Source organism: Bos indicus x Bos taurus, chromosome 13 (assembly GCF_003369695.1).
Source record: "Bos indicus x Bos taurus breed Angus x Brahman F1 hybrid chromosome 13, Bos_hybrid_MaternalHap_v2.0, whole genome shotgun sequence".
In the NCBI taxonomy this organism is placed as follows: Eukaryota; Metazoa; Chordata; class Mammalia; order Artiodactyla; family Bovidae; genus Bos; species Bos indicus x Bos taurus.
In genome coordinates, this window is record NC_040088.1 from 45,538,215 (window position 1) to 45,603,438 (window position 65,224).

A 65,224-nucleotide genomic window follows, 5' to 3' on the forward strand; every position below is an offset into this window, starting at 1 on the left:
TTGGACCCTTGAGTTAATTCTTTTCTTGTTATAGCCCACCACACTTTTGCCCTATAGGAATGCAACTTTATCTAATGCTTTCGGAGGGTGGCACCTGACTTTAGAATAATCACCTTTAGAGAAAAATAAGTTTTCTGAAGAAAGGGTCATAAAATGTTAACAGGCCTCCTGGCCAGAAGATGATGTAAATCACCTAAAGCTTTTGCATATGGTAAGTTTGCAGAAAGAAAGCCTGGCTTCGATGAGGATCAAGGACTGCTGACCGTGCATGACTATCCCCCCGCCATTATCCTCTATGCACAACTTAAGGTATAAAAACTACTTTGGAAAATAAAGTGCGGGCCATGCTCACCGAAGCTTGGTCTCCCCATATCGTTCTTTCTCTTTCCTTTTCCTTTTCAGGCTGATCTCCCTGGAGCGCAGGGGCTCTCTGCGTTCACTTTCCTGCCTGGGCTTCTAAGACCCACTCGAGAAGGTACCTAAGGTGGGGCACCTTCCGCGATTCGAGAGGGCGCCTGTGGCCTATGTGAACAGAGCATGTCCTGTGCTGGGGCTTTATTGGCTTTCTGCATAAATAAAGGAATATCAGCCTCTTTTCTCTCCTCTATTTTCTTAACTACAAAATTCTTTCCCTGTCTCTTTCTCCTTTTATCTATTCTTTTCACCAATGCCATCCTCCCGAGGGAATCCCTGGATCCAACCGGGGCTGGACCCCGGTAGATTCCTAACCACAGGACCAGCAGGGAAGTCCCCAAAGAATCCATTCTTGACTGGTTGGAAAAAGAAAAAAGAAAAGAAATGGTCCTTCATTAGGATAGTTTGAGAAGCACTGGCTTTTGTTTCCCAGAAGCCAGGATAGGTTCCAGTATAAAAAGACACCGAATCAATGCAAAAGTGAATAAAAAGTGAATTCAGTTGTCAAATGTGTCTATCCTAAGGTAATGAAATAGACAGAACTTAGTACTGTGTTAGATTAATGCTGGGGAAGAGAAATGAGTCCAGTGTTTACCTTGAGTTCTGGGAGCTTGCTTATGCCATTCCCTAATACATAGGGAACGTCGGAAGGGGAACAGATTCAGGGCATATTAACGGATGATGAGTTCATTTTTGAACAGGTTGACATTGAGGTTACCTACGAGATCACCAGGCTTCCCTTGTAGCTCAGCTGGTAAAGAATCTGCCTGTAATGCAGGAGACCCGCTTTGATTCCTGGGTCAGGAAGATCCCCTGGAGAAAGGATAGACTGCCCATTCCAGTATTCATGGGCTTCCCCGGTGGCTCAGACAGTAAAGAATCCACCAGCAATGCTGGAGAACCTGAGTTCAGTCACTGGGTTGGGAAGATCCCCTGGCGGAGGGCATGGCAGCTAACTTCAGTATTCTTGTCTGGAGAATCTCCATGGACAGAAGAGTCTGGTGGGCTACAGTCCATGAGGTCAAAACTGAGCAACTAAGCACAGCACAGCACCGTACATGAGATAGCCAAATAGGGATATTCAGGAGGCAGATAGATATATGGGTCAGATCCTTGGGAAGCAAAGTCTAGGCTGGAGGTGTAGATATCAGAGTTGAAACCATTAGGAGGTATGAGACCACCTGGGAAGGCTAGATATCATACATTCCTGCTGCCTCAACAACCCCACAGTCTGTGAGCCCCCTGCCCAGGAGAAAAGGCGCACAGCGTGAGGAGGCTGGTCCCTGCCACAAGTTCCCCTTCTTGTCCTATCCTGACTGTGACCTAGTAACATCAAGCACACCAGTGAAATCCCTTCATTCCTTTTGTTATGTACATCACCCTGACCCTCAGGGAGGAACTTGCCCACCATCTTCAGTCTCTCGCAGCACCTGGCATGCTTGGTTGAGCTGGCTCCCTTAGTGATCCTCCCACATAGCCCCCTGTATGGCATGCTTATCTCTCTCTTCTACAGCCTGTGAGTATGGTAAATCTCTTTGACTTTCATATGCCTTGATGTGTTATTCCATATGTATACTTATCATTTAAAAAAAAATTAAGCACATAGTTATTTCTTAAACATACTTACAAATCCCATTCTGCTCACTTTTATTTTTTCAAACTTTAAACTTTTTATTTTGTATTGGGGTGTAGCTAGTAGAATACAATCGGTGTTGGAGAAGACTCTTGCGAGACCTTTGGACTGCAAGGAGATCCAACCAGTCCATCCTAAAGGAAATCAGTCCTGAATATTCATTAGAAGGACTGGTGCTGAAGCTGAATCTCCAGTACTTTGACCACCTGATGTGAAGAGCTGACTCATTAGAAAAGACCCTGATGCTGGGGAAAATTGTAGGCATGAGGAGAAGGGGATGACAGAGGATGAGATGGTTAGATGGCATCACTGACTCAATGGACATGAGTTTGAGCAAGCTCTGGGAAATGGTAAAGGACAGGGAAGCCTAGCATGCTGCAGCCATGGGGTCACAAAGAGTCGAACATAACTGAGCAACTGAACAACAGCAGCCAATTAACAATGTCGTGAATAGCGAAGGGACTCAGCCATACATATAATTCCATTCTGCTCTTAATCTGTACAGCATTCTAACAGATACTGCTGAAGCTTATGGTGGGGTGAGGCAGATGACCAGAAAAGGCAAGCCTGGGGAACAGGAAAGCACTGGGCAGAGTAGAAAACATTAGAGAGCTAGAGAAGTCAGTAGTGAACTTGAAAGGTTGTCTATGAGAGAAGATGAGGCTAGAACAGAAAATTAGAGCCAGAGTTTGAAGGTTATAGGCTGGCGCTTCATCATAAATTACAGATAGATGCTCTCTCTCTGTTTCCTGACAACGTAAAGAAGATAAGGAGAAAGCCACTAGGATTGCACCAGGTTATAATAGCAAAGGACATTTGGAAGCAGCCTAAACATGTACCAACAGGAGAATGCATACCTTGGTGACAGTCAAAGGATGGAATTCTATCTTCAGTCAGAATGAATAAAAAAGAATGCCATGTATCATTATAAACCTCAAACATGTACTCTGACAAATGTAATGTAGCATCCTGGGTTGGATCCTAGAGCAGGAAAAGGACATTAATGGAAAAATTGGTGAGGAAATTCCCTAGCAGTTCAGTGGGTAGAAGTCCAAGCTGCCACTGCAGTGAGCACAGGTTCAATCCCTGGTTGGGGAACTAAGATACCCAAAGCCACAGGGCAGCACCAAAACATAAAAATAAACGATATACTACCATTTAGTTTACATAATTGATACTGTATCAATTATGTCAATAAAACTAGAAAAAAACTTGGAAGATGAGTACATTGGTGATCACTGTTACTCTATTCACCGCCCTCCCCCCACCCCAGGAAGGAGAAAAGATCATAAGGGCTTTCTGAATTGTCTCATTATATAGCTATAGAGCAGATCTTCATTTCTCAGTAATATAAAGAAATGAGATTTACATAATTAGACGGGAAGGAAATATTCAAATAAGTTTGCTAAAGTAGAGGCTTATGGACTGAATGTTGGTGTCCCCCAAAATTCATATGTTGAAATGTAATTGTAATAGGAAGTGGAGCTTTGGGGAAATAATTAGGTAAGGAGGCTGAAGCCCTTATGAATGGGACTAGTTCCCTTATGAAAGGGACCCCAAAGAGCTCTGTCACTCTCTTCCTGTCATGTAAGGGTATAACGAGAAGATGGCAGTCTGCAGCACAGGAGAGGGCCCTCAGTAGAACTTGACCATGCTGGCACCATGATCTTGGACTATCAGCCTTCAGAACTGTGAAAAATAAATTCCTATTGTTTATAATCGACCAAGTCTATGGTACTTTGTTATAGCAAAACAATGTACTGCACTACATTTGGAGTTATCTTCTCTACTGGCCAAATATCATTTATACATTTACTAGGCAAAAATCTACAAGTCAACGTGTAACTTCAGTGAATCTAGGCTGTAATTAGTAGTAATAGCAAGTCAAAGGTACATCCCCTAGAGAATTAACTAATAAATCCTATTGGACTATAGTATAACACTGAAATGACTCAAAAGAGTTATGTTATCATCATGGCAGAAGAAGAGCTTTCTACCATCTTCCTCCCAAAGAGCAACAATTTAGGCAATTTGAGATTGAACAAAGATGATAAGAGGACCAGTTTTGCTTTACTTTCCCCAGAGAGGCACAGCTCAGTGCAAAGAGGGACCATTTTGGCCCATGATTCCTCCCATGGGGTAAAGGAGCTTATGAGTGAGTGCCCAGCATCCTCAGTTGTGCAAGCCACTGCCAAAGACTCCCACTTCTTTGTTGCTCCATCCCAAAACCTGAGGTGTGCTGCACAACAGCAAGGTAGGGAGCAGCAGATAGAGCCCTCAGAGGGCATCCAAGGGACACAGATCCTAGTAACTGTGTCACAAACTCCATCAGGAGGTCTGCGCACGGGCCACTGGAGATGCTTCACCTTCAAATCCCCCCAAATGTCCCACAGCACCCCCAGGACTCCACCTGCCTCACCCGTGCACACCCCCACCTCATGACTGGCTCCCTATCCGTGCTCTCAGCAGCGGTGAGGATGAGCTTCTGCAGTCAGTTAGCAAGCACACCAACTTCTGCTTCATTGAGTATGCTAAAGCCTTTAACTGTGGGATCACAACAAACTGGAAAATTCTTCAAGAGATGGGAATACCAGACCACCTTACCTGCCTCCTGTGAAACCTGTATGCAGGTCAAGAAGCAACAGTTAGAACCAGACATGGAACAATGAACTGGTTCCAAATTGGGAAAGGAGTATGTCAAGGCTGTATATTGTCATCTTGCTTACTTAACTTCTATGTAGAGTACATCATGCAAAATGCAGGGCTGGATGAAACACAAGCTGGAATCAAGATTGCTGGGAGAAATATCAATAACCTCAGATATGCAGATGACACCACCCTTATGACAGAAAGTGAAGAGGAACTATCCTAAAGGAAATCAGTCCTGAATGTTTGTTGGAAGGACTGATGCTGAAGCTGAAACTCCAGTACTTTGGCCACCTGATGCGAAGAACAACCTCATTGGAAAAGACCCTGATGCTGGGAAAGATTGAAGGCAGGAGGAGAAGAGGACAACAGAGGATGAGATGGTTGGGTGGCATTGCTGACTTGATGGACATGAGTTTGAGCAAGCTCTGGGAGTTGGTGATGGACAGGGAAGCCTGGTGTGCTGCAGTCCATGGGGTCTCAAAGAGTCTGACAGGACTGAACAACTGAACAACAACAAAGCAAGCACACAGCAAAGCAAGTCCAACTCTGTAGGCCTGGGAGAAAGCACAAACTGAGGCATTCAGTACCATTACTGAGAAAGTATGCAAGCTTAAGGATTCTACCACAAGAGGGGACAAGTATGGAGCATGTACCCTTAGAAAAAGTCTGAGAAAGCCTCAGAATGCCTGGCAGGGGTGACAGAAAATATTTCTACCCCAAAGCCAGTCAGTAAAGAATGAAAGCGGTGATTGCCACTTCAAGTGGGAAGATAGCAATGCAAGGCTTCAAGTTATGCAAACAATCAAGGAAACATGATACCACACACACACACAAAAACCCACAAAATAATTTTTCAGTAACCAACCTCAGAGAAATGAATATCTGCAATTTGCCCAATAAGAAATTCAAAATAGCTGTTTTAAGGAAACTTGGTGAGCTATAAGTAAATATCAAAGAAGATAGTTCAGTGAAACCAGGAAACCAATACATGAACAAAATAATTCAGTAGAATCATTGAATATTGAAATATTGAAAAATAGTTCAATAGAGAGATAGGAACTTAAGGAAAAAACTCCAAACAGATTCTGGAGGTAAATAATACATTAAATGAAATGAAAAATGCAATAAACAGAACATAAACAGCAGACAGGATACAGCCAAAGAAAGAACCTGTAAAGTAGAGGACAGGATCTTTGAAATTATCCAGTTAGAGGAGAACAAAGAGCATTCTTGAACATTCTTACTGAACAAAAAAAAGAGTGAAGAAAGCCTACATGAATTATATGACACTGTTATGCAAAAAATACAGTAAGACTCATACACATGAACCTTCAAGTTGAGAACTTTTGAAGATGCACATGTGCATTCTATCAACATCAGGCTTGAGTGAAATTGCAACTTGCCCTCTATCTCCTATTGCTGACAGTCCTTTAGCTCTACCATCTCCTACCTCTTCTGCTCCAGTCAGTAACTTGCCTGTTCACTCAATGCCAGCCCCTGTATGCCAGCTGTTGTACTGTACTCCTGTACTTCTCAAGGTACTATACTGGAAGATTTAAAATAGTTTCTTTATTTTTGTGTTTATTTTTATATATTACTTGTCTGAAGAGTATTATAAATCTATTAAAGTGCAGTCACTGCTGCTGCTGCTAAGTTGCATCAGTCGTGTCCAACTCTGTGCAACCCCATAGATGGAAGCCCACCAGGCTCCCCCATCCCTGGGATTCTCTAGGGAAGAACACTGGAGTGGGTTGCCATTTCCTTCTCCAATGCATGAAAGTGAAAAGTGAAAGTGAAGTCGCTCAGTCGTGTTTGACTCTGAGCGACCCCATGGACTGCATCCTACCAGGCTCCTCCATCCATGGGATTTCCCAGGCAAGAGTACTGGAGTGGGGTGCCATTGCCTTCTCCATTAAAGTGCAGCACTATATATCAATTGTGTTAGCCGGATACCTAGGCTAACTTTGTTGGACTTATAAACAAATTGAACTTATGAACATGCTCTCAGAAAGGAACTCATCCATATGTAGGGGACTTGCTATATTTGCATTATGAGAGCCCCAGAAAAAGAAGAGAATGAGAAAAGTCTGAAAGCTTATTTAAAGAAATAAGAGCTGAAAAATTCTCAAATCTGGAAGGAGATATGGACATCTAGGTACATGAAGCTCATAGGTCCCTATACAGATTCAACTCAGAGAAGACCTCACTGAAGCACATTATAATAAAACTCAAAAAACAAAAACAGAGAATTTTGAAAGCAGAAAAAAAAATTATTTAATTCATCTCATGCAAGTGAACCCCCCATAAGGCTATCAGTGAAGTTTTCAGCAGAGAAAAGAAGAGCATAGAGTGATATGTACAAAGTACTAAAAGAAAAAAAAAAAACTTTCCACCTAAGAACAATGATAATAAAAATTGCTCAGCTAAGTATACTTCTGTGGGCAAACTTGTCCTTTAGAAATGAAAGAGAGATAAAGACTTTCCCAGACAAACAAAAGCTAGTTCATACCACTATACCTACTTGTTCTAAGAACTGGGAGTTCTTCAAGCTGGAATGAAAGGACAGTAATTAGTAATATGAAAACATTGAAAAGTATAAAGCTCACATGGATCACTACTGTGATATGGTAACGTGTTATCCATTTAACTCTAGTATAAAGGTTAAAGGACAAAAGTGCTAAATATAATAATTTTAACAAATATACAATATAAAAATGTAAACTGTGACAGTAAAATCATAAAATGGGGGAGCAATCAAAGAGTAGAGGTTTTGTATGTGATCAGTTATCAGCTTAAATAAAATTGCTATATTAATAACTATATGTTGTTTTATGTAAGCCTCATGGTAACCACAAAATAAAAACCCATAATAGATAAAAAGAAAGGAATCAAGGCATACCACTATGGAAGATCATCAAACTGCAAACAAGACAACAGGAAAAAAAGAAAGGAAAAACAGAACTATAAAACAGCCAGAAAACAATTAACAAGATGGCAATAGTCAGTCTTTATCTATCAATAATTACTTTGAATGTAAGTGTATTCAATTCTCCAAGCAAAAGACAGAGTGGCTGGATGGATAAAAAACAAGATCCAACGATAAGCTGCCTAAAAGAGACTCACTTCAGCTTTCCAGACTCACGTAGGCTGAAGGTAAAAAGATGAAAAAATACATCCCATGCAAATGGAAACCAAAAAGAGAGCAGGTGAGCTATCCTGTATCAGAAAAATAGACTAAGCAAAAAATGTTATGAGACGAAGAGGTCATTATATAATGATAAAATGATCAATTAAGCAAGAGGGTAAAACGATTGTAAATAAATGCACCCAATATGAGCACCTAAATATACGAGGCAAATATTAACAGGTATTTAATTTAATAAAGGTAATAATATGCAACAATACAATAATTCAGTTCAGTTCAGTTGCTCAGTCATGTTCGACTCTTTGCAATCCCATTACTGCAGCACGCCAGGCCTCCCTGTCCATCACCAACTCCCGGAGTCTACACAAACTCATGTCCATTGATTCGGTGATGCCATCCAACCATCTCATCCTCTGTCATCCCCTTCTCCTCCTGCCCCCAATCCCTCCCAGCATCAGGGTCTTTTCAAATGAGTCAGTCCTTCGCATCAGGTGGCCAAAATACTGGAGTTTCAGCTTCAACATCAGTCCTTCCAATGAACACCCAGGACTGATCTCCTTTTGGATGGACTGGTTGGATCTTCTTGCAGTCCAAGGGACTCTCAAGAGTCTTCTCCAACACCACAGTTCAAAAGCATCAATTCTTCAGTGCTCAGTTTTCTTTAGAGTCCAACTCTCACATCCATCTATGACTACTGGAAAAACCATAGCCTTGACTAGATGGACCTTTGTTGGCAAAATAATGTCTCTGCTTTTTAATATGCTGTCTAGGTTGGTCATACTTTCCTTCCAAGGAGTAAGTGTCTTTTAATTTCATGGCTGCAGTCACCATCTGCAGTGATTTTGGAGCCCCCAAAAATAAAGTCTGAAACTGTTTCCACTGTTTCCCCATCTATTTGCCATGAAGTCATGGCACCAGATGCCATGATCTTAGTTTTCTGAATGTTGAGCTTTAAGTCAATTTTTTCACACTCCTCTTTCACTTTCATCAAGAGGCTCTTTAGCTCTTCTTCACTTTCTGCCATAAGGGTGGTGTCATCTGCATATCTGAGGTTATTGATATTTCTCCCAGCAATCTTGATTCCAGCTTGTGCTTCATCCAACCCAGTGTTGCTCATGATGTACCCTGCATATAAGTTAAACAAGCAGGGTGACAATATACAGCCTTGACGTACTCCTTTTCCTATTTGGAACCAGTCTGTTGTTCCGTGTCCAGTTCTAAATGTTGCTTCCTGACGTGCATACAGATTTCTCAAGAGGCAGGTCAGGTGGTCTGGGATTCCCATCTCTTTCAGAATTTTCTGATCTGCACAGTCAAAGGCTTTGGCCTAGTCAATAAAGCAGAAATAGATATTTTTCTGGAACTCTCTTGCTTTTTCCATTATCCAGCAGATGTTGGCAATTTGATCTCTGGTTCCTCTGCCTTTTCTAAAACAAGCTTGAACATCTGGAAGTTCACATTTTATGTATTGCTGAAACCTGGCTTGGAGAATTATATATATCTTTTGTGTATACATAATTTTTGAGTATCAAAAATCCAGGGATAAAAATACAACTCTGCTCTTCAACTATTCCTTCTGTTCATGAAGAAACTTTATATCTTGAAGTGGTTGGATCAATTCTCCTGGGACACCCACAATGCCTGTGTTCCTCCTCTAGGAAGACTTTTGAAGTCTGAGGATGTAAGAAAAAGAAAAAAAAGTTACTCTGGTTGCTGCTGGAATAGGACCAATAAAACTCCCCTAACGCACTCTGTGCCCAGGGTACTTTCCAATACTTCCATACTCTTTCTACAATAGCCATCACCACTAAAAGGTTTTAATGTTTCATTAAAAATGGATTCATTCCTGTGACCCAGAGCCAATGTAAATTGTAATAAATGTTTATGATATTTCCTTGAATTCAATACATCTCTGAATCTTAATCTACTATCCAGTTGTTCAATTGCCTGGAGGGCCGAGAGGAGCTACTCCACGTTTAAGGTCAGGAGGGGCGGCCGTGAGGAGATACCCCTTGTCCAAGGTAAGACAAACCCAAGTAAGATGGTAGGTGTTGCAAGAGGGCATCAGAGGGCAGACACACTGAAACCATAATCACAGAAAACTAGCCAATCTGATCACATGGACCACAGCCTAACTCAATGAAACTAAGACATGCCATGTGGGGCCACCCAAGACGGACGGGTCATGGTGGAGAGGTCTGACAGAATGTGCTCCACTGGAGAAGGGAAGGGCAAGCCACTTCAGTATTCTGCCTTGAGAACCCCATTAACAGTATGAAAAGGCAAAATGATAGGATACTGAAAAAGGAACTCCCCAGGTCGGTAGGTGCCCAATATGCTACTGGAGATTAGTGCAGAAATAACCCCAGAAAGAATGAAGGGATGGAGCCAAAGCAAAAATAGTACCCAGTTGTGGATGTGACTGGTGATAGAAGCAAAATCTGATGCTGGAAGGAGCAATATTGCAAAGGAACCTGGAATGTTAGGTCCATGAATCAAGGCAAATTGGAAGTGGTCAAATAGGAGGTGGCAAGAGTGAACATTGACATTCTAGGAATCAGTGAATTAAAATGGACTGGAATGGGGAATTTAACTCAGATGACCATTATATCTACTACTGTGGGCAGGAATCCCTTAGAAGAAATGGAGTAGCCATCATGGTCAACAAAAGAGTCTGAAATGCAGTATTTGGATGCAATCTCAAAAACGACAGAATGATCTCTGTTTGTTTCCAAGGCAAACTATTCAATATCACGGTGATCCAAGCCTATGCTCCGACCAGGAATGCTGAAAGAAGCTGAATTTGAACGGTTCTATGAAGACCTACAAGACCTTTTAGAAATAACACCCAAAAAAGATTTCCTTTTCATTATAGGGGACTGGAATGCAAAAGTAAGAAGTCAAGAAACACCTGGAGTAACAGGCAAATTTGGCTTTGGAGTGCAGAATGAAAAAGGGCAAAGGCTAAAAGAATTTTGCCAAGAGAACACACTGGTCATAGAAAACACCCTCTTTCAACAACACAAGAGAAGACTACAAATGGACGTCACCAGATTGTCAATACTGAAATCAGATTGATTATATTCTTTGCAGCCAAAGATGGAGAAGCTCTATACAGTCAGCAAAAAGAAGACCAGGATCTGACTGTGGCTCAGATCATGAATTCCTTATTGCCAAATTCAGACTTAAACTGAAGAGAGTAGGGAAAACCTCTAGACCATTCAGGTATGACCTAAATCAAATCGCTTGTGATTATACAGTGGAAGTGAGAAATAGATTTAAGGGACTAGATCTGATAGATAGAGTGCCTGATGAAGTATGGACGGAGGTTCGTGACATTGTACAGGAGACAGGGATCAAGAGAATCCCCATGGAAAAGAAATGCATAAAAGCAAAATGGCTGTCTGAGGAGGCCTTACAAATAGCTGTGAAAAGAAGAGAAGTGAAAAGCAAAGGAGAAAAGGAAAGATATAAACATCTGAATGCAGAGTTCGAAAGAATAGCAAGAAGAGATAAGAAAGCCTTCTTCAGCGATCAATTCAAAGAAATAGAGGAAAACAATAGAATGGAAAAGACTGGAGATCTCTTCAAGAAAATTAGAGATACCAAGGGAACATTTCATGCAAAGATGGGCTCGATAAAGGACAGAAATGGTATGAACCTAACAGAAGTAGAAGATATTAAGAAGAGGTGGCAAGAATACAAGAAGAACTGTACAAAAAAGAGCTTCATGGCCAAGATAATCATGATGGTGTGATCACTCACCTAGAGCCAGACATCCTGGAATGTGATGTCAAGTGGGCTTTAGGAAGCAACACTATGAACAAAACTAGTGGAGGTGATGGAATTCTAGTTGAGCTCTTTCAAATCCTGAAAGATGATGCTGTGAAAGTGCTGCACTCAATATGCCAGCAAATTTGGAAAACTCAGCAGCGGCCACAGGACTAGAAAAGGTCAGTTTTCATTCCAATCCAAAAGAAAAGCAAGGCCAAAGAATGCTCAAACTACTGCACAATTGCACTCATCTCACATGCTAGTATGGAGAAGGCAATGGCACCCCACTCCAGTACTCTTGCCCGGAAAATCCCATGGATGGAGGAGCCTGGTGGGCTGCAGTCCATGGGGTCCCACAGAGTCGGACACGACTGAAGTGACTTAGCACATGCTAGTAAAGTAATGCTCAAAATTCTCCAAGCCAGGCTTCAGCAATATGTGAACTGTGAACTTCCTGATGTTCAAGCTGGTTTTAGAAAAGGCAGAGGAACCAGAGATCAAATTGCCAACATCCGCTGGATCATGGAAAGAGCAAGAGAGTTCCAGAAAAACATCTATTTCTGCTTTTTTAACTATGCCAAAGACTTTGACTGTGTGAATCGCAATAAACTGTAGAAAATTCTGAAAGAGATGGGAATCCCAGACCACCTGACCTGCCTCTTGAGAAACCTATATGCAAGTCATGAAGCAACAGTTAGAACTGGACATGGAACAACAGACTGGTTCCAAATAGGAAAAGGAGTACATCAAGGCTGTATATTGTCACCCTGCTTATTTAATATATATGCAGAGTACATCATGAGAAATGCTGGGCTGGAAGAAGCACAAGCTGGAATCAAGATTGCCGGGAGAAATATCAGTAACCTTATATACACAGATGACACCACCCTTATGGTAGAAAGTAAAGAGGAACTAAAGAGCCTCTTGATGAAAGTGAAAGAGGAAAGTGAAAAACTTGGCTTAGAGCTCAACATTCAGAAAACGAAGATCATGGCATCTGGTCCCATCACTTCATGGGAAATAGATGGGGAAATAGTGGAAAAAGTGTCAGACTTTATTTTTCTGGGCTCCAAAAGCACTGCAGATGGTGACTGCAGCCATGTAATTAAAAGATGCTTACCCCTTGGAAGGAAAGTTATGATCAACCTAGATACCATATTAAGAAGCAGAGACATTACTTTTCCAACAAAGGTCTCTCTAGTCAAGGTTGTGGTTTTTCCAGTAGTCATGTATGGATGTGATAGTTGGAATGTGAAGAAAGCTGAGCACCGAAGAATTGATGCTTTTGAACTGTGGTGTTGAGGAAGACTCTTGAGAGTCCCTTGGACTGCAAGGAGATCCAACCAGTCCGTCCTAAAGGAGACCAGTCCTGGGTATTCCTTGGAAGGACTGATGCTGAGGCTGAAACTCCAATACTTTAGCCACCTCATGCGAAGAGTTGACTCATTGGAAAAGACCCTGATGCTGGGAGGGATTGGGGGCAGGAGGAGAAGGGGACGACAGAGGATGAGATGGCTGAATGGCATCACGAACTCGATGCACACGAATTTGGGTGCACTCCGGGAGTTGGTGATGGACAGGGAGGCTAGGCATGCTGCATGCTTGCAAAGAGTCGGACATGGCTGAGCAAGTGAACTGAACTGAACTGAACTGCAGCACCTAAGAAGCATTAGGTGATATGAATAAGGATATAAGTAGCACACCTGTCTATCTGTGCCCCTCGTCTTGCACCCTTGGCCCTAGCACAAGATAAATCTCACAATGCAGGCATTCTTTCCCTCAGGATGTGTGCAACTGACAGCAGATGTATTATTAGTGAATTATTGATTTGTCTGTGCTGTATCCCTATCAGTGCTTCAGGGAAAGTCCCTGAGTCCCATCGTGGGTCATCATCCAAAGAATTTGTCAACCATGGCAGTCCTAGCTCAGGACAAGGACAAGTCTAGATTCTCTCTAGGCTTAGTTCTGCTCATCACCAAGGTCCCTTCCTCCCTCCTACCCCACCCTTCACCCCAGGACCAGCTCTTATTGTTTTTTCTCACCAAGAAAATCACAACCATTCTCTCATTAGCCCACTCAAGAAGCCAGATGACTAATGGTTAATGCAATTCTTTATCTTAGAAAAAGAAAAATGAGCAGCTCTTTGTAATGAAAATGCTTCTGTGAATGCATCTTATGAACATATACAATGTTGCTTCTTTTTGCACATTTAAAAATAAAACCTGATATATCTAAATAAAAACATTCAAGATGGTGGCAGTGAAGGAAGGGTGCATCTTTTTAAACCAGACTGCTTTGATTCCATCTTGGATTTGCAAGTTACTGAACCTCTGGGCATCAGTTTCCTTAGTTGTTAAAAGAGGAAAGTAAGAGTTCTACTCAAGAGAGTTGTCATGAAAAATTTGTTGTTGTTGTTTAGTTGCTGGGTTGTGTCTGACTGTTTGAGACCCTGTGGACTATAGTCCTCCAGGCTCCTCTGTCCATGGGATTTCCCAGGCAAGAGTACTGGAGTGGGTTGCCATTTCCTTTTCCAAGTGATTTTGCTAATCCAAGGATTGAACCTTGGTCTCCTGAATTGTAGGCAGATACTTTACTGCTGAGGCACCAGGGAAGTCTTCATGGAGAATAGAAGAGTTAGTCTATTTACGAGGTATTCTGCAAAACGTGGGTGGTCAAGTGACCCAGGCTTAGCCAATCAGAGCCATTTCTTAGGGATTTATAGATATTTGTCTCTTTTCCTCAGAAATAACTACATCTGCATGATATGAAAAGACCGTCTGAGAGCTGGGACCTGGGACCCTTGGCTGCAATGCTCACATCTGGACAAACATTCCTGGAGCAACAAAAATACAAAGAAACCATAAGGCATGAGAAATAAGTGTGCACATGCAGTTAGGGCAAATTATGGACAAGATATTAAAAAGGCCAGAAACCCAACTGCCACTTCTAAAGAGCTGGGAACAAAAGTGGGGGTCAGGAACAAAAGCAGGGTATTCCACATGCCACCTGCACTCAACACCAACTCGGGGTGGGCAAACCACCCAAGCCACCCCTCTGGCCCAACCCCTGGACAGAGCCCTAAGTTCACCCCATATATGGAACCACCTTGCCCTCCCCGCTCAGGGAGCCAGCAAGTGAAACTTATTTGTTTTCATGTCCCCTTGCTGCAGTAGAAGCCCCAGTAAAGTCCTTGTGTGAATTTCTTGTCTGGCCTCTTATTTTTTATTGAGTAAGGAAGGCCAGTACTTTGGCTAACTGATGTGAAGGGCCGACTCATTGGATAAGATCCTGAAGAGGGCAAGAGATTGAGGGCAGGAGGAGGGGACATCGGAGGATGAGATGGTTGGATGGCGTCGCCAACTCAGTGGATGTGAGTTGGATGTGAGCACACTGCGGAGATAGTGAAGGATACGTGTGCAGAAGCCTGGTGTGCTGCAATCCATGGGGTTGAAGAGTCAGACACGACTTAGGGACTGACCCACAAGGAAGGCCAAGAACCCTGGTTGGTAACTATAAGACAGGAGTGATTTTGGCCATGTTGTTTCCTGATGGAAGAAGGCTGTCTGAAGTAGAAACTGTAACAAGAAAGGGAGAGAACGTTTGAGTCATTGAATTTAAACCTACCCTTGTTCTCTCCAGGCCTGAGTCAAAAAAACGATACCTATTCTGTGCCAGGCCCAATTCCAAACACTTGACAAGAGTCAGCTCAGCAATCCCAGCACTCCAGAAGGGTACTGCCTGCGTACTCCACGTTAGACATAAGAAGATTCACCCAGAGTCGCAGAAGGCAGGAGCTAGGATTTCAGCCTGGCAGTCGGGTTTCAGAGTCGGCCCCACATTTAGGTCCTTGTGTGGGACGGGCCTGTGATGTGGCCTGTGGAGCAACATCTTGGCTCTGCACGCTACGCGCTAATAGCACAGCTTCCCCTCAGATGAGACGACCGAACGCATCTCCACACACAGCCGAACGTCCCTGGAGGGGAGGGACAAACTGCTCTAGTCAAGAACCACTGCTGTCGCTCCGGCCGCCCAAGAACACATTTTGAATTGCTCTGAGTCACCAGATCCTGTGTTAGCCACAAACTCAGAGTCACCCAATCTGTGTGCCAAGTACGAACAGCCCAACGTCCCTCAAACCTGGGCCACCCGCAATGCGTTGCCACCGAGACCCTGTGCCGTCTAAGACCTCACATCACCTTCCAGTCTGTGTCTCCAAAGACTTGCTGTCACCCACGGCCCTGTCACTGAGGTCTGTGTAGCCCATTTCCTAGTGGTGTCCGTGCCCCTCTGTCAACCCACCAGGGTTTCAGGGAGTCGGGGCCACAGAGCTCTTCACAAAGACAAGGCACGAAATACACGTGGAGTCGGGGAGACCAAAGCACAGAGGCACCACACAAGGCAAGGCGGGCAGAGGAGTCCCAGAAGCAGAGAGATTCACATAGACAGGGCCAGAGAGAAGCCTGACTCCCATGGGGCCACAGCTGGTTAGGCTACATGGGTCACTGGAGACCTATCAAGGCCCTCCCGTGCTCACCTCTGGATTAGCCTTAGGGGTGGAGAGGCTCGAGTTCCGAGGTAAGGAGCTTAGACCCAGCATGACAGCTCATTGGCTGCACAAGGCCTCTGTCTAGGTCACTGAGCCCTGAGCAGCCCCCATCTCGCACAGTCATTCCTCTACTCCTCCCATCAGGTACTCAGTTGACAAGGTCCTGTCCGTAATACGGCTCAGCCCACAGCGGCAGAGGCAAGGGGTCAGCCCCTCCCTGCCTCCCTTCCCACTCTGCCACCAGAATGCCCGATGTTCACCAGCATCCAGAGTGCTGGGGTGGGGCGGGCCTGGACAGAGAGCCTGAATTTCCCCTTGGACTGTGTTGGCAAGGACCTGGCTGAGACCACAGAAACTTCTTTCCCTGAGTTGAGAGGCACGGAGGGAGTGGATGGTCCCTGCTGGTCTGGATCTCCCAGTCCTCAGGGCCCCTGAACATGACCATGATGAGAGGAACAGGCCTATGTTTAGAAGCAATATAAGTCTTTAAAGCAGCCCCACCACACTCCCATCCTGTCTGGCCTGGTTGCTATGGTGATGGCCAGTTGCTCCAGAGGTGGCTGCTGGTCCTTGAAGTGGGAGTGGTGGGGGCTATGGATCCTGAGCTGAAGAGGGCTGGGGTGAGAGGTCAGCACTGTCTGGGAACATTCCTGGCTGTGGCTGGGGGCCGACAGCCCAAGGTTCCTCTCCATGCTTGCTTCTCTCGGCTCACACTCCATCTCTACTCACTCCCCTCACCCTCCAGCCCCCACTTCTGCTGCTGCTGCCTAAAAGGTGCCATCCTGGAGTCTGAACCCACCCAGATCTCAACTCCAGGAGTGAGGTTCTGGTGTGATGGTGGATCACAGGGCCCAGGTATATAGGATGCAGTGAGGAGCTCAAGCATGTTGCCCCAGGTAAGGGCTCAGAGAGGCCATTGCAGAGAATGTGGGGGTGAGGTGGGGGTGAAGGCTCGGCATAAAGCTTCTGGAAACAGTCCAGGCAAGACATCATCAGCAGGGCTCAGACATGCTCTCAGCATGGGGGGGTCTCACCGGCCAGGACCCAAACATCCTCAGGGCTCGGGTGTGGATCTGTGCTCATGTCTCCCTTCAGTGGTAATTTATTACTAAGAACAATTGTTGAAGTACCAAAATTCAGCTGGGAAACTTTTTGAATGTGTGAATTAAAAGGGTTTTCAAGTCATTTCCATTCCTAGAGGGTTCTCCTAAGCTTTCTGAGGTTGAGTTTTCTTACCTATAAAAGGAGAATCATAGTTTCTAGCCTGTAGAATCATTGTGAGGATTAAATGAGAAAAGAAATATAAAGTTAACACAGTCCTTAACAAATAATCGCTTTTTTAAAAGGGTGTTTAGAAACAGGAGAGACGGGATGAGAAGGAGCGTCAGTAATTACAGACAGCCCAGCCAGAAAACTGGCCAATGTCAGCGCTCCTGGAGGCAGGAGCTACTGAGGGATCAATTTTTCTTCTCATGAAGGAAGACCAGGCTGTACAGGGAGAAGGTGACAAGGTGAACATTCCACAACGGAGAGACAATGCCAGCAGGCACACCGTGAAAATGCTGAAAATCTGTGACTTCTTTGCTTTGTGATGGAAGCAATAAAAGAAGCTTATTCTCTTATACATTAATAATGACAAGAAAAAATAAAATCCCCTTTAAAAAAAAGATATAATTAACATATAACACTGTGTACATTTAAGGGGACCACATATTAATTTGATACATCTATATATTGCAATGTGATAGCCATTGTAGCATTAACTATTGCCTCTATTGTTTTACATAACCATTATTATAGGGACAAATTAGATCTAGTTTCTTAGCAAGTTTTTAAACACAGTTTTGTCTTTTTTAAAGTAAAACTCTAATTCAATGGTTCTCAAACTTTTTCATCTTAGTAACCTTTACACTTAAAAGTAATGGAGGACCTTCACTGTATAGCACCTTAAAGGTGCGTGGCTCAGATGGTAAAGAATCTGCCTGCAGTGGAAGAAACCCAGGTTCAGTCCCTGGGTCTGGAAGATCCCCTGGAGGAGGGGCATGGGAACCCACTTCAGTATTCTTGCCTGGAGAATCCCATGGACAGAGGAGCCTAGAGGGCTACAGTTGAAAAAAATTCACAAAAGAGGCAGACATGACTGAGCCACTAAAGAACAAGAACTATATATAGTCTTTTAGCTTGCTGTGGCTATTCCTCTTTGGTACTACACCAAAACTCGAGAGGTGTCATTTCTTAAACGTTAGTGACAGTGTGGAATCTGAAAGTATATCAGTGAACCAATTATACTCTATTAAAATCCATTGGTCTGTCTTGCTTTTAAATGGTTCTTTTATCCATGCATGTTTCTGGAACTCGTACCCTGGTCATTCGGAAAATATTGGTTCACTGAGTTAGTTATCAGATCTTCCAAATGTTGACACATCGCACATAGACAATAACCAACAACCAACCAACCAACAAAACAAAAATCCAAACAAACAAAAAAGCCTGTACATTCATTAATGTCATTACCAATCTCATGAAACTTGGGACGCTTTCAAACTCATGGTAGCAGATGGAAGTTTTCCAAACTCGAGATTTAATAAAATTTATAATTTTGTTGCTTTATCAACAGCAAAATCAGCCTTTTCTTCTTTTTTGGTGCTGAGCTGGCACAGTGACAGACAAAAAGAGAGAGACTGAGACTGCTGGTGCAGTTGCGAGCTACGCCTTGGTTCCTATTTGGGTGCCAGCAGTTCTACCCGCTGCTGCTCTGTGTCATCAGTGCAAATATCAACCAAGTGAAAATGGCAAAGAACAATTCAGTAGTATTATGAACATCATTTTTGCCTTGTAGATCCCCTGGAAGGGTCTTGGAGACCCCCAGGGATCTGTGAACATACCTGGAGATCGAATAAGAGCTGACACTTGAATTCAAATGAAAGAATTAGAATAGCTCTATTTATATTTTCTTTTTTAAATGATTTTTTAATGGAGTCATCACTCAAAGGTTCATAAAATGCTCTCACAAATATCCTATGGAAAAACTGAAAGCCAATTCCATTGCCAGCACTATTTGCCTTACTTCCTCCAAAAAAAGTGGGGGTGAGGGGAGGATTAAGACCTGGGAGGCCCAAGGGAGTGTATCAGGCACGTGGAGCCACCCATCAAGCGTGTCATGGTGAGCACACACAGTCCTGGGACCACAAAGGCAAGGGGTGCTGGGAACTCAGGGCCCTCCGTCACTTCCCCCACAATCTCGCTAGCTAGCCACACACCCCTCCACAACAGTCACACACACACACACACACACACACACACACACACACAGAGCTGCACTTTGCCATGGCTAGTTTCACACAACACAAATGACCAGTCTAACAAAAATGACCAGTCTAACTATGGTTACACTCACACAATACAATCATATAGCCACGCAAAACGTCTCCATGGTCAAACACCCAACCTCACTGTGCTCAAAACCAAGTCACACGATTTTGATTTCACAGCTGAAGAATTTCAGTGAGCGCACACCCAAGCATCGCTGCATTCCAATTATCAGTACAGCACATAAAACTTTGACTAGGTCACCACATGACCGTGTGTGTATATGGTTCGCAGGGTGAGAGCATAGGTTTTGGAGACTGGCCAACCTGTGTTCAGGCTCAGGTTCTACCACTTATTAGTTCTTTCCCCTTGGGCAAATTACTTACCCTGCCTAAGCCTCAGTTCTAGATGGGGATAGTTCCTACTTGGAAACATGATGTGAGGAAGGCATAAAGACAGCACTTTGTCTGGACAGATGTGCCCTAAGGATAGGCTGTAACTGCCATGGATGGATTTTGCCACCAGAGGGCACCAGGGCTCCAAGAAGTCAGTGCAGGGCACTGGAAGAAACTCTGCCAGGAAGCCCAGGATTCCTGGGGAGTCTGGAGTCAAGTGCAGACTGGGATGGGGTGGGGATGGGGCTGCACCGATTCTGGAAAACCCCGCAAGGCTCAGACCAGCCGGGAGCTGCTCCTGGGCCAGGTAGGGCCCTGGGAGGATCCTGGCCTTCCCTAGGAAGGAGGATGAGCACTTACTATGTACCAGGCCCTCTTCCCTGCCTACTTCACCCTGTTTAATCCCCACAACAGCACTGGGATTGGTGGCCAGTACTGATAGTCTTCTGTTGAGGAATACCAAGGAAAGGGAGGTTCCGGTTTACCTGGCTATCAAGTGGAAGTCTTGGGATAAGAATGCAGGCAGCCATGGCTGTCTTGGGGACCCCTCCCACCCCTTTTCTAGGGCTCTGCCAGGGCTCCCTGACCCTGGCTGGCTGCCTTGGAGATCCTGAGGCTGGGGCTTCAAGCCTGGTCAGGCCAGGCTGTAACTCAAAGCAATGTCCACCCTCCCCCTACTTCTTTGCCGGGTCTCCCAGCATCCCTCCACCAAGTGCCCAGTGCCACCAGCTCCTACAGTTCCTCCAGAAGTGGCCCACGTCTGGCCTGATCCCTTATCCCACCAAACACACGCCTAAGCACACTCTGTGCCACCCGACAGAGGCCTTGCTTCTTCGGGCTGATGATGACAAGTGAAACCAGTCAGCACCAGGGGGATCTGACGTGGACCCAGCCCTCCCAGGAAATAGCACTGCACTGGGAGGCTCCTGAGACACGCCTTAGACCACAGTGGGTGGGGCCCGGCCGCTGCCTGTCCTCTTGCTGCCCTGCCCAGGAGGAAGCCAGCCAGCGAGATGGCTGACCCCATCGGTCCTCCCCTCTGTCCTCTGGCCTGATGCCCCACTTCTCCCCACGATGGCTCAGGCTGGCCATGCCCTTCCCATCCTGTGGGCCAGCGGTCGAGGGTGGGGAGCTCACGGTGGGGGTGAATCCATCTCGGCTCTGACCTAGGCTAGGCCCAATCCTGCCTCCCTTGGGGCCTTATTCTGGTTGGAAGAAAAAAGCCGCTTTGGTCTCTGATTCGTGGAGACAGACGATTTTTCAAAACAGAATCTTTCTCCTAAGCTTTTTCTCAGGATTCACCTCATTGTGCATCTGCTTGAAGCCCTTTCTAGATCAAAATGGGTAAAATGCACAGATCTATAAGTCTCTGTATGTATGCAAATGTACTTTGTGTGATGTCATCAGTCTAGTAAAACCCATGTGGGCAAAATCTCCAACTTTCCCAAATCCCCAGGGAAAATCTATTTCCCCCACCCCATGGGCTAAAGTGTGAGACTGTCTCCCTGTCCCGGGATTCATCCCAAATATACCTTCTCCCTGACTCAGGACTGAGTCCTGAGCACTCCTCCCCTTGCTTCATCCAATCTCAGCCCACTCCCCACCCCCCACTTCACGTGGAGTCCTTAGAGTGGGGTGGCCATGTTGGTTCCAGAAGCTTCACTGACACTCAGTGCTCTCTTCTCAGGGGCCCGCAGCCCCAGTCTACTCCTTCAAGGGGAATGAAGGCCATTGTCCCACCCTCCTATGCTTCCTTGTCCCCACTCCACTCCATGGAGGATCTTTCAGCAGCCTCCATCCTGTCTTCCCTGTGTGGTGGCCCTTTTTGACAAGCCCCAGCGGGCAGGAAGGAGGGAGAAACCAGAAAGAGAATTTATGTCCCAGCAGGAGAGGCAGAGGGAGAGAGACTTGGATCACAGGGGCCCAGTCCCTGTGATCTGTGCCCTGCGTGAGTTGGGCACACATGCACACTGAGACCCAGAGCTGCTTCAGTGCACAGTCACTCTCCTCCAAACACAGATTCATCTACACAAATCCACAAGGGCAGGGGCCATGGGAACCACAGATTGCTCAGGAAGAGGACACACACAAGACACCTGCAGTTCCTTCATAGAATACAAATCACAAACCTGCAAGGCTGGGGACAAAGGAAAAACAAAAATAATCTTGCTGATGAGAAGAATGTCTCCAAATCTTCCTGGTTCTGACCAAGCCTCTAAGGTGAATAGGTTGTAAGTTCTGAGTGGTTGGGCCCTGGAGAAGCCTGGTGGAATGGACTGGCGCTCCTTGGCAGGAAGTGTCTGTGCCTGATACCTGCTATCTTGCTCAGAGCCTCTGTAAATTAGTAAAGTGGAATCTCACTTGTCAACTGATCTTGTTCGATTTTGGCATGTGTGAGTCAGCTTCTTGGAGGCTGACTATCCCCAGGGAACAAAGAAAACTGGTTTCCTGGGCAGACAACAGTGAGGACAGACTCAGGGTGCAGAGAAGAGACTGGTCCCTTCCTGAGCAGATGCTGGGGCGACAACAGTCCCCTGATGGCCAGTACTAACTGGCCCTTCTCCTTGAAAGCTGGCGGCCTCAAGACAAGCAAATGTGGGAGCCCCTTCCCATCAACTGCCAACCTCTGCTGCTCAGAGGCAGCCCAGAGCAAGGTGTTTTATTTTGTAGGACAGGAAACTGAGGCTCAGCAAAGCTCCCTTTGGCAAAGTCTTCTTTAGCTAGGATTGGAACCTCTGCATGTCTCCCCAGGGTGAGAACAGAGGGCCCAGGTTGGTGTCTGCAGCCCTTGTAATACAACAACCCCCGTGTGTGCTAAGTCATTTCAGTAGTGTCTGACTCTTTGTGACCCTATGGACTGTAACCCACCAGGCTCCTCTGTCCATGGGATTCTCTAGGCAAGAATACTAGAGCAGATTGCCATGCCCTCTTCCAGGGGATCTTCCCAACCCAAGGATAGAACCTGAGGCAGTGTAGGTGTGACCAAACCAGTGAGAGGGTCGGTGGAGAAAGGACCCCCAAGCCCTCCAGTTCCAAGGAGTAGGGCCCAGGCCTTACCCAGCTGTGCCCACAGTCCCCAGGGGCACTGATCCAAAGGGGATGGAATTTGCTCAGACTTCTCTCTAGGGTGAAGGCAGGTGCAGAAGGCCGGGGCCTGGCAGGCTAACTCCAGTCCCAGTCTCCCAAGTGCCCCAGGCCTTTCTGGCTTCATTCCAGCGTAGCCCAAGGGGAGGACATCAACTTCCTCCAAGGGCCCCAGCTGGAGGGCAGTGAGGATGAGGCCGGCAGGAGGTTCCTTTGTGAAGCCCACTCCCAGGGGTTCATGGGACTCAGTCCTTGGAAAGCTTGGAGCAACTTGTAAATTTATTCCCTGGGAGGAGGAGCCTGAGAAGTCGGCCGGGGGTGGGGATGAGAATGGGGTAGAGGGGTGGCAGGGGTGGGCAGGGCGGCCAGGGGAGCTGCTGGGAGAGGGGAGGGACTTGGCTAGGTCTCCCAGGCCTTCTTCACTCTCCAAACTTTCACCAAACTCTTGGCCCCCGCCTCCCCGAAACCAAAACACAACAAGGACAGGGCGGACAAGCAGCACCGTGGGGCGGGCAGACTCGCGGAGGCACAGAGCCTCAAGAGGCTGATGCAACTTTCCCTTTAAGAAAGTCTCCTGGGCGCACCGCGGTGCGGACCCTGCCCGCCTGGGCCAGGGCCTGCATCAAAGGAAGGGGGCTAAGGGAAGGGCGCGCTGCGGCCGAGCCTCTCTCTATCCGGCCTTCGGTCTGGGTGTTTGGTGGCTCCAAGGGGCTGAGCCTCAGGAAAAGCGAGAGAGCGATCGAGTATGTGTGTGTGATCGTGGATGCATGCGGGCATCTGTGGATCAGGGTGGGTACACGCGTGGGGATATCTGTCTAGCCAGAAAGGCTGGGTAGTTGCCTGTGCCTGGGTCTGGTCACCGCTGTCACCAAGGAGCTGCAGCGGGCGGAATGGCGGCGGCAAGGTGGGAGGTGGGGGTGGGGGTTGCGGGGGGCTGCTCCTGGAGGAGGGGAGCTGCGTGCCGTTGACGGTTTGGCCCCCAGCGGCGGGCACGTGGCAGTAACTGTAGCGCCGGAACCAGAGCATCCGTTCCGTTCGAGGCTCCAGTTGGGTCTGCGCGCTGGGGCCCTGCAGACGCCCGGAACCACCAGCCGGCCTGCCTCCCTATCTGCCCGCCACTCGCCGGTCGGGTGCTGGTTCCTGCGCGCCCAAAGGTCCTGGGAAGCCGTGCCAGGGAGTCTCGGTGCCCTCGGACCCTTGTCTGTGGCTCCGGCTTTGGGAAGGGGCTACGGCCGCCGTGTTCTCTGGCTGTTGCTCTCCCGGAAGAATCCGCGCCCTCCCCACCCAACCGTCATTCCAGGTGCGCTTAGGGCGGCCCGGGCAGCAGCAGGTGAGGGTAGGGGCCTAGCACCCCGGGGCGCCCACCCCCAGCCGGGGCCTCGCACCCCGCAGACAAAGACCGGTGGGAGCTGACCGCAAAGCTGGGGCGGGGCGGGAGGGAGGCTTTCCCTCACAGCCCAGAGGGGCCCCGAGCCGGCCCAGGGGCGGGGACCTGGGCGCCCAGGTATTTTCGAGGGCAGGGGTCGGGGGCAGGGTCAAGGTCCCCACACCAGCTGAGAGGCCCACACGTGGCGGTTAATAGAACGGCTGCTCCGGACACCTCGCACCCGGTTAAGGCGAAGGCGCCGGCTTCGAGGAATCGAGGCTCTCCAGGCCATGCTACAGCTTTGAAAGCGACCTAGCCTTTTCCTGCGGTTCAGAGGCCTCTTCTCACCGAACCAGCCGCTTCTTAAAGGAGCCGCGTCCCTTTTCGGGCCAGTTCTCCGCAGGCCACGCCCCCTCGCTGGCCACTGTTAAAGGGGCCAAGTCCCCATCTCCCTGACACCTCTCATAAGGCCTAGGTCTCTTTCTTTGCTGAAACAAGCTTGATGCTGCAGCTGCAAGAAGATAAATGTTGGGGGGCCGAAGAGTGGAGGAGAGAAGGGCCTGAGAGGTTAAAGAACCCCAAAGTGAGGGAGTGTCAGAAGATTGGAGGGTAGTGGGTGAGGGGGACTGGTTCCAGGAAGGGACTAATGGGCTATACTGAGCATGCCCAAGTGTTTCCAAGCAACTCAAGAAAATGCCCCCTTAACTCGGCCTACACTGTGACTGAGGCTCAGTGCCCAGCTCTGAGGATAGTCCCACATGGCCCACAGGTAGCCATAAGTGGCTGTAGTTAGCTGATTTTGGCTCAAGGCAGAATTAAGGACCCTTTCCCACTTGCCCCTCCCCTCCCTCCATCGCAGTGAATGGGAAATTATGCTTTCTCTTCTATCTTTCTCCTAAACTGTGAGGTTCTTGAAGTCAGGGATAAAAACCTTGTCATCTTTCCATCCCCAGTAAAGACTTCAAGGCTTGGCCCAGATGGATCCTTAAAATTGATAGAGCTGACAGTCCTGTTTGGAGGAGAGGAAGACTGAGCAATGAGACAGTAAAGATGGACCAGGTCCTATGACTATCCTCTCACTATCCTCCCTTGGGTGGCTCACAGGCGACTTGAACCCAGCTCACCCAACCTAGCTCATCCCCTCCGCACTCCAAACCTGCAGCATCCCCAGCGTTTCTGTCTCTGGTCTCTGGGATGAGCACTGGCTTCTTCCTATTATACCATTAGAAACCAGAGGCCCCTCCTTATCCCTCACCCCCAAGTCCAATGCATCACCAAGTCCTACCAAAGTTACCTTCTATATTTTTCTCAAATCTGTGCATCTCTCCCCACCCTGTCATCACCTTCCTGAGCTAAGCCCCCTCATTCCTCTCCTGGCCTAGTCCTAATCCATTTCCTTTCTTCCCCTCTTCCCTCCCTCCAGTCCTTTCTCCATACTAATCTAGGTTGGCGTTTTCAAAATGCACACACCACCAATTGCTCCTCCTCTCAGTTACAACTCTGGTTTCAAGACTTCAGTGCCTGTCATTGCCCTCAGGATAAAGATCAAAACAAGGCCCCCAAAACCCTGACCCTGCTTTTGCATCCACCTTCATCTTTGGCCACTTTCTCCCTCACTCTCTGTATTATTTCATTTGCTTGAATCTCTCTTCCTCTTCTGTTGCTCACTGTTGCCTATTCATCCCCCTCTCACTCTTAAACATCACTTCATCAGGGAAGTCCTCTGTAACTCTCAGACAAGGGCAGGCCCCACTGGTGTAGACTCTGGTTAAAGAGGATCTTTCACTTTCCCACCCTTTATCGTAGGCTCTAATTATATGTATTTGAGTCACCTGTTTCACTGGTTTCTGTTTCCACCCAGCCTGTAAGCTGCAGGAGGCCAGAGACTGAAGAGTTCATGGCTTCCAACACACATCTGGCCTAGAGCAAGCCCGAAATAAATATTTTTGGAATAAATGAATTGAACTGCCTGCTGAACGATTTAGGACATATCCTGTTGGCTGTGGAAGACTATTGGAGGGAATCAGGGTTTCAGGACTTTGGGAAGGTGAATGGATTGGAGGGGAGGAGAAAGTGGAGGCCCTGTAGAGTCGAAACTTAAGCAGAAACTTCAGAAGGTACAAAGGAAGTATAATTAGCCCCATCTTCCAGATTGAGATAGCAAGGGTCAGATAGGTTCAGTAATTTGCTTGAAGTCACATACCTAGTGAGTTGGCAGAGTCAGTTCCTCGTCCCAGGTCCCAGAGTCCAAGGTCTTCATCACAAGCTAACCTGACTCTGACCCTCATGGCACAGACAGCTTGTCAACAGTGGTCCATATGTGGGTGAGGGGCAGGCCTGGTGCCTGGGTAATATGGATGCCCTACCGCTATCAGAAGGCCTGACTTATCATAGGCCTTCAGGTAGTACCTTTTGAATGGATGGATGGGGCCAGTTAACAGAAACAGCAGAGGCAGGAGAAGTAGCAAAGCTTTGCACCCAACTCATTGTCCTGGGAGCAGCTGCCAAGCAGTCTTTTTTTCCACCGAGAAAGAGAAGCACCTTGAACACAAGGGCCATATTGCATTACTCAGGGGTATCGCCCTGTAGCCCAAGTTCCAGGACAGAGTGTCCTCAGTTTACTCATCTGACCAGAAGGCATGATGTCCAAGCCATGAGGTGGCTGTGCTTCATTACTATCATCATTGTCATTATTTGTTAGCCACAGAGTGACAGCTTTGAAAACAACATGTCTAGAGTTTATACCTTGGTGGGAAGGATGTGGCGAGTGAGAAGAAGGGTATGATCACATTCCCTCTTCTCCTGACTGCCCCCAGAAGACCAAAGCCATGAGCAGGGATGTATCTAGAGAGTCAGGAAACCTGGTCTGGGTGACTAAGCGAAGGGAAACGGCCACAAGTCACAGCCTTGCCTGGCCCTGAGGAGGTTATGCAGGACACCTGGTGGCCAGGGGAAAGGCCAAGGGAACCTAGTGGGGGTTTGATTTAGGTCATACCTGAATGGTCTAGTGGTTTTCCCCACTTTCTTCAATTTGAGTCTGAATTTGGCAATAAGGAATTCATGATCTGAGCCACAGTCAGCTCCCAGTCTTATTTTTGTTGACTGTATAGAGCGTCTCCATCTTTGGCTGCAAAGAATATAATCAATCTGATTTCAGTGTTGGCCATCTGGTGATGTCCATGTGTAGAGTCTTCTCCTGTGTTGTTGGAAGAGGGTGTTTGCTATAACCAGTGCGTTCTCTTGGCAAAACTCTATTAGCCTTTGCCCTGCTTCATTCTGTACTCCAAGGCCAAATTTGCTGTTACTCCAGGTGTTTCTTGACTTCCTACTTTTGCATTCCAGTCCCCTATAATGAAAGGACATCTTTTTTGGGTGTTATTTCTAAAAGGTCTTGTAGGTCTTCATAGAACCGTTCAACTTCAGCTTCTTTCAGCATTCCTTGTCGGGGCATAGACTTGGATTACCGTGATATTGAATGGTTTGCCTTGGAAATGAACAGAGATCATTGTCATTTTTGAGTCTGAAAGTACTGCATTTCAGACTCTTTTGTTGACCATGATGGCTACTCCATTTCTTCTAAGGGATTCCTGCCCACAGTGGGAGATATAATGGTCATTTGAGTTAAATTCACCCATTCCAGTCCATCTTAGTTCGCTGATCCCTAGAATGTTGACGTTCACTCTTGCCATCTCCCGTTTGACCACTTCCAGTTTGCCTTGATTCATGGACCTAATATTCCAGGTTCCTATGCAATATTGCTCTTTACAGCATCGAACCTTGCTTCTATCACCAGTCACATCCAAAGATGGGTATTGTTTTTGCTTTGGCTCCATCCCTTCATTCTTTTTGGAGTTATTTCTCCACTGATCTCCAGTAGCATATTGGACACCTACTGACCTGGGAAGTTCATCTTTCATTGTCCTATCTTATTGGCTTTACATACTGCTCATAGGGTTCTCAAGGCAAGAATACTGAAGTGATTTGCCATTCCCTTCTCCAGTGGACCACATTCTGGTTTGTGACATTGTACAGGCGACAGGGATTGAGGCCATCCCCAAGAAAAAGAAATGAAAATATGCAAAATGGCTGTCTGAGAAGGCCTTACAAATAGCTGTGAAAAGAAGAGAAGCGAAAAGCAAAGGAGAAAAGGAAAGATATATCCATTTGTCTGCAGAGTTCCAAAGAATAGCAAGGAGAGATAAGGAAGCCTTCCTCAGCGATCAAGGCGAAGAAATAGAGGAAAGCAATAGAATGGGAAATATTAGAGATCTCTTCAAGAAAATTAGAGATAGAGATACCTAGGGAACATTTCATGCAAAGATGGGCTCAATAAAGGACAGAAATGGTATGGACCTAACAGAAACAGAAAATATTAAGAAGAGGTGGCAAGAATACACAGAAGAACTCTACAAAAAAGATCTTCACAACTCAGTGGTCACTCACCTAGAGCCAGACATCCTGGAATGTGAAGTCAAGTGGGCCTTAAGAAGCATCAATATGAACAAAGCTAGTGGAGGTGATGAAATTCCAGTTGAGCTCTTTCAAACCCTAAAACATGAGGCTGTGATAGTGCTGCACTTTAGTAAGGCAGCAAACTTGGAAAACTCAGCAGTGGCCACAGGACTGGAAAAGGTCAGTTTTCATTCCAATCCCAAAGAAAGGCAATGCCAAAAGTGCTCAGACTACCACACAATTGCACTCATCTCAAACACTAGTAAAGTAATGCTCAAAACTCTCCAAGCCAGGCTTCAGCAGTATGTGAACTGTGAATGTCCAGATGTTCAAGCTGGTTTTAGAAAAGGCAGAGGAACCAGAGATCAAATTGCCAACATCCGCTGGATCATTGAAAAAGCAAGAGAGTTCCAGAAAAACACCTATTTCTGCTTTTTTGACTAAGTCAAAGCCTTTGACTGTGTGGGTCACAATAAACTGTGGAAAATTCTGAAAGAGATGAGAATCCTAGACCACCTGACCTGCGTATTGAGAAACCTATATGCAGGTCAGGAAGCAACAGTTAGAATTGGACATGGAACAACAGACTGGTTCCAAATAGAAAAAGCAGTACATCAAGGCTGTATATTATCACACTAATTATTTAATTTATATGCAGAGTACATCATGAGAAACGCTGGGCTGGATGAAGCACAAGCTGGAATCAAGATTGCCGGGAGAAATATCAATAACCTTAGATATGCAGGAGACACCACCCTTATGGCAGAAAGTGAAGAGGAACTAAAGAGCCTCTCGATGAAAAGGAGGAGAGTGAAAAAGTTGGCTTAAAACTCAACATTCAGAAAACGAAGATCATGGCATCTGGTCCCAACTCCTCATGGCAAATAGATGAGGAACAGTGGCAACAGTGAGAGACTTTATTTTTGGGGGCTCCAAAATCACTGCAGATGGTGACTGCAGCCATGAAATTAAAAGATGCTTACTCCTTGGAAGAAAAGTTATGACCAACCTAGATAGCACATTGAAAAGCAGAGACATTAGTTTGCCAACAAAGGTCCATCTAGTCAAGGCTATGGTTTTTCCAGTAGTCATGTACAGATGTGAGAGCTGGATTATAAAGAAAGCTGAGCGCTGAAGAATTGATGGTTTTGAACAGTGGTGTTGGCGAAGACTCTTGAGAGTCCCTTGGACTGCAAGGAGATCCAACCAGTCCATTCTAAAGGAAATCAGTCCTGAATATTCATTGGAAGGACTGATGCTGAAGCTGGAACTTCAATAGTTTGGCCACCTGATGCGAAGGGCTGACTCATCTGAAAAGACTCTTATGCTGGAAAGGATTGAGGGCAGGCTGAGCAGGGCACAGAGGGGTCAATTAAGCACATGCAATCCCTCAGGGAGCTGCCCAACCACAGTTGACAGACATAAGCAAATATGTCTGGAGTAAGTTTATAAGAACACTGGTAGCACAAAACACAAAAAAGGAAGCAATTTGTTCATTCTGGAGTGGAGTGGGGGCCGTGTCAGGAAAAGCAACAGAGGAGAAGTGACACTGAGGCAGGGTCCCAAAGGGTTTGTAGAGTTTCACCTGGGGAGCAGGAGGGAAGGTGTTCGGTCGGGGCCCACCTGAGCAAGGGCATGGAGGCATGACCCACATGCTGTTTGCTGTGCCCAGAGCTTCTGGTCCAAGTTAGTGGAACGCCATATGCCTGGAGCCCAGGCTGAGCAGCATCAGGATAGGGAAGGCCCATCCTGGCCACCTGGCTGGGGGGAGGTGGGGGAGCATGTGCTGATCCAAGCTGACTCCCCTTCAGGGGAAAGGTTGAGGCCGTTCACACAGACGATGAATGAATTGGACCCTGTCCCAGTTCTGTGTTCATTTTTAAAAAAAAATAAAATTCGGCATCTGGAGAATAAAAAATAAACCTTTGCCCATTAGGACAGGAAGCCTGGAGACCAAGGGTTTCAGGGGAAGGGTTGGGAGAAGAGTGAGGTAGGAACTGGATTGAGGGTCATCCAGAAAGGAACAGGACGGGAGGGAAGAGTGGCAGGTGGTCTGGGCCCTGCACTACCTGTTCTGGAGAGTCACACTCGTCCTGCCCTGCCTTCTCCGGGCCAAATCCTCACCTCATTCTCTGCTCTCTTTATAGCTCTGGAGGCCTGTACTCTGAAAGGTGCTAGAAACAAAGCGTGTGAGTGTGATCTGCACTCCAGAGCCCCTAACCCACCACCACCATGGTAGATAAAGGTGCCAAAGGGATGCTGGTGAGTACAGGGACCAGACTGCTGCGAGGGGCTGGGGGTTATGAGCACCGTCCGTCCCTTCTGGGGCCTGCTGTCAGCTACTGGCCCTGACAGGAGGGCCGAGGAGGCTCCATGGGGCCCAAGTCTGGCACTGCCAGGACTCCTGAGTGCTAGGGCTATTGCAGGCCCAGGCAGGCAGCCCCTCACCCAGCAGGTTAGATACTGCCACGGTTTGGAGCCCACAGCAGACAGATTCTGCTAAAGGGCCCGAAGGTCCTGCTGGGAGGCAGGAAGCACACTCCCCACCCTCATCACAAGATACCCTGGAGATCAGGCTGCAGTCGATCCTGCCAGGAGGGCTGTCCTGCGGCTGACACCCTGACATCCTCATCCTGTGCTCTGCCTGCTGTGGGGAGCATTCAGTAGGGGCTGATCAAGGAGTCCTCAGAGACTGATTTTTCTCTTCTTCCATTCGAAAAATAGCATAGAACATTTCATGTTGATTCCTCTTGTGAGGTCCTTCAGGAAACATCCCTCTCCCCTTTCCCCAAGACATGGCTCTTCACTGCCCACTGCCTCAGAGCACAGGAGAGGTGGTGTGAAGCAGAGGGCAAGAGTAGGGCCAGCTCATAGATGGATGGCTCATGGATGGATGGAGCAGGCCAGCTCTGAAATCAGAAGGCAGGAAAATACCCCAAGGGCGGCCGTTGTATTCCTTCTCTGGGGATGTTGCCTCAAGAAGCAGTGAGACTGGGCAGCTGCCCGGGAGGAAGCCAGTGGCTAAGCATGGCCCTTCCCTTGGCTCCTCCCTTCCCCACAGGGATTCTCCTGTTGCCGTTTTGATTCATTGAAAGACTGACCCAGGGTCTCTTGCAGAGCCCTCCCCAAACAAGCCCTGTCCCACCAGGGATTTCTGGGACTCTTTTGTCCTCGGTCCAGAGACATGCTGTTGGGGAGGGAGCCAAACAGTTGTGCTCCAGGCTGAGGACCCTGTCTCCTGCCTGGTCCTGAACTTCCAGCATCCAGCTCTCAGGCCTGCTCTGGTCTGGCCAACTCCTGATTGGAACAAGTCTGAATGAATTAGGCTTCTCAAAGTATTCCTGAGCCAGCCTGAGCTCTTGAGTGCTCAGATGTGGGCAGACATGGAGGTCCCCAGACCCACATACTTGCTAGGGGGGAGTAGATGCCATGATAGGATCAAGACTGGCTTCCTTCTTGCCAGAAGTGTTGGAATTGCCATGGGCCTGTAGCAGAAAGTGGAGTGCAGCTCTGCCCCTCCCTCCATGGAGATTCTGAGCCCCGTGAAACTTAAGAAACCCTCTGAAGACTCACTGGGTGGTCTGCTTTCTCTGGAGTGACCCTGAAAGGACTGGGACGGGCAAGCAGGGGTGATGTGGGACCCACGTGGGCAGCACAGAGAGCCTGAATCCCAAGGTCCCAGAACCCCTGCCGGGGCTGAGCTTCCCAGACCCAAGGCTATGCCGGCTAGCGCATCTATAGAAGGGAATGCCGCCTTGGGACGCCTGTTCCCAGACCAGGATGTGCCTAAAGATAGCCAGAGCATAGTTTCCTTCGTGCCCTTTGACATCTGCCCACTGCTGCTGCATCTGAGGCTCCATAGCAGGTCCCCTGGGTACCCCCAGTGGTTGCTTGAGAGTCTGTTCTTTCTCAGTTCTGCTTATGACCCTGGGCTACACTATTCTCAGGACTCAGTTGGAACCAGTGCTGACTCCATGTAGCCCTTGTCTCTGAGGAGCACCATCCCTCTTTGCTAACCTGGGCAGCTGTATCTGGACTTCACTAGCTGCCCGTGGTCCCCTAAGGGCAGATCATGAAGGATGCTCCTTCTCTAGAGGCCACGGTGGGGCAGAACAGAGGGAGCTGAGGGCCATGCGTGTAAACCAGGGGCACTTGGACCCTCCAGGTGTGTGACTTCTGTCACTATGTGTGTCCTGGTATCGGGAGCAGGCAGCTGGCCCTGGCCACGAGGTCCTCACTTCCATCCCCCTATGCCCCAGGCTTGGGTGTGAAGACATGGGCCCCTGGGGCTTCTCAGTGTCTACCATGTGTCATCCTTGGAGCCTCTGCTGGTCTTCCCATGCAGCAGGTGCCCCGTGGAGGGCAAGCCACTTCCCAGCCCGTGCCCAGGCCCACTGCCTGCCACACATGTTCCTCCCCCCGACTCCCAGCCCAGATGGTCTCTGCCAGGCCAGCTCAGCTGCCTCCCTCATGCCTCAGCAGCGCCTAGGACAGGGCCATGCAGGAACCCAGCTGGCCAGGGTGCTTCTGAGCCTGGGAGCAGCTGGGATGCTTGGCGGCACCAGGGGTGGTGCGGGGGGTGGTTCCCTTCATGGAGACCTAGTGCCTCTATTTATACACATGTAGGGCCAGGTTTCCTGGGGCTCAGAGGACAGGGAGCTGGTAGAGAGGAGCCTGGGACAGCAGAGCCCCACTGGGTCAGCTTTAACCCCATGGACTCACAGGAAGTCCACCTCAGTCCCCTCCCCTGTGCCTGCTCCCCACTCATATAGCATCTTGGGCAGATAGGCCTTGGTGAGTCTTACTGGTCTCTCCCCACATCTCTGCTGCATTGGGTGCCTCTGCTACTGGGAAGCCTCATGATGAGCAGAGTCACCCAGGCTAGGGCTCCCGGTGCTGGAGCATCTAAATCGTCCTAGAAGGCTTTGAAAGCACCACAGGCCGCCTGGGGCTGTTCCACCCTGACGTGTTCTGTTATGCTTTGACAAAAGTATTTAGATGCTTCTTGTCTGTAGCAGCCATCACAGAGCCTGGTGCACAGTGGATGCTCACCTAGCCTGGGTCCTGACTTGTGGCAAGTGCTCAACCAGTGTGACGTGGCACACATTGGGCACTCCCCTGGCACAGTGCCAGGTGCACAGTGCATGCTCACCGTGCTCAGTGCTGACCATATCCTGGGTCCTCACCTGGCCCAGAATTTGGCATACATGGGACACTCGTCTAGTGCAGGACCCAGCAAACCACCAGGGCTCCCTGGCATGGGGCTGGCACACAGTGGGTGCTCTCCCAGCACTGGCCTTGGCACACACTAGGTGCCGTCCTAGTGCGGTTTGACACACAGTAGGTCTTCTCCTATCTCAGGCACCAACACACAGTGTGCACTCTCCTTACATGACAAGGACTAGCACAGAGGAGGTGCTGTCCTAGCCAGGGCAGCCTGCACAATGACTGGGGATCCTGGATTCACAACTGCTGCCTCCCCAGTGAAATGGACAATATCTAGATCCAGAGGAAAAAGCCCAACCTCCTCAGGCTTCCTCTCTGGACCTAGGACCTGCCCTCCATTCCACTTGGCCTCCCTCCCCACCCTGGCCCCCTGGAGCCCACCGACTCAGCTCTGTGGCCTCCCCTCCCCTCACACAGCTTCCCAGCAGCCCCAGCACCCCAGCACGTTCCAGTCCTGCCTCAGCAGGACCTTCCCTCAGAGTCACAGGTTGCAAACAAAGCCCCTCGGCTCCTTGGCCCTCTGGAGGAATGCCCACTTTTATTAAGAAAAGTCAGAGGCGGGCTTGGGGGAGCCGGCCTCCCTGAGTAGGGCTAGAGCAGCTGGATCCCACTAATGAGGCCTCATTACGGCCAGGACCCAGCTGGGCTGCTGCCGCCTGCTGTCCCCATGGCCAGAGCCAGAGAAAGCTGTCCAGCCAGGGCTGCCTGTTCTGGGCACCTGGCCCAGGCCAGGGCAGCCAAAGCGCAGAGCCCACCCTGGGTGGAAGTGAGCGTTTGGGCATCATGGGTGACTGGGCCTTCCCGGAGCCGGTGGCCCAGCCAGGGGCTTGGCCCTCAGTCTGGACTCTCAGGAAGTCAGCGGAAGTCAGCAGAGCATGTCTGGGGACTCGGCTGCATGAGGCTGGCCTGGAAGCAGCTCAGTTGCTAGCGTCTGAGGCCATTCTCTTGGGAGACTTGCTTGAGCCAAGATCACTCCCCATCTTCTCTCCCAAAATGGGCATAGTATCATACCCACCTCGAGGAATAAATGAGTTAATATATATTAATATGAAGTGTTTAGGACAGCATCTGGCTCACAGTAAGCACTTCATATATATTATCTATTACTATTATTTATAATGCTTACTAGCTTCAAAGATGGGTAGATATGATCCCTATTATAGAGATAAAGAAACTAAGACCAGACAAGTAAAGTAACTTGCCTAAGGAGATACATAGAGGGAGATCCACCAGAGCTGGGGTTTGAACCCAGGCCTGTCTGACTCTAAAGACTTTGCCCTTTAAAAATAATGATGTTGGGACTTCCCTGGTAGTCCAGTGGCTAGGAACCCACCTGGCAGTGCAGGGGACATGGGTTCGAGGCTGCTGGTCAGAGAACTAAGATCCCACATGCCGCAGAGCACCTAAGCTGTCGCACCACAACTACTGAGCCCGGGCACCACAACCAAAGAGCCCGTGCACTGCACTTAGACCCAAAAGGCCCAATAAATATTTTTAAGAAAATAACAAAAAGGTTAAAATGGTATCATCTTGCCATGTTCCCATTGGCGTCAGCACACTTACCAAACTCACAGGGAAGCTGTCCTTTACATCAGAATTCATGCTTGATCTTAGGTTACTAAGATCCTACTTTGTACCTTGCCCACCCATCAGTTTCCAAAAACTGGAAGCTGTGTCTTCCCAGCACCAGAACGCTCGTGCCCACCTTCCTGGTCACTGGTTTGTGGTGTCCCAGCACCCACTGGAGACTGACCAGTGAGTGTGGCCTCAGAGAAGAGGGATTGAGGGTCTGAGTGACGTTCTACCCAGACCACTCAGCACACTCTTCCAGAGGGACCTCCTCAGGTTCTAGGTGACGCAGTGCTAATCCTCAAGAGTCCGTGTTCTGCAGCTGCCCTCTTGGCTAATGCTGTCTTTCTTCAGACAGGTGACAGCACAGTTCACCAGGCTACAACTCTTTTGCGGCCACAACTCAGTCAGTCACATTCTTCTATGAGGACACACTCTACCATCTTGGCCAGCTGGAGATCCCCAAGTCCTGGGGGATTGCTCCAGTGCCCATCACCCCTCAGGCCACAGCACTCTACGAAGTCTGAGATGCTCTGGTAGTGCCCTGTGGCTACGTCCCCTTCTCCCTGCCCCTTCACCATCTCTAGTGCCCAGAGGTACCCAACCTCGTTACCAGGAGCCCCACCAAGTGCCAGGCCTGTATGCTCAGAAGCATCTGGGCCCCAGACCCCACTCTAGAATGGGAATGAGCCGCCCTCTCTCTCTCTCTTCTGTGCCTGCTCTGCCTCACCCTGTGGTTGTGAGTGTGTGTGTGTGTTTTGTTCCAATAACTTGCTGGGAAGAGGGAGAAACACAACAAGCCCCACACCTCACTCTAGCTGTGGAGCATCCACGCTGGGCTGCATGGGGACTGGCCGAAGTGGGAGGGCCAGGGGAAGGGGTAAGCAGAGCTTCAGGAGTAGATGAAGTAAAAGTAATTGATGCTGCCCAGCAGGCAATGGAAGAGGCAGGGGATGCATCAGTGTCACCCGGAGCTGGCAGAGGTGTGAATGAGTGGAGGAGACACACACACTCCACTCCAAGTGTTCACCCCAAGATGGCGGCGGCTCAGGGACCTGTGGACCCCTCCTCCCCAGAACAGGTCAGTCATTTTCCAGGAGGTTGAGCCCCCTCTCTGGTGCCAGGCAGACTGGGAGGCAGGACTGGAGGTGGGGAGAGGGGCTGAGTGGTCTGTGCCACGGAGGGGCAGGCACAGCCAGCCAGAGAGACAAACACCAGCAAAAGTGAGGCAGAAAGTTGCAACTGTGCAAAGGAGCAGGAAGAGTTAGCTGTGTGGCGGGGCCACGGGAGAGGAGAATGGGGGTGTGAGGGCTCCCCCAACCCAAGGACCTGCTGAGAATCTGCTCTGTGTATCAAAGCTGCATTGTCCTAGCTCCCGGGGAGATGGGCCAGAGGTGCCCAGGAATTGTACTAATCAATTAGGCCCCATTGTCTGTGCCATGGCAGTTACTCCTATGGGGAGAGTGGGTGAGGGGGCAGGGGAACTTGGTACAGGGGCTGCATGGTGAGGATGGGGGAATGGGGCAGGCAAGCAACTCAGCTGGGAGGCGACAGACCCTGCGGAATGTTTGCCAGTGTTCAGGACTAGGGCCCGGGTGGGGTGGGCACCACTGGTGTGCCCTCATCCCTGGAAGCTGGGGGTGGGCAGGGATGGCAGGCACAGTGTGGCTGACGGCAGTGAGGGAGAGGGGACTGGGACGGTCACCTTCTTTCTCTGCAGCTCATTCTGACTTGACCTCCAGAAGGCAAGAGAAGGCATGTCCTCTAGGGAGAACTGGGTTGGGTTTGGGAGTAGCATTATGCAGGGCTGCCCTCCACCCTCAGGACTGCCAGGGTCAGCAACCAAAGCCACTTCCAAAATGCCAGCCCGCTGCCAGCCGACGGGGCAGAGGCTGCTCACGGCTTCCACAGTGCAGGGCAGGACTGCTGGGCTCCAGGGCAGAGACAGAGCCCATCCAAAGGTCCCGTCACTACTCCCAGGGTCTGGAGTGGAGCCCGGCATGCCTAGGCTGCATCTCCTGTCTGCCGTCCACAATTTTGGCAAGTCAATACTGGCAGAGCCCTCTGCTAGTCAGGGCTCTGGGATGAAACAGTACTGGGCACGTCCTTGCCACTCTCACCTCCTGTATGAGGCCCTGATCTCCTGAGAGGTGCCGTGAGGTTTTCCTTGAGGCTGGAGACACTAATAGCCCCTGTATACTGCTCGAGTCTGGGATAGATTTTCCCATGGTCCTGCTCCTCCAGCCCAGCCCTTGACTCTTTCACGGGTCTGGATCAGGAAGCCAGTTGAAGGATGGAAGGCTCTGTCATTGCAGGGCAGGTGCTACCTCAGGAAGACAAGTTGGGGAACCAAGAACCAAAGGGCGTTAGGTCACAGGGTTTCCCGAGGCAGCCACGCTTTACTGTCATGGCTGTTCTGCCTGAATTCCCGCTCTGGAGCTCAGAGAAGGCTGCCAGGGATCTGGATTTGGCTCAAGGTCAGTCTAGGATATAGGGTCTTGCCCGTTCTCCTCTGCAAAGTTTGTCTAGGATAGGACTTCATCCCTTGAGCAAACCCTGGGGCTTCAGAGTCCTGGACAAGAAGCCTGCCGGCTCCCAGCAGGGCCTGCCCCGCCTGGCCTGCTCCAGGAGTCCTCAGTGTCCACCACGAGCAGAAGAGAGAGCTCTCAATTCACAGTAATATCCAGTGGACACTGCTCTTGGAGGGCGGGAGTTGGCAGCCTGGGCACAGCTATCACCCAGAGCAGAAATCTGGGCTGCCTCTGAGTCTGGACATGGAACAGGGAGGGGCACCTCTGCGGTGTGGGGTTGGGGGAGCTCTGGTTTCTGCCGTTGGAGCTGAACTGCCTGAATTCTAGGAGCTCACCCAGAACAGTGAACAAACAGAGGGCAGAGGGCTAGGGAGAGGACTTACATAAGCAACTGCTCAGTGTGGCTCACCCTCCTGGGCAGGGATGGGGTGGGAGGTTGTGAACCCAAGACTGGTCGCAGATCCTTGTGCAGGCATGGACACTGCTGCCTCAATGACAGCTTCTTAGGACAGGGGCGCTGAGGGTCTTACATGTGTATGTCTTTGCATGGCAGATGTCATGGAGGATGATCAGCCAGCCCATCCACACAGGCGTGGAAGGCACGTCCCACAGCCTGCATCCTGCTGAGCCTGGGGAAGCTTGGGCACAGGGCGAGGCAATCCCCACCCGGGACATCACCCATGAGGCCTATGAGGACGAGTCAGAGGTGAGGGTAGGGGCTATCCAGGGAGCCCAAGGAAGAGGGACCAACCCGGAAGGGCACCAGACCACTCTGGTTTAACTCACCACCCAGGTGTGAGCGAGGGAGGGAGGTTGGGAGGGCAGCGAGGGGCAGCAGACAGTGGGAGATGGGTGATGGGCAGCAGGAGCCTGGAGCCTGGCCAGTCGGCAGGGCTGAGCTGGTTTGGCAGACAGGCCACCAGTCTGGGTCAAACCTATGAGCACAAAGAGATTCTTTTGTGGGCACCTCAGAGCCAACAGGGACTGTTACTATCAGTGACAGGCCTTCCACCCAGCAGGTAAAAAAGAATGGAGGGCTTAGAATGAGGAAAATTATGCAAGGAGAAAAAAACTTGTGCAGCATTAGAAAAGTCTCACTGGCCTTGGGCATTGCTGTCCAGGAAGGAAGTGTAGGGGAGTCCCCAGAGGAGGGCTGAAAGGGAACTAGAGCCCCCAGGAAGCCCCACAGAGGGACCCTTCCCTCCAGTGTTCTTGGAGGAAGGTGGGCTTCCTCTGTCCTTTGTTGAGCGCCACGCCCTCACCAGTCAGACTGCCTGCACATAGCTGCACTGGAGTGAAAAGTCAGAGGCCTAGCTGTGGACCAGGCCCCCACGGCAGCATTCCCTCTACAGCTCCTGAATGGGGCACTGAAGGGCTGGGATACAGGGCCAGGGGGTAGCGGCTGGCGCTGCTTCTGCTGGGAGCTCCTCCCACCACTTGCGTCATTGCACCTCCTTCTGCATAGTGGACCCCTCATGTTGTCTGTTACTTCCCGCCACAGTCCCAGCCCCAACTCCAGTTCCAGGCTCCAGTCCCCCAGGCTCGGGCCTCCAAGGGGCACAGCCAGCAGGGCTGAACTGTTGAGTGCAAGGCTCAGTAGTGTGCTGCTCGTCAATGCCACCTGACTCCTGAGGGCTCAGTCAGCCTGTGACTCGCTGCTGGCCACCCTCCCAAACCCCTCCACACCAAGGGAGGAGCAGAGACCTCAGAGGCCCACTTGGTCAGGCCTTGAATATCAAACCTTAGGACCTCGGTCTCTGCAAGAGGCCTTGCCCTGCTCCACCCGTGAGGCCACCTGGATCCTCAGTTGTCTCTCTTACAGCTATAACTGCTGCTTTGTGACCCCACCCATGTACTCTGCATTGTGCCCCTAAGTAAACAAGCCTCAGACAGAATAAAACTGTTATTGTAGGATCAACATACAGGAAGCCTGTTTGGCTGGGCTTTGTTTGGGAATGGATAAACTACTCCAGGCAGGCCTCATGCCCTCTGAAAAAGTGCCCCCTGGACCCCACACTATTATTGCTAGGCCTGTCCCCCAAAAAGCCCCTAGGAGGTGGTGACAGGCTTAGCCGGGATTCTGTAGGGACCTGTCACACCAGGACTAGGAGCTGCCCTCTCTCAGGGCCAAGGTGGCCTTCAAGCCTCTTCATCAGGGCAGCCTTCTGTGACCTCACCTTGCTCCTACCCCAACCCTAGTCATCCTTTCACGTTCTCGTTGTGGTCACGTTGAAGTTGCATGCAAAAATTATGTGTTTATCTCATTAATGGCTTACTTCCCCCTGGACTTCTGAGTGGGTCTGGGTGTGTTTTGTTCCCTTCTGAATTTCCTGAGCCTGAGGTAGGGCCTGGCACATAGTAGGTGTTTGTAAACCTCTGCGAATGAATGCATATAGGCTCTGCTGGTCGGCTCTGGGTGCTCTGTGAAGGGTTCCTGGTACTGGGCCCCAAACCTCCCAGGACCATGTGAGGCTCAGGCTCTCCTCTGGGCAGTGCTGGGTGGGAGGTGACACCTGTGGCAAGGACAAGGGTGTCTGTGCAGTAGTGCCCATGTGCTGTGCAAGCCCGGAGCGGCCCCCAGATGCGCCCTCTGAGAGCAAAGTGTGCGTGGCTAGGAGGGCCACCATCGGGTACTGGGGCCTCTGGGCCTGCCTTCCCAAATAGGCCTTCCTGGAAGGCGCAGGCCGGTGAGACCATTCCCCGACTCTGCGCCTGTCGGTCAGTGTCAGAGTCCAGCAGCATGTCAAGGCACCAGGCCCACTTGTTTATTTGCCTGCATGCCTTGAATCTGTCTCTTTCAAAGTGAGGGTCAGTGTCACTACCATGCTGTACCTCAGGTAGGTTGTGCAGCTATGTCTCTGATCCTGGGTGTCCTCAAGGACCCTGGCCATTTCTCTCAGGAGAATAGCCCACCTCTGGGAGACTGTCTGTGTCACTCAGGGAGTCTCTGGGCTTCTCTGTTGATGACTCTCTGGGTCCTCCCTTGCCTCTGAGATTCCTCTGACCCCGCAGGCTCTGGTTCAGGGTGGCTGAGTCAGTGGGAGGGGTGGAACGGACATGGCATGGGGGACCGGTCTGCTCACACTTATAAAGGGACTTAATGGGTTAATCCCAACTGTGGGGTTGGGGTCCTCAGTGGGGCTTCAGGCCACCCAGTCCAGCCCCACAGCTCCCCAGGCAAGCCCGCATCCTTCCTTTTGGGCAAACCCCTTATCAGCTCTTCCTGACCAGCCCCCTCTTCTGCAGCTCATGCTCTCTCTTAGCTCAGAGACCCTTTTCTAGAGTCACTTCCTCTAGTTCTCCTGAGGGAACTGGAAGTAGAACTCCCCAGAGTCTGTCCTCCAAGTCTGGCATGGTGCCTACAATTCTGGTCTCCTCTTCCAATTCATGGCCAGCAGCTCCCTGCTCTCAGCCCAGGTCAGCTTTCCCAGGGCTCCTCTGGCCCTCCTATCCTGAATCTCAGGATGCCTTCCTCAGGTCTGGCCTAGCTCAGTTGCTTTCCCCTTCTTGTACCCTACAGCCCTGACCACCAGGTGCCCCCTGGAAAAAGCCTTCAGCTGGGGGAGGGGCCCAGCATCCCCTCCCCCACAGCCACCTGCTATGGGCAGCGTGCTTAGCCTGGCGATATGGTGGCGGTGGGTTGCGGGGCTGTCTGGACACAGGCCCCTTTGTGCCCAATCCAGCTTGGCTGCTTGGTATGAGGCTCAGCTGCTCCCAGATCCTCACCCAGTGGGGACAGGGGAGGCTTTGGAGGGGCTGGGGCTGGGGGGCTCTCAACTCGAGCTCCCTCTCAGTGTCCCACCTCTCAGATGCTGGCAGCAGCTCCTCAGGTGGGCTGGTTCCCCCAGCACAGGGTGCTAGGGGGCTGGTGAGGGAGGCCCCGCTTGGCACCCTCTGGTAGCCAGTCTTCCCTCTGTGCTCCTCTGCCAGGCCTGCCTGCAGCTTCTGTCAGCAGAGGGGAAGCCCAGGGTGGGCTGGGGGCCTGGAGGGTCCATGGTGTCCCCACTAGGGGAGGTCTGAAGGGTCAGGCACCTCACGCTAATGCCTTGCCGATGGTGGCTTTTCTCTTGTCTGCACAGAATGGTTTTATGCCCGACGAGGACCACAGCCTCCAACGGGGCAACTGGGGCAACCAGATCGAGTTTGTACTGACGAGCGTGGGCTATGCCGTGGGCCTGGGCAATGTCTGGCGCTTCCCATACCTCTGCTATCGCAACGGGGGAGGTACCCAGTGGACACAGGGCAGGGACCACCCACATGGACAGAGCCCAGCCACCATGGCCCAACCACACCCCCTTCCAGGACAGACCCCACTCCAGACAGGCCGGCCTCTGGCCCTAATCTCCTTTGCCCCCACCCTGGCTTAGGTAAACTTTACCCCCTGACCTTGGCAGCCTGATCCCTCGAGGGGAGAAAAGATAGAGAGGCAAGAAACCCAACTTCCCAAGTCTCAGTTTTATACCCCCCAGCATTTCAACAGCCACCCCCAAAATGATTCAGGGGATATCTGAGGACCCCATCAGCTAATGTATGTGAAATTGCTTGGTTAAGTCATCAATTCCCACCCAAACATGGCAGCTCTAGGACCTGGGTTCAGCTCAGAGCAGATTTCCTGGGAACCCCTGTCAAGTTCAAAAACAGGCCGTGAGCAGTGTGCTTCAGACTGAGGCTCCAGTCCAGGGCATGGCACACCCTCCTGGAAGCCCAGCCAATTGCAAAGGTTCTGCTGTCGGGTTCTGAGCAGGAAGAGGGTGGGATTTCCCCAGAGCTGGCCCTGAGCCAGCCCTCTCCCTGCCCACCAGGAGCCTTCCTGGTCCCCTACTTCGTCATGCTCATCTTCTGCGGGATCCCCATCTTCTTCATGGAACTCTCCTTCGGCCAGTTTGCAAGTCAGGGCTGCCTAGGGGTCTGGAGGATCAGCCCCATGTTCAAAGGTGAGGCCCGGATGGGTACACACACACACACACACACACGGGCCTCGGGGGGCCGTGCTGACTCACCCATCTGTATAAAGACTGCCAACCTCTATGGAACCCGGGTGTTGACCCGAGGTCCACATCAGCGGCCAAGGCCAGGGACACATGCTGGGATCCATTGTTTACTTGGCTTCCACCCTCTCCTCCTACCACATGCATACACAAAAGCCCTTCGCCCACTCCCCCACTCAGCCCCCAGCTCGCTCCTGCCAAGGCTTTGACCTGCCCCTTCTGTGGCCTTCCATGAAAGCCTGCCCCTCAGGCCCTTCAAAATTAGCTTTGCGTCCTTCAGCTAGGTGTGTGAGGCTGCTCCTGCCCTTCCCCTCCCCCAGGTGTGGGCTACGGCATGATGGTGGTGTCCACATACATCGGCATCTACTACAATGTGGTCGTCTGCATCGCCTTCTACTACTTCTTCTCGTCCCTGACGTCCGTGCTGCCCTGGACCTACTGTGATAACCCTTGGAACACGCCCAACTGTGTGAGCATATTGGAAAACCCCAACATCACCAAGAGCACGCAGCCTTCTGCCATGCTTGGCAACGTCTCTCAGGCACTCAACCAGACCCTCCAGAGGACAAGCCCCAGCGAGGAGTACTGGAGGTGAGGCCCCCATGGGAACTGGGCTTCTAGGGGTTATCCTGGGAGCCTATCTTCAGCCCTCCCTCTTCGCTAAAGGGCAGTAGTCTGCAGTCTAGGGAGGGTGCCAGGAATAGAGCAGGGCAGGCGTTTGGGAAGAAATGTAAGGAGCTCGCAGCCCACTTCAGGAGAAGCTGACACACAGGCTTTATGAGTTTGTGAGCATCCTTACACAGCAGGACTGAGGCTCCAGCAGTCAGGTCAAACAAGGAGGGTCGCGGCAAAGAGGGGTGGCTTCCTGGTACGCAGAAGAGCACGGGCAGAGGCCCTTAGTTGCAGATAAGCCTGAGGGAAACCGTTGTGACGAGGGGTAACAGGTGTGTCAGGAACTCACCAGCCATGTGGTAGCCTACAGGGAGTAAGTGACCTCTTGGAGGGCTTACAAGAAAGAAGCATAGACCTAACCCTGCAGAACCAAAGAAGAGCTGTGGAAGTTTCCTGAGCCCAGAGCTGTCATTATCAAGCTGTGTTTGGGAAGGGCAGCCTGGCACCCCTGAGCTCTGTGCTGACAGAGAATGGAGTCCCAGGGCTGGCTTGAAGGGAAGCTGTTGCTGGGGGTGTTTGGAACATCTTGTCCCAGCTGGGTGGGTGTGAGGGCCCAGCAGGACATCCTGGAGGAAATTCCCCATGTCCTGTTGAGGAGCTCGTGGGAAGAGGGCTCTGGGGGCTGGTGGGCACGCCTCGTTCATTCATTCCACAAACATTTATGGCGTCCACTCTGCTGGGCCCTGTGTGCCCATGGAGTATGAATGGCCCTGAGACCATGTCACGAGGAGGTCACAGTCCAGAAAGGAGATGGGTAGTTAAAGCTATTTGGGGAAGGGGCCTCAGTGCAGGTATATGCAGGGATGTGGTGAGGGCAAGAGCAGGTGATCAAGAACACTTCCCATGGACTTCCCTCGAGGTCCAGTGTCTAAGACTCCGAGCTTCCAGTGCCTCCACTGCAGGGGGCACAGGTTCAATCCCTCCTCAGGGAACTAAGATCCCACATGCCAAGCATGACAGGGTCAAAAAACAAATCATAAAAAAACCCAAGACTTCCCAGAGGAGGGAGAAAGGAAGTATAGAAGGACTGGGAGACATGGGCAGATGAGCTGCAGCCAGGAGGTGGCAGACTGGAGCTGGGGCTGGGAGCAGGTAGGACAGAGTATTGGGACAGAGGAGGCCAGGACATCAAAAGACACAGGGCTTCCACTGCCGGTCAGAGGCTTCAAGGCCTTCTCCACGCTGTGATGGAGAGTCAGGGCTGAGCAGCGGAGGTCCCAGTGACACTTGAAGTCCTAGCACGTCCATGTCCTCTAAACCAAGGGCCAGCACTCAGAGCCTCAGGGCCCAGTGTCCCTGGGCTGTTGCTGCTGCATACGTGCTCAGTTGTGTCTGACTCTTGGCAACCCCATGGGCTGTAGCCTGCCAGGTGCCTCTGTCCATGGAATTTTCCAGGCAAGAATACTGGCATGGGTTGCCATTTCCTACTCCAGGGCATCTCCCTGACCCAGGGATTGAACCAGTGTTTCCTGCACCTCCTGCATTGGCAGCCACCTGGGAAGGCCATGTGCTGCGCTACAGATGTTCAAAGATGGTTAAGATATGTTTGCCGTCCTCAAGACTCATGGTGGAGACCATAGAGCCGTTGCCTCCCAGTGAGGTTTGGGCAAAAATACCTCTGGGCAGATTCAGTCGTTCAGTCATTGGATGGGTCATTTCCTGAGCACCAAGTAGGCACCGAAGACTACTCAGAGCAGGGACAGAGCGGGGACTAAGAGACTCCACCCACTTAGTTATTCTGCTACATTTGGGGCATGGTGTGGACTGGGCAACTTGATCTAGAGAGAACCTTCTGGAAGGTTCCAGAAGCATAAAACCCGGAGAGGCTCCAGAAATTATCACCCCAGGGGCTGTCTTCCAGGGTGGGGCTACTGCTTGGCAAAGATCAGGAGATTTTATCCAGTGCAATTAGAGGGGAATTTCCCTCCAAGAAAACTAGCCACGGGTCAGGAGGTCCACAGGATGGCCCGCTAAACTCCACTCCTTGTCTGGGGCTGGAGCCAGGCCTCCCTAAGGAGCCGCAGTCCCAGGCAGGACTCCTTCCCTTCAGGATGGCTCTCTGCTGCCGCCTCCTGGAGAGCCTAGGGAAGTGACCTTTGAGAGGGCTGCCCAAGCTGGCTTCAGCGAGATGAGGTGAGCCAAGCACCCCCATTTCTGGGCACCTACTATGTGCTTATTGTTGTTTAGTTGCTCAGTCGTGTCCAACTCTTTTGCAACTCCATGGGCTGTAGCTCTCCAGGCTCGTCTGTCCATGGGATTCTCTAGGCAAGAACACTAGGGTGGGTTGCCATTTCCTTCTCCAGGGGATCCTCCCAACCCAGAGATCAAACCCGTCTCCTGCATTGGCAGGTGGGTTCTTTACCCCTGAGCCACCAGGGAACTATGTGCTAGGCATATTATATGATATCACCCCCATTTTCAGATTCAGAGACTGATTCCCCGATGTTAAGGAACTAGGCCGCAATGCTGTGTCAGGATATACATGTATCAGGATATACATGTGTCAGGATATGCATGCCCTGCTGTGCCTGGGGCCTAATGTGAATTAGGCCGATGATACTCTGCAGGCATTCTGGGTCCACAGTCTCCAGCGACCCTTTGGAAAGCTGCACAATCTCATTTGAGCCCCACAGCAACCCTATTAGATAGTGTGTGCCGGTTTTATAAAATATTCCCATTTTACAAGTGAACAAAGCAAATCAAGAGAAAGATGGACTCCTCTAAAGGAAGAAGAGTTCCCAGGGCAGATTTCTGAGCCCACGTCTGCCTTTCGCCCACCCTTTGGCCTCCAGCCTTCTCTGCCTTCACCACGTCTTTACAGCATTACCTTACAGTCCTCTGAGAGCTGATCTGATGCCTGCCAGGCAGGCCCTAAGCTCAGGACCATGCCCTCATCTCCCCAGAAGACACCTGACACTCAATGGGACTTGGATCCCAGCACCCCTCTCTCAGTGTCTTCATGCCAGCTCCGGAGCCACACAGACCTCACTCAAATCCTGGCTGTGCTACATACCAGCTTGGCCTTGTGAGGTCACCAAACCTCTTTAAGTCTCAACTGTTCATCCATTAAGTGGGAGTGGATACAACATCATTCTTGTTATTATAAAGATGTAGCAGAAATCACTAAGAACAGTGACGGGTGCTCAGTAAGCACAGTGATAGCCACTGCTAGAGATGCAGTGAAAATAGATGAGTGTCCTGTTCTCAAGGCATTTACCATCTGGTTGGGGAAATTAAAAAATAATGCAGAATAAGTCAAGAGATGTTATGTGAAAGCCAACTTGTAAATATGTGTGGTTCCAAAAGTTTTTCAGTTAGTTGTTTGGTCTCAAAAGCACATGGTCCAAAACCAAAACCAAACGTTAAATATGGTGCCATAAAGAGAAAGAGTTCAGAAGATGAGCTTTCCAAACTCTTTAAACCCTTGTATTGTATGCTAAACTCTTGCAATAAGAAAATAATACAAAAAAAGAGAAAATAATACAAAGTACTACCAGTGTAACATATGTAACTAGACAAAGTTTTTAGAAGAGTCTTTTGAGCAAGGAATGGGTTTTTTACTTTGAATGCTGGTGCTTGACCCGGTGGCTGTTCTGGAAGGCAGAGCCTCCCAACATGACGTGCCCCAAATAGTGTGCCAGTCCGGTCAGGCTTGGGCAGCCCAGAATCTCCAGCCCCGATGCCTTCAGCTTTGAGTGACCTTGTCTATTTGCCCCATGGGCCCAAACTATTTTTTTCTGCATGTCCCAAAGGGAAAAAGATTGGAAAGCACAGCCAGCCGCAAGGGTCCAGGAGCCACTCCTGGGAGGAGGGGGTGGATCTTATTCATCCCTTTATCTTTGGTTCCCCCATGGACTGAGAGCCTGGAAAGTTTCTGACCCTGATGGCGGTCAAGCGAACCAACACAGAGGCAGGAGTTTGGCAGAAGAGGGATGTGTTGGTCAGCGCCCTCTGCAGTTCACAATATGAAGGGCAGCCTAGGAGAATATTGGAGGCAGAGGACGCCTTCTCAGGTGCTTGCACGTCTGACAGTCCGGTGGGCTGAGCAAACAAACAAATCCCGGACCTGGCAACATTGTCCCATGAGGGACCAGGGTGACCACCCATCACAAGGTATTAAACATGTTTTCATGAGGTTTGAGAACTGAGTTGGAAAAAAAAATAAAAAGAGCTAAGATTAGAGGACAGCCTATGAGCTATGCTGAGAAGTCTTCAGTGAAAGAGGGGAAAGAAAGGAGCCCGTATTTTTCTAAATTTATCTACAGATTATCCTAGGTTGAAGTTATGATGCCCATTTTAAAGATGAGGAAACTGAGGCTCAATAGTTTGTCTCTTGCTCATCAGTTTTAGCCTGGACAACTCCAACAGCCAAGCCAGTCCCCCTCCAGATACTCCCCTTTATACTTCCCAGTCAATTTTCCATGATGTTAATTCATTCATCCATTCAGCAAATGCTTATTGGGCATGGCTCTGTGTTAGGCACTTTGCAAACCACTGGAGGGATACGCAAATGAACAAAACAGACAAAAACCCTTGCCTTCATAGAAGGCAGATAACAAACTGAATAGTAAAATGTACAGTGCGATAGAAAGAGACATACACTGGAGGAAAATACAGCCAAGAACGGGGTAAGGTGTGCCAGGCTGGGGCTGGGGTTGCAGTTTTAATCCGGGTATCCAGAATAGGCCCCTTTGCAAAGAGGACACCCAAGTAAAGATTTGAAGGAAGCAAGGAGGGAGGCAACCATGTCGACAAGCCCAGCTGTGTAATTTGTGGGGCCCAGGGCAAAATGAAAAGATGGGGCCTCTTGTTCAAATGTGTTCAGAATTTCAAGATGGCAATGGCAGGACATTAAACCAAGCACAAGGCCCTTCTAAGCACGGGGCCCTGTGTGCCTGCACAGATCTCACACCCATGTGGACATGGGTCTGGGGAAAGAGTACACCAGACAGGGAAGAGCATGTGTAAAGGCCCTGAGGTGGGAGTGGGCCTGGCACGTTTAAGGAACAACAAGGAACCCGATGCAGCTGGAGAAGTGAGTAAGGGGGGAAGGAGCAGGAGAGGAGATTTGAGAGACGGCAGTTAGGAGATAGTGGATCATGAAGGGCTTTGGGCCACTGTATGGACTTTGGTTTTTCCATGGCCAGAGATGGGAGCTGCTACAAGGTTTTGAGCCGAGGAGAGGCCTTGAAAGACCTCTTCTAAAAACCCTCCAGAAGCTTCTCATTGATCTCAGAATAAAATTCAAAGTTCTGCATCTTGACTTCACAACTTCTCTTGATCTTGTTCCTTCCCATCTTTATCCTTCTCTGTTCTTCTCCCCTTCTCCTCCAGCCTTCCTGAGTTACTGACATGCCCAGGCAGTTCCTGACCCTGTCCTGCTGCGTCATGACCTGACCCTGACCGTGCCCTCAGCCTGGCATGTGCTTTCATTTCTCTTCACCCGCTTTTTCTCCATCCTTCAAACTTTGGTTCAAGCCTCCCCTCTTCCAGGAATACTTCCAGCGTGTTCGTCCCCATGGGGTTAAGACGCTACTGGCAGTGCCCACAATACCTGATTTAGGTCAATATGCCCAGCAAGGGCTTGGCACGTCAACATCCAGTAGATTGAAGAAACACAGCTGGCATGGCATAGGGCTCCAGAGAGAGTCATGCATACTCAGGAGAGGAATTTAGGTTCAAGTCTAGGCTTGTGTGCTCCAGTGTGTGTGCTAAGTCACTTTAGTCATGTCCAACTCTTTGTGACCCCATGGACTATATCCCTGCATGCTCCTCTGTCCATGGGATTCTCCAGGCAAGAATAGTGAAATGGGTTGCCATTTCCTCCTCTAGGGGATCTTCCCAACCCAGAGATCAAACCCATATCTCTTACGTCTCCTGCATTGACAGGTGGGTTCTTTACCACTAGCGCCAGCTGGGAATCCTCTGTCTTTTCTCAGTACTCCACTGCCTCCCTCTGTTCATCAGAGTTGGAGGACTAGTGTTTGTGAAAAGATCACAGAAGGCTTCCTGGAGGAGGTGACACCAGATAGGGTACGTCTAGTCTGGAGGAGAGGGGCTTCCTAAAGGAAAGGCCTGTGCCGGGTCTGAGCAGGGACAGGGAGACCTCCACACCCTAGGGGCTGAGGAAGGTAGCCCAGGCCTGGGGTGTGGCCTGCAGGCACCCTCAAGGATCCTGGGAGAGGCAACAGGCAGAGAGGCCTGGGCAGGCTGGGGCTGGGGCCTCACCAAGGCTCCCATCTCAGACAAGCCGGCTGCTGGGCCTCCGTGAGAAAGGAGGGAGCTGCCAGGCTGGGCCCTGGGCCTTGGGAATGTGTTGCTGGATGGTGCGGCTGGCCCTCAGTGCCAGAGTATCCCCTTCTAGTTTCTGCGTGCTGAACCTGTCGGATGACGTTGGAAACTTCGGGGAGGTGCAGGTGCACCTCCTCAGCTGCCTCCTTGTCTCCTGGGTGGTCGTCTTTTTCTGCCTCATGCAAGGGATCAGGTCTTCAGGGAAAGTAAGTCCCCTCCCTCCAGGATCTGTGCCCACGGAAATATCCTGCCTCCCTGCCTGGGTTTTGTGTGTGTGTGTGGGGGGTGTGATGAAGGCATGTAGGAGGGACCAGAGGACCTGTGGTGGTTGAGGGGGCAGGTTGAGGGGTGGAGTGGGAAGAGCCCAGAGGAGTCCAGTGGGGCCCCTCTCACCCCCAGGTGGTGTACTTTACGGCCACATTCCCCTACGTGGTGCTGACCATCCTGTTCTTCCGTGGTGTGACCCTGGAAGGAGCCTCCACGGGCATCAAGTACTACCTGACCCCACAGTGGGACAAGATCCTGGAGGCCAAGGTGGGCTGTGGGTGGAAGGTGACCTGGAGGGATGGGGAGGGGCAGAGAGGCACCAGCCTCTGACCACAGCTCCTCCTGCAGGTATGGGGGGATGCCGCCTCCCAGATCTTCTACTCGCTGGGCTGCGCATGGGGCGGTCTCATCACCATGGCTTCCTACAACAGGTTCCATAACAACTGTTACCGGTGAGAGTCTCTCCACCAGCGCTGGGGCTGCCCCCTGTTCCTGCCCTCTCTGCAGCCTGACTCTGCTTCCCCCAGACCCACCAGATCCAGTGCAGCCTTCTGGCCTGCCAGCACCCTTCCTTCCATTCACAGCCTGGAGATGCTGGCAATGCCGGGTCTGGTTCCAGTCACTGCAGAACACAGAACATTTAGGCAGAAGAGAGAAGGGATGATGATAGTGATGCCCCAGGGGTCTGTAAGGACTCAAGAGCCTCACACCCACTTATACAGGTCCAGAACAGACCAGAGAGGAGATTGGGGGTACTTTTGTTCCTAGAACTTTCCCTGTCTCCAAGTCTGCTGGCCCAAATTGGGCAGGAGGAACTGAGCTGCGTGTCCTGACCACGTGTTTCCCTCCCATTAGAGACAGTGTGGTCATCAGCGTCACTAACTGTGTCACCAGTGTCTATGCCGGCTTCGTCATCTTCTCCGTCCTGGGCTCCATGGCGAATCACCTGGGTGAGGACGTGTCCCAAGTGGCAGAACACGGCCCAGGCCTGGCCTTCGTGGCATACCCAGAGGCCCTCACACTGCTGCCCATTGCCCCACTCTGGTCCCTGCTCTTCTTCTTCATGCTCATCTTGATGGGGTTAGGCACTCAGGTACGAGGCATGGGACTCGGGCCTGAGGCTCAGGGTGGGAGGAGGCAGGGCCAAGAATAGGCCCTTGCTCTGATGGCCGTGTCCTGCAGTTTTGCCTCCTAGAGACGCTGGTCACAGCCATTGTGGATGAGGTAGGGAACCAGTGGATCCTACAGCAAAAGATTTATGTGACCTTTGGCGTGGCTGTGGCTGGCTTCCTTCTGGGTATCCCCCTCACCAGCCAGGTAAGAACCAAGGCAAAGGCTGGGCTGAAGTTGCCAGGGTATGGGGTGGGGGGAAGACAGCAGAGAGAAGGGGCCCGTAGCCTCAGCCACCCCCAACTCAGCTGCCCACTGGCCCATAGGCAGGCATCTACTGGCTGCTGCTGATGGACAACTATGCGGCCAGCTACTCCTTGGTCATCATCTCCTGTATCATGTGTGTGTCCATTATGTACATTTACGGTAAGTACCCAAGCTTCCACGGCCTCCTGTGTCCCAGCCCCTGGCCTGCTCACGCTGTTCTGTGGGCTGCTGACCTCCCTCTGTCCAGGGCACCAGAACTACTCCGAGGACGTCCAGATGATGCTGGGGTTCCCACCACCCTGCTTTTTCCAGATCTGCTGGCGCTTCATCTCACCAACCATCATCTTTGTAAGTTCCTTGCTGGTCCCGCCCCTGCTGCCCCGGTGGCGAGCATCCTTCTCTTGGGAACCAGCCAAGGAAGAGCACGAGCCCAACCATTAGGCCAGAGCTCCCCCTGGGGCTCCACACCCACAGTTCAGGTCACTGGAAGTCTGAGTGAAGCTGTACAGAGTCAGACAGGTGTGGAGACTCAGAACCACCCAAGCCCTGGCCTTGGGTTAGGAATGGAGCACAGGGCCCTGTATTTGATGGAAGACAGTGCCCAGCTTCAGAAGGGGAAAATAGGCTGGCAGCAGCTGAGAGCCGGCCCTCCCTCCCTGGTATAAACCTGGCATCCCCCCAGAGGAGCCTTGGAAATCATAACTGACCTTGGCGTTGGCCTCTGACAGCTTCACTGAGCTCGTGTCTCTAGTCCCTCATAGCTAAGGTGCTTGGAGTGCTCAGGGTATGTGGTGTGAATGCATGTTCCAGAAGCAGGCTGTGCAAGTCAGGTATCAGCTCAGGATCCGGGACACCCTCCTAAGCCACCTTGGAATAGGCTGGCTTGGGAAGGGGAGTTCTGGGTTTTCACCAGTATTCAACACCTGCAAGACAGACCCCCCAGCAGGGAGTAGAAGTGGTGGAGGGAAAGCCCACCATGACCAGGAACAATATACTAAGTCTCGTGATACAACTCTCCATGGTTTCATTATTATCCCCACTTTACAGATGAGGAAACTGAGGCCCTGGGATGTTAAGTAATTGATCCAAGGTTATATAGCTTCTAAGGGTCAGAGCCCTCATGTAAAGCAGGTGGTCTGATCTGGAGCGTGTGTGCTGGGCCCATGCTGCACTAGAAACAAGTTTAGGAGGAGGAGTGGTCTGTGGACTAAAAACCTTCTGATTTTGTTCCTTTATGATCAGGGTGAGAAGTCGGGAGTGGGGGTGGGGGGTTGCGGGGAGGGATTTGCTAGTGTAATGGTCCCTCCACAGAGAAGAGGCAGGGCTGTCTCTGAGTGATAGAGGGGTCAGCCCGATGGTCAGGGCAGTGTCTGGAGTTGTGCCCCCGAGCCGTGCCAGTTTCTCTGTGCCCCAGAGAGGTCAGCACCGGATTTCCACATTGGCTTATGTTTCTGGAAAAAAATAAAAAAGGCCCCTGAGGGCTGAGGCCTCCATCACATGGAATGTGGGATCTTCCCAAGCCTGGCACAGGCACCAGCTCTGGCTACTGGCTCAGCTTTGAAACAGGAGGAGAGGAAGTGTCCTGTAAGTGGTGGGAGGGAGGGAAGGGCAGACACCACAGCCAAACGCTGTGCCCTCGGGGGTTATGGCTTTGGCCCAGGACCTGCTCTGGGGGAGCTCATCCTCCAGGGCTCCCAGGAAGCTGCTGCCCTGTGGGGAGACCCAGGGCACCACCCAGGCAGGGCAGGAGGAAGGAGGCAGCCTGGGTCCGGTGTCTCCAGGAAACTGAGGCAAAGCCCGCAGCATCTTCTCTGTGCTCAGAAAGCCAGGCTGGAATCCCCTCGGGTGAGGAGGCCAGGCTCTGTGGACCGTGTGCTTCTGGGCTGTTAGCTTTCTTTTGGAGGCTTTACTTCTTCATAGTGCTGAAAAGATTTTTTTTTTTTATAAACTCTTCCTTCTATCAGTTCAAATAAGGAATTTGTCCACACATTAGATCAGGCTCTAGTTCCATTCAGGAAACTTGTTATAAGCTCCTCTAAGTGCAGCATCCCCCGGATGCAGGTCCTGACTTCTAGAATTTAGTCACTAAAAAGGCTGGAGGGGCCTGAGCTCGAGGATGTGGCTGAAGGCTTGGTAGGTGTATGCTGAGGCCTCCTGCCAAGCAGCACCCATTGTTCCAGGCCCTCCAAGTGGCCCATGAAACACCTGCCCATCTTTCTGCTTCCTGTAGTATTTTTGTTGCTGCAACCCTAGGCTTTATCTCTGGTGTCCCTCGGCTCTTTCCAAAGCGGTTCCTGAGAGCACCCCCTGCCTGACACGGTTTCTAGGCTTCGGAGCCTCCCCTGGCTGTCCGCTGCTGTCTCTGCAGCCATAGACTGGCAGGACTTCTCCCTTTCCTTTCCCCCATTGCTCCCACCTCCCTGCATAAGTCAGTTCAGATCAGCACATGAGATTGTGCCAGGCGCTGTGCTGGGCACTGGAGACCTAGAGCTGATGCAATCCAGGAGCTCCCAGGTCTGGAGGAAACATTAAAAAAATGCTTCAATTCAGTTCAGTGGCTCAGTCGTGTCCGATTCTTTGTGACCCCATGAACTGCAGCACGCCAGGCCTCCCTGTCCATCATTAACTCCTGGAGTTTACCCAAACTCATGTCCATTGGGTCGGAAATGCCATCCTACCATCTCATCCTCTGTCATCCCCTTCTCCTCCTGCCCTCAATCTTTCCCAGCATAAGGGTCTTTTCAAATGAGTCAGCTCTTCGCATCAGGTGGCCAAAGTATTGGAGTTTCAGCTTCAATATCAGTCCTTCTGATAAACACCCAGGACCGATCTCCTTTAGGATGGACTGGATGGATCTCCTTGCAGTCCAAGGGACTCTCAAGAGTCTTCTCCAACACCACAGTTCAAAAAATCCTTAGTAGATGGAAAATGCCATTGAAGCCTTAAAAGCCACCGATTCGTCCTTACTTCAGCAAGGCAGTGGGTGGCCGCTGCAAGTCTTTGAGTAGAACTGACTTCCAAGGGCCAAGGCAGCTGAACAGTTTCTTGCCTGCTTCAGGATTATCCAGAAGCCAGACCCCTCCCCTTCCACAGTGTCCACCTGCCCATCATACCCTGGACCCCTGGTGCCATCAGCTTATTCCGCTAAGCAAATGTTGATGTCACCCCTGCCCTCCCTGAAATGCCTCTTACTAGTCTGGGAAACTGGAGAGGGAGGGGAGCAGTGCTGATAGGAGGCCTAAGGCCTGGGTAGGGCTGGGCAGGACTCACGCCCACTCCCAACCCCCACTCTTTGCAGTTGATTCTCATCTTCCTGGTGATCCAGTACCAGCCAATCACCTACAACCAGTACCGTTATCCAAGCTGGGCCGAGGCCATTGGCTTCCTTATGGCTCTGTCCTCTGTTATTTGCATTCCATTCTACGCCCTGTTCCACTTCCGGAGAACAGATGGGGACACCCTCCTCCAGGTAAGGGGTGGGGGGAGCAGGGGCAGCCAGGTGAATCAGAAGAGGGTGGATGGATGGATGGCGCTCCAGGGCTCCCTTCTGATGCACTCTGCCCGCCCGTCCCTCCTTCATGCCTACCTCTCCTGCAGCGTTTGAAAAACTCAACAAAGCCAAGCAGAGACTGGGGTCCCGCCCTCCTGAAGCACCGAACAGGGCGCTACGCCCCCACCATTCCACCCTCCCCTGAAGATGGACTTGAGTTCCAGCCGCTGCACCTGGACAAGGCCCAGATTCCCATGGTGGGCAGTAATGACTCCAGCCGTCTGCAGGACTCCCAGATGTGAGCACAGCTCCTGGGGGGAGTACCCCATCCCCACCCTGTGCTCCCAACACAGAGACTCGGGAGACAGTGGAGAGGTGTCACTGCCTGCCCCCACCACGCCCTGCTCAGGGGTGGCACCTGTCACCTTGGCCACCACTGCTAGCACGGTCATTTCTGCTCATTTCCCTAGTGTTTACAGGTCCTTTAGATGCCAAGATGGCAGCTGGGGGTTTTGGGTGATGTGGGGGTTTCTGGGGGGCCCAGTAGCACTTTGGAGGGGTTTCAGGTCAGGTCCCCAGACACCTGCTGGGCTTCACATGGCCTCTGATGCCCCCACACTTTGCCCTGAGCTGAGGTTCTGGGTGGGTCCCCTACCTGTCCCTGTCCCTGAATCTTCGGCCTCCTGACCAGTGTTCCCGCCCTTGGGGTGGACCCCAGCCTCTGCTAATTCAGATCTTCCTACCCCAGGCTAATTCAGATCTTCCTACCTGGAGGCAGGGAGGTGGAGGGAGGGGGCTGTGTAGTGTTACCGGTCAGGCTGTGTGGCCTGGCCCTTTTGTCTTATCTATGGTTGCTACCCCCTTGCCTTGGCCTCGGGCCCAATCTGTCTTCCAGGAACACCTGCATGTCACTCGGCAACTCTGAGGTCCCTGCACCTCCTTCCAGCACTGGCTGTCAGGGCCTGCCCAGCAGAGGCCCATGACCTAACAACCTGCCCAAAGAATTCGTTTCTGGGGGTGATGCTCAGCAGGAGGTTTGAGCCCAGAGCCCCGGGGAATGGACCCTAAATGACATCCCACTGCCCTACCACCACTAGGCTGAAGCCCAGTCTTCCTGAACTGGGCTACTCTTGTTCAACGTGCCAAATTGAGCCCGTGTGCCCGAACCACTCTCTGGAGCCAAAACTCCTTCCCCCAAGCCCTGCAGGGTCTGTGTGTCTGTCCTCCGTGCAGTGACAGCCTTGGAAAAGCTGCCTCTAATCCTCTGTAGCAATAACAGTGCGCCTCCCACCCCCAACCATCTGCATACCACTAGGATTTTAAAGTCCATAGGTTTTAATGAAATTTCTATTCCTGTTTCTGAGCTGCTGCTGTGCTTTGTCTGGGTCCTCCAGGGGGACAAGAATCAGGGCTGGGACAAGACCTCCTCCTGCCAGGCCTTTGGGGGGATGCCTGGGAGGAGAAAGGCCAGAGGCTGTGACAGTCAGGACCGGACACTGAGGCCCTGGTAAGAAGGTAGGGTGGGGGCCAGACAGACAGACAGACAGCAGTGGAATCCTGGGAAGGGCTCATCCTAGACTACATCTGAAGTGGGCTGGACCCTGGCAGCTGAAAGCAGTAGTAGACAGGACGAGTTCCAATGGAAGCTGAAGCCTCCTTCCTGAGCAGCCCTTCATGTTGGGGCCTGGGGTGCTACACTGGACATCAGAGTAGAAGCTGGCCTTTTCCCAGGGAGGCACTGAATCTTCCGTCCCCAGTGGCAGGTGGTAGCCAGGCTGCGAAGTTTGGGGCAGCGCTCCAGACGGGGAGCGGGCAGGAAGCACTGGAGAAGCCTGGCCCAAACTCTAGTAGCCCCATGGAGGCAAGGCAGGAGTCCAGTGCCCTGGCTGGAGGACTCCAAGGGCTGTGGCCTGAATGGGAGGGAGTAGCTGCAAGGGGGCCATGGCCTGCCCCTCAGCCTGCCTCATTCAGCTGTCTGTCTGCTCTGGGTTACCTGTGGCTGGGGGAGACATAGGAAGGCCTCAGGGGTGCCTGCAGCTCCTGTTGCATGGCTGCCTTCTGTTGCTTTAGCTCTGGAGGAGAGGTTCTGCCTGAAACACAGCACCCGGTCTTCCAGGCTGTGTTACAAGAGCAAGGTGGGACGGGGTGGGAGCAGAGTGCTGGGTGTTCTGGGGCCTGCTAGGGTCCTCACCTGCTAGGGTGGGCTCTAGGCTTGCCTCAGAGGGCCGAGGGGCCCCTGAATACTCATCTTCCAGGCAGCGCTGCACGGAGGGCTGGCTCAGTGCCTGGCTTTACGGCAGGGGTGGGACAGGAGTGGGCAGGGTGCCCAGGCCAGGATCCCCACAGTGTGAGGCACAGGAACCAGCCCGTGCAGTCTCTTCCTCCCAACCACCTGGGGGCACTCCTGAGAGGAACACCAGCCTCTCCCTGAAAAGCTGAGCTTGGCAAGGGAGTGGCAGGCCTGAACCCAGACTTGGGGAAGAGAAGGAGGCAAAAGACCTAGGCAGACCCAGCAGTTGATCTGAAAGTGCTGACCTCGGACTTTGGGACTCAACTGGAATATGGGTTCACGTACTTAAGGATGACACACATATGTGTGCACACAGGAAAAACGGACCCAGGGTTCACACAACCTCTGCAGGCACAGACACACAGACACATGTGTGTGAATCTCATGCCCTGAGTAAGACACTGAGGTGTCTACGCTCAGCAGAAGGGCTGGGTGGGGGGCGGCCCAGGATTGCAGCTCACCTGCAGGATGGGAATCTCCCTCTCCAGCGCACGGCACTCTTCTTCCAGGAGGGCCCGGGGACATGGACAGTGCAGCACCGGAAGCAGGCCCGGGTCTCAGCAGAGCCCTCCACTAGGTCCCCACCCCCAGCCTCCCCAGGAGCCTCCTCTACGCCCTCCTATCTCAGTCCACCTCTTCCTCTGCTGCCCTCATGCTGTTCCAGCACAGCCTTGCAGCCCTGCCAGCCTCTTCCTGGGCAGGGTGTGTCCTCTTTCCTTGCCCGCCTCCCAGTGCCCACCCTGAGGAGCAGCATTCTCTCTACATGATAGGACTAGACTTGCGGGTCCTCCTGCCTCCATTCTCTCTCACATCACAGCCCCGTCCCTGCTTTAAAAACTCTTCTGTGTGTCATCTCTTCCCCACCTCCCAGGATAAAAGTCCTCAGGCCAAGGCCCATGTAGGCATCTGTACTTGACTGATTCCTGGCAGCAACCTCATCAGCATCCTGCCCTTTCCACCTCTCAGCCCCTCTCTCCTGGGTCTCCCAGCCAGGTGTGTTCTGTCCCTTCTCCTCCCAGTAGTCCCAGTACATCAGGGTCCATCCGCAGTCCCACCCTCCCTGTCTCCACCCCCACTGCACACACTTGGGGGCCTCACCGCAGGTGGCCAGCAGCCTGGTCAGTGTGGGACACGTTCAGCTGGTCCTTGATGACGCTGAGGTCCCAGTGACAGCTGCTGGCAGATGAAGTCAACCTCACTCTCCCATGCTGCTTCACCCCAGGCCTTCAGGACAAAATCGCCATTTCTCCTAGATAATTTTGTGCTTTCTCACAAAGGCAATACACGATGGTACTAAAAGGAGGAGATCTGGAGCCTGGGATTGCGCATGGGTTCTGCCTTTTCCTATGTGTGAGTCTGGGAAAGTCAATCATCCTTTTTGAGCTTTAGTATCCTCATCTGCAAAATGGGGACACCACCCCCTTCATAAGGATGTGTGAGACATAAGTTGCTGCCATTCACTGATGAACACGCTGCTGCTCATTTATCTCCCTCAGTCCCTAGCCCTCTCTAACCCAGTCCTCGCAGCCTGGCTATCCCAGCCTGAGGGACAACTGGCCCCTGGATGAAGTCCTTCCTTCCACTCATATCTTCGTGTACTTCTTCCTCTTCCTGCAAAGCACTTCTTTTTGTATCTGTCTGGAAGTCTGTTCCTCATACTTTAAAACCCAGCTGGAACCAAGCTCTCAGGATTGATGTGTTTCCTGGGCTTCTGCAGCCCTCATGGGCTGACCTCTACCACAGGTAGCTGTAGAAGTGTCAGTCCCAGACCAGGAACTCCTCTATGCCCGCAGGTGGGACCTACCAGCTGGCTGGGGACCCTTTCCTAGCAAGGACAGATTCCGCCTCTCCTACTACTATACCTGGGTTCACCAGCTCTCATCTGGAACATCTCCTGTTCTGGCAAATCACGCCTGGGCTCCTCCAAGGCAAAGCACAGGACGCTGGGGCTATACTGGACCCACGTGTGGGTCTGGTCCCTGCAGAAGATTCATAAAGGCAATTCAGGGGCTCCTTCCAGGGAACCACAGGAAAGGCGACCCTGGCCCCTTGTCAGTTGCCAGGCTAGCCCATCTGAGTTCTGGAGACAGGGCTCAGACCCAGGTCTGGAGCTCCACCTGCCCTCACAGATGGCCTTCAGGCGGAGACCTTGGAGCAGCTGCTGCAGTTCCTGGCACACAAGATCTCTTAAGAGGGGCGGTGGTGCCAGAAGGGAGGAGAGGTCAGAGGTGGGGCGCGATCCAGAGGCTTGGATAGATCGGGCCTCTTGGAGCAATGATTGTAACATCACTACCTGCAAGGAGAGCTGGGGCACCTCGGCGACTGCGGAGGGAAGTGAAGGGAGGCAGGGAAGCTGGGGGAATGAGGGGCCGGTCAGTTAAATTGGAGAGGGTTGGGGGGACAGTGAGATCCGACAAGAGCTCGAGAGTTACTGGGGAGGGCTAAGGACCCGTAAAAGGTGAGAAAAGCATCCAAGTCGTGGGACAGGTCTGCCGTGGGGCCCACCTTCCTACGCCCCACCTCTGCCCGCTCCAGGCTCAGATCCACTGTCGTCTCCCCTAGAATCCTCTTCACTTCGGGCCGCTCCGGGAGCGGAACGTGCTCTTCTACCAGTTCCCACAGTGACTAGGAGACCCTAGGCATGGCCCGCCCGCGCCGCTGCCCCCGAGACGCGCGGTCGCTCACTTGGACCTGCGGGACCACAGCTGGAGCTCCGGGTTACCGATATACTGCTATTTGCCCAGAGCCGGGCACACCCACTCACGCCTCGCTAGCTTCCGGGTCTCACAGGCCACGCCCCCAGCCTGTCCCTCGGACCGGCCTCTCCCAAGCCTCATTCCGTTCGGTGGCCCGTCCCCACGACTAGAGTTGCTCGGTCCAGAGCCGCTGGCCTCTGGCGCTCTCTTCTGCTCTACTACAGACCGACTGTCGGAGGCCACGGTTTCAGGTCGCGGCCGCGGGAGCCAGGAGGCCCTAGCCCCGCCTCTTCCGCGCGGCCGTCACCCGGGAAACGGGCCCTCTACTCAAGCCCCGCCCCCGAGGGCCCCGGCCCCGCCCATTCCAGGGCGGTGCCGGCTAGCAAAGCCCAACTCACACCCGTGGTAGGTGGTTTCGCAGTATCAACCATGCACATCACCTAGACTCCAAGCACCTTTCATCCCTGGGCACCTTTAGACTCCAGGGCAGGTGAAAGAACCGAGAAATATGAGTCCGGTGGGTTTATTACTTCCATGCCTTTTCTTGGGCAGGAACGGACTAGGCTGTTCAAGGAAGACAAGTAAAGCGGGGAGTGTGGGAGAAACCGGAGGAGGGGAGGAAGGCGGTAGGTCCAGGGGGACCAAGGGACCAGATGAGCAGCGTCTCACGGAGCCCCCCTTGCTTGAAGCCAGGGTTGCAGTGTGAAGTGCAGGGAAGCCTGCGGTGAGCTCCTTGGGGTCTCGGCGGGCTCTCTGACCCTCGACGCCCCGCGCCCCCTCCCCCCATCCCGCTCCCCCTGCCCCAGCGCCCCACTCGCTCATTTTCCTGGCTGCTCCTCTGCACTTTTCCTACCTGGTTCTGTTTTCCCCGGGAGAGCTGCAGAATGGGTTCATTTCCTAGGCTTTCCTCTCCTGAGGTCTCTGAAAACAAGCACTTAAGTTTGTATAAAAAATAAACACAGGGGCCCAAAGCAGGTTCCCCAACAACATGGATGACAGGAGAACGCTGGAGCTTTGCCAAACACCGAGACCCCAAAGTGCCAGTGCTCGGAATGATTGGTCCAAACTGCTGTATCAGGGAGCAGGAGGAGGCTGGTCTCCTCTTTGACTCAGCCTCAAGCCCAGGACCGAGACTGTCCAGAGCCACCTCCTCCATAAAGAAACTGCCTCCCAGTTCCCAGGACCCACCATTTTTCAAGCATTTGAGTCACGGTGACCAGTAACTACTGTTGTTTCAGCCGCAGTTAGGAGCTGGCCCCCAGGTTGGTCCTCCAGCCCTCACTGGTCTGGTTCAGGCATAAGCAGCAGAGCAGGCACGTGTGACTCTGCTGGGGGTTCCTGCAGCCCCAGGAGTGAGCTCAGTCCACACATGGGGCAGGCTGTCAGTACTGGGGCTCCGGGAGCGGCCCTCATCTAGAATGGTGATGTCCAGGTGCATGGACACCCCAGCTCTCTTGCTGTTCCGTTGGGACCACCCAGAGGCTTGTTGTACATGGTCTCCAGTGGGTGTCAGCTGCAGATGTGGGTGGAGAGACCCACCCATCCCCATGGTCCAAATGGGACTCCTCCTCTTCTGTCCCACTGCCTGCTTCCCTACATAAAGATGATTCCTTCCAAATAAATGACTTGACCTCGACTCCTGTGTCAGAGTCAGCTTCTGGGAGGAACAATCTGAGATGGCTGGTTGGCATCTGCCCAGCAAACACCCCTCCCTCCCCACTGCTGGGTGGGGGAAGCCCTGATCTTGTCCTGAGGAGCTGCGCCTTCACACAAGTTACAGCCCTGATCAGACCCACGAGACCCCGCCTTCCTCTCACTTGTGGGTGGGCAAGTGTCCCAAACCAGACCCACTGTTGGAATAGGAGATCCAAGTCCAGTGGAGCCAAGATGAACATGCAGGAGCCGCCCTGTGATTGGGGAGTCCTGATGTGGTCCCCATGGTTCCCACTGTGCCTTCTGGTCCCGGGGCTCGCTATAGCCTCTGTCCCTTTCCAGGCTGGTTCAGGCTGGCTCTTAGGCTTCCCTTCAGTTCTGAGTGCTATACTGCCTGTTTTGGATATGCAGCTTCCGTGTCTTTATGAGTCAGAGTTGGTTTCTGTTCTTGCAACCCCAGAGATCCCCAAGAAAACCTCCAGTGAAGGAGGCTTGGTATCAAGGTGGAGATTCATGGAGGTTTCAGTTAGGTGGGATTGCCCCCAGAGCAGACCCTAAACAAGATCTCAGGTCCCGGTGGTTTGTAGAGTGGTGATCACAGGGCCTGGGCATGCTATTAGAAAGCCCAGGCTTTTAGCTCCAAGCCAGCCTGTCTATCCTCCAGTGGGTGCCAGGGCTGTGAAGCTGCGGTCTTATCCCTGATACGCCATCATCCCCCTGGTCGGGGAGAGGGAAGGCAGGAAGAGAGAGACTGTGCTCCTCGTTTGCTACTTCATCCTGGTCGTGGCACTTCCTTCCCTGAGCAACAGCTGAAGCCAGTTCTGTCTTTCCAACATCTGCAGAAGCGGCCTCACTACGGTCTCCTCAGAGACTTGGGTCTTCCAGGGCATCCTGCCAGGGGTGCTCACGCTCCACCTCTGGGCAGGGGTGGTGGTGTCCGGCAAGCCTGTTTGTTCGATGCAGGTGCTTTGTCCATGTGGTGCATTAGTGGTCTCTTCTGCTTTTCTAATTAAGAAGATAATGCTTCTTTATGCTCTGTTTATAGTGCTTTTGGAGAAGGAAAAGGCTACCCACTCCAGTATTCTTGCCTGAGAAATCCCATGGACTGAGAAGCCTGGTGGGCTACAGTCCATGGGATCGTAGAGTCAGACATGACTTAGCAACTAAATAACACAAATAGCGCCTTATACTCAGTTCTGTCTGTTAATATCACCGGTGGTATTTCAGGCTGCACTAACTTCGGGCTATTGCTTTGTGTTCCACTTGCAGGGAAGAGGCCACGTAGAGCATCATCAGTCATCCCTACAGGAGGTGAGGAAGCTGGGGTGTCTGTGGATCAGCTCCCCCTCCTTCTCCAGGTGAGCATGGCTCTGGGGCACTGATTCCCTGGCTTTTCTGCCTGTTGCACGTGAGGTCCTATGCACCTCTGCAGCCAGAGGACACCCCTAACAGAGAGAGCATGCTTGGTGTGTGTGGTGACCTACGGGGCTGTCCAGGGAGAGAGATACAGGGTAAAGGTTGGAAAACTTTTTTTCTGCCAGGTTATAGGCTGTTTGGGCTCTTTTGTATTAATAACTACACAACTCTGCCATGTTAGCCTCAAAACAGCCACAGACAACACAAAAGCAAATAGATGTGATGGCTTCCAATAAAACTGTATTTACAAAACAAGAATATTTACATTTATATACCAGGTTTGCTGATCCCTGCTGTAGGGCACACGCACCAACAAGGTCTCATACAAAATCCAACTTGCATCAGAAGATACTGCTTACCTGGCATTGCTGCTGGTTTTTTCCTTTTCTTTTTCATGTTGGAAAATTCCATTTAAGTCTCTCCTTGACTTGAAGCTTTATTATAAGAAAGAATCTCCAAGCAACCATTATGATCAAGTTTATCCTAAAGTACTATATCCTGGACTTGTAGTTGGACTGTTAGTGGTGAGTAAAGTCACCTCAAAACTTGTATGGCACTTGGCACATTGATGATGAAGAGCATCATTTAAGTACCACAATTACTGCAAATGCTTGACTCTGATCCCGTGTGCTTGGATGAAAGCAAATAAATGCCACAGAGAAGCCATGCTGACCTATGTTTTACTCAAATAAATGGGGTTTTGAGTGGAGATGTATATTCTATCAGGAGATACATCCTCAGTCAATAACTCACCTTCACCTGCATGCTAGCGTGCTTGTGGCAGCTTCTCTGTCACCTGTGGCCAGTTCCAGGACTTAGGGTCAAAAGAGAAAAAGATAAGTTGCAGTCTCTGTCTTCCATCCAGCTTGGAGGAGCCCGTGGCTGTCCTCTTGGGTGAACCAGAACATCTTTCAGGGCACTATGACATGAGACCACCATGCTGGGATGGTGAAGGTGGGGTGGCCTGAAGCCATCCAGGTGGGAACTGGTAACAGTTCACTTTAGAACTAAGGAATTCCCAGCCTCATTTGGCTGTTTGGGCATGTAAAACCCTGTGGGCTGAGATTTCTAATCACCCCCATCCCATCCCAAACCACCCAGGACTGAATATTAGAGTCTTCATCTCTGGGGCCGAGCGCATTTCTCCATCATCAGTTTGTTTATTCTATCCCCAGATTGACAGTGCGTGTCTTCTAAGTTCTAGAAGAAAAATGAAGCTGGCAGGCTGGCTTGGGAAATTTACTTCAGGTTAGATTTTGATTCCTGGCCCCTTATAAGCTCAAAACCAAATTCAACAGAGAGGTGCTTGAACCCAAGGAAAGGGCCTCTTGGCAATGAAATGCCCAAGAGACTAGCGGACCAACTCAAGTAGGAGTTGATAAATTTGTAAAGCAAAGAGGGAGCCTCTTTCCTAGACGTCCAGGTGCAGGTCACCCTCTCTCCCGCTGCCAGTGTCCTTGGGAAGCTGAATAAAGTGTTGGGAGGCTGTGCGTGGGCGTGGATTCACCGTTGGCAGGTGGAGGGGGTGGAGGGGTTTCCAGGAGCTTGCCTGGGGCGGGCCTCTCCATGCCCGGTCCTCAACTGACGTCAGCTCTTCAGAGGCTAGAATCCCCCTTGATACCGGCCTCTGTGTTCCCCTACACTGAGCACTCAGATACTGTCCCCAGCTTCCATCATGACTCTGCATTTCCTAAGCTCCCATGTGCTGCATGCCCACCACGCCCCCGCCGCCCCGCCGCAACTCTGTCCTTCTTTGACAGAAGACCATATGGCAGCTACAATCAAATCACCTTCGCTGGCCCAAGACCCAGCCTGTGCTTGTGTTCACGGCAAACTCCCAGTGTTTTTCAATCCCCTTGTCCTCTCCTACAGCCAGTGTCTCTAATCTTGGCATTCTGAGTTCTAGAAATTTCTATCAAATTAAACTCTTGGCATCCAAAAAATTTACCTTGGCTATGAGTTCACCAATCCTCCTAATGCACTTTTATCTC

General features: G+C 51.2%; 1 protein-coding gene across 1 annotated transcript; it reads left to right on the forward strand.

Annotated features, from left to right (window-relative positions):
* Positions 1 to 30,911: 30,911 nt before the first annotated feature.
* LOC113903496 (sodium- and chloride-dependent glycine transporter 1-like) lies at positions 30,912 to 56,541 on the forward strand. Its single transcript, XM_027559678.1, is given in 15 exon segments — positions 30,912 to 31,029; positions 36,497 to 36,581; positions 36,584 to 36,643; positions 42,173 to 42,317; positions 42,896 to 43,027; positions 43,402 to 43,672; positions 50,118 to 50,250; positions 50,444 to 50,578; positions 50,660 to 50,763; positions 51,167 to 51,404; positions 51,494 to 51,628; positions 51,748 to 51,847; positions 51,936 to 52,036; positions 54,987 to 55,157; positions 55,286 to 56,541. Coding segments are annotated over 14 exon segments (1,950 nt in total). The 5' UTR covers positions 30,912 to 31,029; positions 36,497 to 36,551; the 3' UTR covers positions 55,481 to 56,541.
* Positions 56,542 to 65,224: the final 8,683 nt, after the last annotated feature.